This window comes from Lytechinus pictus, chromosome 2, assembly GCF_037042905.1.
Source record: "Lytechinus pictus isolate F3 Inbred chromosome 2, Lp3.0, whole genome shotgun sequence".
NCBI lineage: Eukaryota > Metazoa > Echinodermata > Echinoidea > Temnopleuroida > Toxopneustidae > Lytechinus > Lytechinus pictus.
Window position 1 is genome coordinate 38,827,705 of NC_087246.1, and position 72,089 is coordinate 38,899,793.

A 72,089-nucleotide genomic window follows, 5' to 3' on the forward strand; every position below is an offset into this window, starting at 1 on the left:
ATAACCCAATGTGATGGCACAGCCTATATTGTGTAGCTCTACAACACCCTTGTAATTCAATTGAGAAAAAATTTAATATCAACTTGCCACCCCCCCCCCCCATCAAAATCCCCTGACATGACCCCTGGACCCATTACTCTATTAGTTTTGTATGTGAACATATGTGACAGACGGACGGAAGTCCTGATCACTAACTAAGTCTTGCCTTCACCTCCATTGGGTATGACAACAATTTTATAAACAATACTCCAATTCATGATGGTTGCAGCTTATGAGGAAACCTATTCGAATCGTAATTTAGCTACAGTATATGTATGCATCTACAATAATATAGTTACAATAAATTAAAATTCATCAATCTTTCTTTAGTACTGGATTTGAATGGAATGGAACAATTTATCAGAATGGTGTAACAAAAGGTTTGTTTATCAATTATCACAAATATTTACAGTTTATTATTACCTGATGCATAATGGTAATTTCATTTAAAGGAGAATGAAACCCTTGAAACCAGCTGAATCCATATTAAAGAGAAAAATCAAAGAAACATATTGTTGAAAGTTTGAGGAAGATTGAATGAATAATAAGAAAGTTATGAGCATTTTAATATTGAGATCACTAATGCCATGTAGATCCTCCCATTGGCAATGCGACCAAGATCTGTGATGTCACACACGTACAACTCCCTCATTACTTTAGTACTTATTTCACTTATATTCTCACTTTTATAGAGTCTATCACAAGGTGAGGTGTTCTCTTTATGAGAGGACAAGTATAGAGGTTTCACAACATTATATCATTGATGAATCGTTTGTCATATGATTAGAATGAGCAAAATGGGATGTTTTGGGGTTATTTTCAGTATCCAAAAGGGGAGAGTTGTTCATCTGTGACATCATAGATCTTGGTCGCATTGCCAATGGGAGGATCTCCATTGCATTAGTGATCTCGACATTCAAATGCTCATAACTCTTCTATTGCTAGTCCTATTTTTCTCAAACTTTTGTTGATCTTATTCTTTGATTTTTCGGCTTTCGCAAAAGCTAACTTGCTCCAAGAGTTTCATTCTCCTTTAATGATCATGTACAATATCTCACAATGATCATGACATTAATATAACAATTAATCTAATAAAGCTATTTCTTCATGCAATATTTAAATGTAGGCTAATGCTTGCAATAGCAGAGCTGCTAAATTATGGAATTCATTTGAAACTCACTCACTCTAGAATCACAGAATCGGATGCTACAATTTTGATTTGCATGCATAATACCTCTGTGCCATTGGCCTTGGAGTACTAAAAAATAACACAATGCATCACACACTGGCTCCTTGCATTGGCCAGCAAACATAGACAAGCACTCTTTGAGAGTGCGTATTATCGTTTCATTCATAACACTCATGCTTCATTTATATTGCAAATAGTTTCATAAAGAGTCGTGGTTCATCGCTTTCCACACATCTTTCATAATGCTACTCGAGAAAATGAAAATCATGTTGATCTAAATCAAAATCTTCTACTGAAAATTGGCAACTGTGAAGTGAAAATGTAAAAACCTTCAACAATGAGGCACATCTGAAACAACTTCCCATCAGCGAATACTCCTTGCAGCATCATAACATTTGGCTTTCCATAATGCACTGGCCAGAGATGCCTTGGTAGCTTGGTAACCATTCTGCCGTTTCCACTCCAGTAAAACTTGGTAGACAATCTCACTGCTCCTCTCAAATCTGTGTTCATACTTTATATTATCAACATCCACATCTGTCAATCCTAGATAACGCCCAATAGATTTCACATGCTGGCCTGGGACAAGTTCAGCAGTTTCTTGAAGTAAAAGCTCAGTAACCTTTTCCTTGGATTCTGCAAATAAACCAGATACAACAACTTCTTAATCGAAATATCATAATGTACCGGTATGTTTTATTCGCACCTTGTTAAGAGAATAAAATTACATGCCCCAAAACGGTAATGTCACTTGGAGTTGATTAAAAAGTCTGAAAATCATCTAGAGGGACATTGTGACAACAATTTATAGTTTCCTAGCCGAATGCTTGAGCAATCAAATTTTTTTTTTGGTCAGTGATAAAGCTATAGTGGGTAGTCATGTGAAAAACTAACTGCATCATGCGATTCAATATAGCAGCAGTGCTGACTTTGAAAACTACTATAACTCGCACAAGATGTTCAGTGATACTTGGTTATTCTTATTTCCACGTTTTATGAACTAGACCAATACACTTAGAGAGATATGATGGTAATTCAACAAATACCCCCAATGTGGCTAAAGTCCATTGACCTTTGACCTTGATCATGTGACCTGAAGCTCGCACAGGATGTGCAGTGATACTTGATAACTCTCATGTCCAAGTTCACGAGTCAGATCCATAAACTTTCAAAGTTATGATGGTAATTCCACAGATACCCCCATTATTGCCAAAGTTCAATGACCTTTGACCTTGGTCATGTGACCTAAAATGTGCACAGGATGTTCAGTGATACTTGATTACTCTTATGTCCAAGTTGTATGAACTAGACAAACACATTTTCAAAGTTATGATGGTAATTCAACAAATACCCCAATTTGGCCAAAATTCATTGACCCTAAATGACCTTTGACCTTGATCATGTGACCTGAAACTTGCACAGGATGTTCAGTAATACTTGATTACTATTATGTCCAAGTTTCATGAATCAGATCAATAAACTTTCAAAGTTATGATGGTAATTCAAAAACTTAACCTTAGGTTAAGATTTTGATATTGATTCCCCCAACATGGTCTAAGTTCATTGACCCTAAATGACCTTTGACCTTGGTCATGTGATATGAAACTCAGGCAGGATGTTCAGTAATACTTGATTAACCTTATGGCCAAGTTTCATGAACTAGGTCTATATACTTTCTAAGTTATGCTGTCATTTCAAAAACTTAACCTCAGGTTAAGATTTGGAGTTGACGCCGCCGCCGCCGTCGGAAAAGCGGGGCCTTTAGTCTCACTCTGCTATGCAGGTGAGACAAAAATGATGAATGAAAATATTTATCTTATACTAAGAAGGGGACATGAAATGATGTATCTGATGATTCATCCACCTGTTATATCAAAATATTATATTTGTCAAACAATATTAAAGCAATATTGACTGGCCTCGGGCGATACGACATATATCGCCCAAACTTGATTTATATCGCCCGAGTCGTAGACGAGGGTGATATCAATTTAGTGAGGGCGATATATGTCCTTTCGCCCACAGGCCAGTCAATATTGCTATTATTAACCAAATCAGACATCTAGAGCAAAAATCGTTAAAATTTAGATATTTATTAGAGTTTAAGAATCTATTTTGCCATGTTGAGCAGACTCAACTTGATTAACATTGTGACGTAAGCACTGCGCGGTTCAATGACGCGTACAAAATCGTGTAGAATACCCGGATGTTAGTGCTGCCTTTTATTGCCCGCTGCATTTCCACGCATTTTCTCATTGACTTTTCTGAGCGGGCAATAAATTGGGCCCGTGGATAAACAATTGGAAATTTATTGACCGGCCATTTGATCCCAGTCTTAAGCAGGCAACAATGTATCAAAGTTGCCCTGCTCAGATGTCTGATACGGTTAATAATAAACTTTATTCCAATCTCACAATTACCACATAGCTTCTCTTCCTTTTTAGTTTTGGGTTGGCGACCTGAAGAGTAGCCTGCTGCTCCTCCCTGTCCTCTATCTGCCTGTTCAGATCCACCAAAGTAATTATTGGTTATGTGCTGATCTCCAATCACCATATTGTTGGGAGGGGAAGACATATTAATCCTATATTTTCCTGCAAAAAACACACAAACATTGATTTTGTGAAATTATACACAATTCTTTGAGAATACTGGGGAATAGATATGTGAAGAGTCTAGATCATAGACCACATACAGGTGGGAGACCTCAAGACAAGTGCCCTTCCTACCCCCTCCCTCCCCCCTCCAGCATTTGTCAAGCATTGATATCTGTCAAAAATTGATTGATATTCAGGCTTTCAAGCATTCAACCCCCCCTCTCTCTAAAAAAAATAAAAATAAAGCCCATACATCCATTTACACTTGAACAGGGACACTTGTGGAGGCATTAAAAACACAAAGAAACAACAACAGTTCTGCCATTCAAAATTTATGTCAATGGCAATATGAATGTCTTTACTCATTTTTTTTTACTCTGTGACCTACATATTGGATAGTAGCTTGATATTTACCTGTATCAATCTGTCCAGCTCCACTGTAACTTGACTGAGTGAAAGGAGGTCCTGGTTTGTTCCGAGCGAAGGTATCTTCTGGATTGGTTTTATTTGACTGTGTTGTACTTGATTCACTGTCACTTTGCTCTGAATTCTTCCTCTTCATATCTGGAGTGAATAACAATACTTCAAATGTACTTTGCAAAAAACCCGACTATGAAAAACTAGTTTGATAGCTCACAAATATCTAACAAAATGCTTTCAAACGAAGCATGGGGTAAGTTTGACAGAAGCAAAATAAACAGTCAATTCCCTAACTAAATCCATCGTTCAATTCTGGCCATATACACACAACACCGGTTAGGTAGAAATCTTTATGTTAAAGTGGAGGTTCACTCTTACAAAAAGTTTATTGTAAAAATAGCAGAAAAAATAATTAAAAATATTGGCGAAGGTTTGAGGAAAATCCATCAACGAATAAAAAAGTTATTACAATTTTACTTAATTGATTTGTGATGTCATATGGGAGCAGCTTTCCTTCATATCTTATGGTAGAAAATCAATAAAATGTCATTTTCTCAGAAAAATTGAAAATGGTTTTTATTGCACCTTCAGTATATCAATACAAATTATTTTACACCAGCCCCTAAAAGGAAAAGGAAAAATAAGTCATCATGCACAAACCATTAACATGAAATTAACATGAAATTTATGCATTTTATATTACATAACATATGGGGCAGCTGCTCGTTTATGACATCTCAAATAAAAAAAATTGAAATTCTCATAACTTTATCAATCTTTAATGGATTTTCCTCAAACCTTCACCAATATATTCTGTTATTTTTTCTGCTATTTTTACAACAAAGTTTTTGTTAGGGTGAACTTCCCCTTTAATGCTATTCACAATTGCTGGCAAACCTGCCTAAGTCAACCTTCCATAAGTCCAATAATGGCCCAAGTCGAAGCAAATTTTTAGACAAGATTATTGGAAACATATGTTAAATACCTCTTCTAAGTCAAATTTTGCCAAAGTCAAACAGATCTCTCTGGTCCCAAGAGATTTGACTTATGCAGAGTTACCTGTATTTTATTTTATATTTCTAGAGATATCTCTTCCCTATGTAATTAACTTGAATAGAAAGGATTCTGTATCAATTCATTCATCGATTCAGAAGATTTCCATTGAATTCACAAACATTAACAAGAATTGTTTAGAATATGTGTGATAAAAAATGCAGTGATGCAAGATACAACAGTGTACAATACTCCTTAAAAATCAAAACATAAATTTATCATCAAATCATTTGACAAGTAGAGATTGTAATTACAGGATCAAGATTGGCCTTTTAATGAACTGAATAGGGTACGTTTCTGGGGTAGGAACTATTATTGGACAACCTACCCTTTTCTCTCCTTTGAAAGAAATCCTTTGCTCTGTTGAACTGCTCCTCCAATGGTTCTACTTTCAGAGTTGGCTTGACAGGATGGCATGCTTCTTGGAGATTAGCATCCACAAAGAAACTATACAAGCTTTCATTTAATTTTTTTGATTTTCTATGAAGCATATCAAGATCATCATTGCTGCACACATGCAGGTAAAGTGTAAAATCATCTTCATCGGTTGTAGCAGGAAGATCGAGTCTATGGAGAATGATATCACCCATCAAGGAAAACAAAGAAGGTAGGGATGAATTGCTGTCCCAATAGTGTCGTTGCTTACTCCTTTCAAGACTCCTCATGACTTGATCCATTTTTGCTGCAAGTGAAGTCCGGAATGGCACAGTCAGATTCACCTTCAGCTGAATTTCTGTAAGAGACAGAGTGACATAATTATATGACCATGAGTTTGAACTTGACACATTTGTGATGTGTCGCACAAATCTAATGATAGTGCACCCATCAGCATCAGATAGATCGGTCATATCTTTAAAAAAAATATATCTACTATAAGCACACATTTATGAGAGGAAATTACTCGAGGATTTGAAAAAAACACATTATTTTAAAATGAGGGGAGAAGTCCTACCATCTTATGGGACTAAGTTTTTTTTTTTTATAGTATATCCAACAAAGAACTTCATTTTGTAGGTCCATAGTTTTTTTTTGTCTTTGCATATAACATAAATTTTATACCATATTTTAATCACTCACTCATGGGATTTTTTTTTCAAATGATATACATGTATAACTTTTAAAAGACTTTGTTGATTTGATATATGGTAATTTTCAAATGCAAATTTATGAAAATTTAAAACACATAAAACTGACAGTTTCTATATTAGATAATAATTAATGAATCTTCCAATATGTAATAATAAAGTTTATCTAACCGGGGTAGCAGCTTCAGATATATAGCTGATTTTCAGTTGGTTCTGCATAACATGATGTTATTTTCACCATTTCCTTTATTGTTAAGCATTTGGCAAGAAGGCATAAGGTACTATTTTTTAAGCCTTTGGTACGACTTGGCTAACCTACAACCTCCTGTTCTACCTATTAATTAATGTGGAGCGTTGTGGCCCAGTGGATTAGTCTTCTGACTTTGAAACAGAGGGTCCTGGGTTCGAATCCCAGCCATGGCGTAATTTCCTTCAGCAAGAAATTTATCCACATTGTGTTGCACCCAACCCAGGTGAGGTGAATGGGTACCCAGTAGGAAGAAATTCCTTGAATGCTTGAGCGCCTAGGCAGCCCAGCTAAAGTTGGGGTAATAATAATAGCAGGGCCCACTGGGAGAACAGTTTTCAGAACTGAAGTGGCTTCCCTGGGTGAATATACTTATATTATTATCATTATTATTAATTTCACAGCAATATATGTCTGTTTAGCTGAGATATCTAATGTTAAATAGAATGAAACTTTGAAACAGCGTAACAAAACTAATATTTTTGTGGGGCGAGTTCTCATCTGTATGAAATAACCATTCAGTCCATTTTTTAAATCTAATGTCAGAAAATATCTTCAAAGGTTTTGATTGCTTCTTGAACTCGGGTTATGACATATCTAGTATGACATACTTCATTTCAAAATGAGCCAGCCTTCATTTCTTGTAGAAGTTAAGAAAAGAAAGGGACTCTTTGCTTATCTTTACCTCCCATACCTTGTAAAGAGTGAAAGTTGTATTACATGAAGACCATTTTAATAAAAAAAGCTTTCCCTTACCAAATCTCTCATCACTTGGTAGTGACGAATGAAAGATAATCACCGGGTCTCTCTCTATAGATGCGGATTGGAATGGGGGCACTGCAGGACTTTCTGCAAAGATAAAAGTTTAAACAATTTTTTTTATATTTTTTTATTATTATTTTTTATTTATGAAACATATCTGTCACTTTTATTCTTAGAAAGTCAAAAAGGGGCCTAAGCTTTCGATCCTAGCAGAATCTTCGTCGGAGGCAAAATGACAAACATATAAAGTGGAACAACCATAATATAGACCACAAACAAGCTAAAGCAACACTAGAAACAAGGAGACAAAAGGGGCATTAGTGAGTAGAGAAGACCAATCAGGTTAGTGAACTTTTATTCTTAATCAGTACATTGTTTTCATTTTTGAATGCCTGTCAAATCCCTTTCATTGTTATCATTGCTATCAGAGTCAAGTTATTCAAGAACTGAAATGGAGAATTAATATTTACCTTGGTGTATAGGTCCTCCTCTAATGGGTCCTACTGCATATTCAGAGGCACCATGTGAGCTCTCAGCAGGAACTGGTTTCCCATTTCCATGCCTATGCTTGGCCCTGTTCAATGGACTTGGCTCTCTTTCATGTTCCATGTTGGACTGTAACGGTTGATTTGCACTTAGGCCACTTCCTGTATCAGGAGGAGCATCAACTAATCCTGTGAAATTCACTGATTGTCCGGATTCCACTGATAAACGTAAGTTACCCTCATTCTGCTGGCCCGAGTCCTGACTTTTCAATTGTCCAAAGCTCGCAGGCTTAGAAGTATCCTGGAGGGCTGTCTGATCCATAGCGCTAGATGCTTCTGGACCATTATTAGTGGGCACACTTTCTTGAATATCAGCGCGATGTTGCATTACCTTTTCAGTGATACATGTAGGTATAGAGGTGGGATGATCTTTCAAGGATAATCCTCCGATACCTTGCCTTAAAGATTCACTGTCTGTCACAGGTTGAGCTTTTGTACTGGTTTTACTCAGAGGTTTGGTTGGGGCTTTATCCTGTTCCGTTATGTTCTGTGGCTGTTTTATTTACAATGACAGAAACAAAACAAAGAAACACCTGAAACAATTAGACAAAATACCAGGATTGTAAAATGTGGAAAATAAAGATACAAATTTTCGTAAGCAATTGTATTTTTCAGAGAAAACGGATCATCAAACTCGGACAAGAAAGATGAAGGGGCACCTTTTGTCTGTCACGGAAAATGAAAAAAAAAATGCCCCTCATCTTCCACCACCCGAGCTTTACAATATTAAGAAGTCACAAAAGGGTAAAATATTTTGCTTAAAATCAGACAGTTTGTAACCAGTTAAGAGGTGTAACATAATGAAATACAATTAGTATTCACAATTTTGATTCATGTACAAGGGTTTTCAATAGACTTAAAGTTATGCTTGGCTATACAACTGATACTTTATGACACAGGGTTCTGACCAAATAAGGAATGATAATTGAACAATGTGCATATTTTATTCTTTCTCTTTTTATATTATGATTTATTGGTAGTATCATCCAATTGTAAAAAAAATTGCAGCAGATAACTTTTGTGACACTTACAAAAGATAATGAACTCTAATATCATGATAAAAACAAATTTTGAGACAAACCTCTCCTAAATAATGTCCTAGTGATTGATGGGTTGGTTTAATACCCAGACTTAAAGCCTCATCTGTAATTTCTGAAGAATGAAAAAGGAAAAATTAAATGCAATTGATGAGAATAAGATTAAATATATTTTCATAAAATTTAGAGCTGTTAAGGCATAATTTTATTGATGGGAGTAGTAGTAGTAGACACAGGCTAAGTTAGAAATGTTGGGCTGCAATAGGAGATTTATGTGATCATGCAGGGTCCTTTTTGCAGGCATAAACACCTCCATTGTCAAAACATACATTAGCTGTCTGAATAATAGACTAGAAGAGATCCATTAGGACTGTGTATTCTAGCTATTCAAGAGAGCAAGTAGGCAATTATATTAGTCTTCTTTTGAGATCTTTGAAGCTGATAATATATCAATGTGAATGCAGTAAAGGGCCCTGTTTAATAATAATCAATGTTCATAAAAATGAAATTTACTGACTTAACCCTTTAATAATCAAACGGTAATGGGGGGAGGGGATCAATTTGACACCTCCTAGACGGATCTTGTGAATATGCTGCTGTACAATTTCGTTACCACGCTACTTGCTCATTTTTTACTTTCAAGCCATGCCTATCATTACGAAAATACCCCGTTTGAGGCTTCACCGCAGTTGGGATCGCAAACTGCGGTATTAGACCCCATTTTTCATTTGAAACTCTCATTTCTCATTTGAACATTTCCAAGCCCCGATAAACCCATCTTGGCCAGGTAATCCCCGTTGTCTCAATTTCACCTCCACAGGCCAGTAAAGCCAAGGAAGAAATGATAAACAACAGCTGTGCTATTACGTAAGACTTCTCTGCCTGTAGAAGGAACTTTGGAATGAAATTATTGTCTTCGATATTTAATCACGTTTTCAAAGGCATATTGTATTCAGACATCCAATATTAGTCCTTTTTCAATTTCGAACGAAGAAAATCGACCTCGAAATAAGGAAAATAAGCGAATAAAAATTAGGGTATGCTTTGCATGCAGGGACTGCCCTCAGCGCTGCGATGCATCCCATAGTTTCTGTCCGTCCAGCAAGAAAATATGGGATGCATGCCGTTCACTCGCGCATTAATACAGTCCTAACGTTCGAAAAAAAAAACACAGCCAGACAGAAAGAAAGAAGGAAAGAAAGAAAGAAAGAAAGGAAGAAAGAAGAAAAAAGTTTCACTTCACCGCGTGTATACACGGAACTCCATAGCAGGCTCTTATAGACACGTTGCAATCCATCGTGTGTGGCCCCCTGCTGTGTGTGCTGGACTGTTGTGTTATCTTCGAACCGAGGTCAAGAAACAGGTGTTTTGATACTTAGGGCTTATAGTACTTGGAGAAGAGAATTGGTGAAAAAGAAACTGGGATATAGTGTTCTCAAACGGAGGTTTTTCGTCATGTTTTTTCAGACCAATTTGCGATACCCAGGTAAACGATTATGAAGTTCCGCGAATCATGTTTTCAACCAAAAATCATAAATGTGTGATTAATTTAAATTGTGCTAGTTTAATGGAGTTACTTGCATCCGAATATCCATCGTGAAAGGATAGAGTTTTAGCATGCTATTCTATTCTAGACTGCGGTTTGTACGTGGCAAACTTTTTACCTTTTAGCTCAAGGTAAGTTAAATAGTATATAAAATTGATCAACTTTGTGATGATACATATGTTGAATTACAATGTTTTTATGAAATTTTTTTTTTCATGCTGACGAGAGATTGGCTGAATGTCATACCATCAACGGCTGTTACATTTTGAGGCATGGCACTAAAGCCATGTACCTCATATTGATTATTGTATACAATAGAACTGTAAATTCTATTTTGTCTCTTGCAGCATAAAAGTTTGCTATAGAAGTTTTATATTTTTCTGACAAAACATTAAAGGCAAAACGATTACTTATTTGATGTCATGCCGTACTCAAATAGAGTACAGTGTAGTTTATTGAACTTGTTCTGGAATTTGTAGTCTCAAGCATCAGACTAAATTATTTGGATTGTTGGTTTTTACAATTTAGAAAATATAACTTGTATTCATAATTAATTAAATTTGTCTGTATTTCCTTTTAGCCACCACAAACTGATAAAAATATGGTCATAATTCCTGGTTTTTGCAACAAGCTGTGACCTTGCACTTCTCTAGTTGCACATCGATACTTGTCCCTTGACTAGGGTGAGTTTATTTAATTATATGATGTATATGATGTCAAAAGAATAGACCTAGGATCAGGGCATTATTGTGGTTCATATTCAACCCTATTAATTGCTTAAACATCCCTCATTTCTGAGGGGCCTTCATCAAGCACTACCCTGTCCGAAGTATAATCACAACATGTATTGCATTGCTGAATATATTACAATTTTGAAGTATATGTAGGACTAGCACATGCTACACCCTGCATGCAGGGTAAATCAGCGATAAACAAACCTTTAAAATTTGGTCGATCCTTTGGTTCATAGCTCCAAGACCATTTCATTATTTTTATCAGATCTTGAGGAGTGTTTTCAGGAACAGGATCCAGACAGGGAGGTTGTTTGGAATCCACTTTCAGTATCTTCATCATATCAAATCCTCTATCTAATACACAAAAATTAAAGTGTAAGGAATATTAGCTTCATTTTATGAATATCTGAAACTTTAAATTACATTAAAAATTCTGTGAGTGAATATTGGTGAATCCAAGTACAAAATGTTCAAATGCACTTATCAATTATATCGCTAGCCGGGGATGTACAGTAGACAGGGATGCGAGTGGCAAATTGCTCTTGGGCCTGAAAATTTGTTTGTGAACTAAATTGATGTGCGCGAAGCGCACATGACGAGCGCGAAGTCCTCAAGAATTCATGTATTGTAAACACTAAAAATCGGAATGGCAATCAATGACAATGTTCCGTCACACTTTCCAGACATACGTTGCGGTAACTATTGATCCGAGTCTAAATCCAATACAATACCACCGCTAACAAAATAAATCAGTGAATTTGTAAAGTTCCGAACTGTACTGACAAAACATGTAACTCTGTCATTTGCATGTTCCATCACTATTTCCAGACAATAATGTGGTATCGTATTCTCCAAAGAAATGAAATTGTACAAAAAATAAAGAAGTCCCAGTGCCGTAAAACTCTGTATTTTTGCTTTGTTCTCACTCAGTTGACTCGATCGACTCACCACACTCTCGATCTCTCAGCGCTTCAACGTAGACACACTGCCACACGCTGTTTGCATCGGTATACCTAACCCAGGGAGCCGGCTGGATTGAGCTCCCTGGGTTACGGTATACCCTGTGCATCGCGATTGCATGGCATGCGACATCACGCTAGTTTTGCGTGACAGTCGTTTTGTGATGTTCTCATGCCCAAATACACGGAACATACTTACGAAATTGTGAAAGTGAATGTTTAGTTTAGATGATCAGATCGGCATGAAACCCGGAAAATATCATCTCGAAGCCGGAAATTTGATACCAAAAAAATTAAAAAGCCAGAATTCCGGCAATTGCCGGAAAACTGGCATCCTTGAGTAGACTGTCCCCGGTCTGCGGGGTCAATAATCAATGATAGCAGGTGCTGGCGCCTGGATGTACAAAATGTTTTCCTGGCACTGCCGGGACATAGTGGGAACTTACCTGAAGATGTGACACCATACTCTCGGATACTGAATACACACCTATTGTTTTGTACATAAACATTTTTGAAAGAAACACTGCAAAAACATAAGTTTTACTCTTTCTAGGAACATACTAATAGCACATTTTTTAAAGATTCTATTAGCTACTTTGTGCATACTTTCTGTTAAGTGAAAAATGCACTCTGGGAAGATTAAATTCCTTGGCTGTGATGGCAGCAAGGTTAAAGCCACACCATTTTGATGGTTGATGCGACAAGACTTTCGGAAGCTGAGGTGTACATCTGTGTGCACTGCTGCAGTGCAAGTAGACTGTCATTCTGAGTAGTTGGAAACACAAGTCTTGGTGGCTGTTTGATCATCAAGAATCAGAATATTTTACCACAAAACGGTGGTTTAAGGTATGTTGACAGTATAACTGAGATGAACGGATATGAGAGGAATGCCTGTATTTCATTAATTGAACTACTTCTTGAATCAGATGAATTTTGCTTTAGGTCGATTCCTATATTGCACGTGTCATAAGTCCAGGCCCGTGGGGTCAGGCCTATGCGGGGATTGTCACACTGTAGCACGGCTAGCAGGAACCTGGGTCCAGATTGAAGACTTACAACTATTGTAACTTTGCCATTATAGCAACTACCATGGTAACAGGGCTCAGAAGCCAATCAGAATCAAGGTTTCCATGGTAGTTGCCATAATGGCAAAGTTACCATAGTTTTAACTCTTTATGAAACGGGCCCCAGGTGATAGTGGGGGATGTACAGAAAATGCATGGCTAGCAGTGCCGGGACTTTAGTGGGGATGTCATTCTGTGTAGCTGGAAACTACTCAGCAAATTGTACATCCCCCGGTAAGTCCCCGCTGGTCCTGGGGAAACCTAGGGCCAGAGATATAATTGATAAGTGCATTATATTCGTTAAAAGGACACAAGCTGGCACTGGTATCAAAATATAAGAGTGCCTTTTACTTCACATTGTAGGAGTAATCAGTATAGACACGTTCCAATCTGGAGGAATGCAGATTCTGTAAGAATGTGTTAGTCACTTTAATATACAGTACAACAAAATTATCATTAAGTATCATTCATAGTTTCAAATATATAATGATGTGTGAATTGTTTTTGATCGACAAAAGTGGGACCTCTGCTGCCAAATTGATACCCAGAGGATAAGATAGCCAAGGCAATTAAAAACCTGTTGAGAATGTGTATGACACTGCAGAGCCAAAATAGTGCCCCCCCCAAAAAAAAAAAAAAAAAAAAAAAAAAAAAGTTATGCAACTCCAATTTGAATAATATCTTTTTTGTTACTTAATTCCATGATACTCTAAAGAGGAATAATCATGCTTTCCAATGATGCCAAATTCACATAGGATGATGGCACACTAAGAAATTTATTACCCCTCAAACTTGTGTTGCATAATGTTTTTCCTCCTCAAACTTGAGCTGCAGAACTTATTTTGAGGGAATTATTTTTACAAAAGTTCTACAAAGTGACAAGACAATAATCTTGTTGATTATAGGGAAAATGGAGACAAAAACTACAAAATGCCCTTTCTGATATCTCATGTTCAAGACATTCTCATAAGAAGCATGGTAATAAATTTTATAGTTCCCTAAGTCAAACAGATGCTGCTTAATGAGCAAGGGTACCTTTACATTCTCTCACTGACCTTTTTATGAAAGGGAAAATATAACAGCATATTTTCACAATAATTGTATTGCATTTATTCATCATTTTATTTCCTTTAATAGAAATGTTGCACATCAAAGGAACAAATTGCATTAACAGTCAGCTGCAACTCATATGAAATTCAAAATTTGGGATTTCCTAAAATTTGGACCATTTGTGAATGATGTGTAACTTGATTAGCACTTGCACTAATCAGCACTATAACACTCAACTGAGAACCTACCAGGTAGTTAATTTTGATTTAATTTTTAAAATTTTGTCATTAAATGACTGTATCAATAGTGGTATTGAACAAGAGGTAAATCACTCACCAGGGTAAGGGTGTTTCCCTGTAAGAAGTTCATACAAAGTCATTCCAAAGCTGAGGGAAAATACAAAAACAAGAAAATTTATTTACCAATATTTTTTTTTTCATCAGGGGCTGATTTGGATGGGGGCACCCTACCCTTACCCCCTACCCAAAAATGCATTGTGCCCACTTTAATGTCCAGAGCTTCATAACCTTGAAGTTTCCTTTGTAACAAAATTCTCAAAGAAATATGTATTTTTGTATACTGCAACAATAATTTGTAAGAAATATATGCAGAAAGATGTTAATAACCTAACAATTTAGAGGAATATTTACATTAAGTCGCACTTTTCTTGTCTGGAAAGGTGATTTAGAAATGGGTATAAAATTCCACAGGATTGATGAAATTTAACAGGGGTTTTTTTTCGATGATGAGAAAACAATTGCACAAGATCAATACCATAATATTATATGCTATAAAAACCCAATTTTTTTTTCATTCTTGGCATAAAATTTGAATCAATATAATTTTATTTAATAAAGTACAACAGAATAAAGTGGGGATATGACATCATCAGCTTGCTCATCGCATGTATTCATGACGACACAGATAGAACTGTTTCACCAAAATAATGCAAACCTTTAAAAATATCATGAATTTGTTATTCCTTTTCTGATTATGATGAAATTTTCAGTGTTTTGTCTGTATGGGTTTATTTAACTTGTTAAAATCATATTATTTTCAGCCTGGAATATCCCTTTAACCCTTTAGCACCTACAGATTCCTACGCATAATGGCAATTACTCACTGGAGGAAACAATAAAACTGGTAATAAGTAGGCATTGTTCCAAACAAATTGAAATATTTTTTTATAAATTTACTTTTGTTCATTACAAGTTATATTTATTTTGTAGCATAGGACCTGTTGAATAGAATGGTACATGGCAAAGTTCAATCAGATGTACGAATATTGACCTTTGACAATCGTTTGCAGAGCGAGAAGAAAAAAAAACAAAAGTTCGGGTTTCAGCCGCCCCAGTCCCACGCCTTCAAAAAAATGTAAAGTATCACTGACAGAATACTAAAGTTTTCGCCAAATCTTGGATCAAATATGTCAAAAATTAATTCCAACTCACATCTAGATGTCACTCTGTGTGATATCCAACGTTTTGATGAACATATAGCAAGGCCCGAGCTTCTTCGGCGAAGTAAGTGGTTTTCCGAGACATGGACGCAGCCATCTTTGCTGAGATCGACTGCGCAACAGTCTGGAACTTGCTACACACCGATGCATGTCAATCGGTTTTTCTCTATTATACTCAATAGGAGCATACACTTTTCTATGCAGATCTATGTAGCAGCCAACCTATACGGTATGCACACGCAATATTACCACGGTAAATCATAGACAAGAGATACTATAGCGCAAAGAAAACGTACGGACGGTTAAGGGCGGTTCAGTGTGTAATAGGAAGGGCGGTCTCGGGCGGTTCAGGTGCTAAAGGGTTAACAAACCCCTTCAATAATTTTCAAATGATCAAACAATTTGCATCCATTGGGTATATAAATGTGTCACCAATGATTTTTAAATGCAATAAGATTTGACTACTTGAAGTCATGTTCCAGCTCTCACCTGTATACATCATACTCGGGAGTAACAATGTTGACTGAGTTGGGTATGTCTGTCCTGAATGCTTCAGGAGGCTTGTGACTGTCAGTACCCCAGCATTTATCACCTGTTGAACTTTGAAGGTCTGTTGCAAGACCAAGATCAGCAATCTGATCATGCCAGCATTTGAGTGAGAGACGAGAGAGAGAGAAAGAGAAAGGCAAAGATAGACAGGCAGGCACACAGAAGAGGGATACATAATCAGATTCATGGCATTCCACATTAATAATATGCCTAGGTTATAGGGACCAGTGAAGTTGATTTACTTGGACAAGAAAGCTAGTTGTCCTTGTTGTTTCCCAAGGAAACTTAACATACAGTCTATATTCGATAAATGATAATTATATTTGCTACGAGAAAAAATCACAGAGATCGAAACCAATAGCCAAGCCTTCAATGTGCACTGCACAATACAGAAAATGGATAGGCCTACATATTTCAATAGTACTCTGTACAAACCTGTTTTAAAGCTTTTTCAAAAACTTTATCTTCTCAGACGGAAATTGTGGAACAGCAGAGTTACTTGCCATATATCTTGAACTAAACATTTCAAAAAACAATATGAATATTAAAATCATTACCTTTACATTGAGATTTTTATCAACAAGAACATTTTCCAGCTTGAGGTCACGGTGAATGATGTTCTTGGAGTGAAGGAAATGCATTCCAGAGGAGATCTCAAAGACCATTCTATTGGTTAGAGGCCAAAGTTCAGGATGATCTTTCCATTTGTTAATTCTGAAGGTCCAAAGAGATCCAACTTCCATGTACTCTAAAACAAACCCCATGACGCCACATTGACAGGCATCATCCTCGCACTGCACGATGCCTTTGATTGTGACGACCATACTGCAAGTAAGGGCAGCGGCATGTTTTCCTGCCTCTTTCTGGTACATCTTCACATGATCTCTGAAGACAGTGGAGATAAATAACATTGAAAAATGAAGTTGAAATCTTACTTTGCCTTTGAAGAACTAAATACTTGAATAAGGACGATGAACAAAATAAAAATCATCAGGCAACAAAGGAAAAGGTAGTATTTTGGAGGAGGTCCAATAAAGTCATATATTCTATACAAGAGTTTGTGTTCAAGATGTCAATATGTTTTTTAGGAAAACCAGAGATCTAAACTTAAGAGTAAGACCAATAGGTCCAAAATAATGTTATAACCATTGGTTTTATTTAACTTGCAATTGAGAGAACTGGAGTATGGAGAACATACACAATGCACTATGAGATAGTTGGTAGGGGGATAATAATAATGTTTTAGATTACTAATCGCATAATAATTAATACTTAAATGGTCAAGTCCATCCAAGAAAAATGTTGATTTGAATGAGTAGAGAAAAATCAAACAAGCATAACGCTGAAATTTCATCAAAATCGGGTGTAAAATAAGTTATGACATCTTAAAGTTTTGCTTATTTTCACAGAACCATGATATGCACAACTCAGTGACATGAACATGAGACAGTCGATGATGTCCCTCACTCAATATTTCTTTTGTTTTTTATTGTTTGAATTATATAGATTTGACAATAAGGACCAACTTGATTGAATCATATAGTATTACACAATGCCTATTCCACATGCTCAGGGAAGAATTTTTGTTTTGTTTCACTTGTTAATGAGAAAACTAGAAAATTTCATATTTCATAAAATAAAATACAAAAGAAATAGTGAGTGGATGATGTCATCAGTTTCATTTGCATACCAACCAGGATGTGCATATAACTGTTTTTTGAAATTAAGTGAAACTTTAAAATGTCATGACTTTCTTATTTTACATCTGATTTTGATGAAATGTCAGTGTTATGCTTGTTGGATTTTTCTCTTTTTATTCAAATTAACTTTTTGTTGGGGTGGACTTGACCTTTAATTTCCCATGATATGTCTCCCTTACGATAAAATAAGTTGCAGCAATGAACATCTTATATATCAAATCAGTTGCCAATCCAATAGGACAGAATTTGAATAAACATAATGTAATGTAATAAAATACAAAACAAGTGGAACGCCTCTGGCAGTCTCGCCTGCATTACGCAATTTAATATAGCAGCAGTGCTAACTTTGAAAACTACTATAGAATAATCATTCACAAAAACATCATTCATATAATGACATAATACCACGTTCATTGACCATAAATGACATTTTAACAGAGACTTAAGACTGTCAACTACACCCATGTCCACATTTCATTCACTCTATCCATAAACTTTCAAAGTTATGATGGCACTTCAACAATTCTCGCTACCCCAAATAGCGATTTCGCCGAGATCCGGGAAAAATCCCTGTAACGCGCATTACATTATGGGATAGCTTTTCGGTATTACAACTTCCTGTTCGGAAGTCCAATGCACTGTTTTGCCATTGAGATCAACAGTGCCGTCATCCACAACACAACGTTGCTTTCGCTCGGAAAGTTCGTGATCACAACCCTCTCTTTCACGATACAGTTTAACGGCCTTTTCTGCTAAAGTCACTAATTCTGCCCGACGCTTTCCATTGCACGGTATTCCTCTGTCAGTTAAGATTTTTAAGTTCCGAAACTGATTTTTTATCCATTTTGTAAACGGAATGAATGCTGTAGTGTATATATTTAGCGTCTAGTCGAATACGATCGTGATGTCAGGCCGGTCGCTAAATGCAAAATTGTAAGATATTCATTTTTTGTTTTATTTTTCTATAACCAAATAAAAACATGAATAAAAATTATTTTCACGTGAAATGTATTTTTTATTTTTATTTATAATTTAAATGGAATCAAAACTGACCAAATTAAACAAAATGTGTTAAAATATGTACATATTACGCTGATTGGCATCGATTTCAGCGTGGTGGAAAACTCGTATCGCGAACCTCGCGCGAGCATGCATTACTCTGAACCGGAAGTGGTGATGACGACCCGACGGAGTGAAAATTATCTCGTCTCGCGCATTATGAGATTTTTGTTCCTATTTGGGGTAGCGAGAATTTCCCCAACATGGCCTAAGTTTATTGACCTTAACTGACATTTGACTTGGTTTTGTGACCTGAAACTCACAGGGGATGTTCAGTGATGCTTGATTACTCTTATATCCCAAGTTTTATGAACTAGATCCATAAACTTTCAGTTAGGATGGTAATTCAGCAAATACCCCCAACACGGCCAAAGTTCATTGACCTTTAATGACCTTTGACCATGTTCATGTGACCTGAAACTCGTACAGGATGTTCAGTGATACTTGATTACTCTTATGTCCAAGTTTTATGAACTAGATCCATAAACTTTCAGAGTTAGGATGGTAATTTAACAAATACCCCCAACACGGCCAAAGTTCATTGACCTTAAATGACCATTGACCATGGTCATGTGACCTGAAACTCGCACAGGATATTCAGTGGTACTTGATTAACCTAATGTCCAAGTTTCATGAACTAGGTTAACTAGATCCATAAATTTTCAAAGTTATGATGGTAATTCAACAAATACCCCCAACTTGGCCAAAGTTCATTGACCCTAAATGACCTTTGACCTTGGTCACGTGACCTGAAACTCGAGCAGGATGTTCACTAATACTTGATTAACCTTATGCCCAAGTTTCATGAACTAGGTCCATATACTTTCTAAGTTATGATGTCATTTCAAAAACTTAACCTTAGGTTAAGATTTGATGTTGACGCCGTCGCCGCCGCCGTAGGAAAAGCGGCGCCTATAGTCTCGCTCTGCTATGCAGGCGAGACAAAAACAACCAAGTGGGGTATGACATCATAAGTTTGCTATTTCATGAAGATATGCAAAACTGTTTCACCAAATATTTCCTTTTCAGATTTTTATGAAATTTTACTAATTTCAGTGTTTCATTTGTCTGGCTGTTCAAATTGTAATTTCAGCCTGGAGTACCCTTTAAAAACAATATAATATTATAGTCATGCAGTTTGAACTCACTATATTGTGTGTTAGGCCACCAACTGATAAATCTTAAAATCTTGCGCAGGTCTATCAGCAACAAAAAGTGTCACAATGTAAAACAAAAATTAAGTTTCTCCCTATAAAAGTATGCATTTTAATTTCTTCATGAAAGGATATTTTCTGATGATTAAAGAGATTGCATATAATATAATAGGATAAGAACTAGTAGCATTTTATACAGGAATTTAACAAAACATAATTTGAAGGCCCCAATGTTTTTATTTGGAGCTCCTACTTAACTTTCCCTTTCCTTTCACTCTCAATTTCTCACCAAAATTTCAATGCTCATGAAAATTCTTTTAAAGGAGAATGAAACTCTTGGAGCAAGTTAGCTTTTGTGAAAGCAGAAAAATCAAAGAATAAGATCAACAAAAGTTTGAGTAAAATAGGACTAGCAATAGAAGAGTTATGAGCATTTGAATGTCGAGATCACTAATGCTATGGAGATCCTCCCATAGGCAATGCGACCAAGATCTATGATGTCACAGATGAACAACTCTCCCCTTTTGGACACTGAAAATATACCCCAAAATATCTCTTTTTGCTCATTCTAATCATATGACAAACGATTCATCAATGATATAATGTTGTGAAACCTCTGTACTTGTCCTCTCATAAAGAGAACACCTCACCTTGTGATAGACTCTAGAAAAGTGAGAATATAAGTGAAATAAGTACTAAAGTATTGAAGGAGTTGTACGTGTGTGACATCACAGATCTTGGTCGCATTGCCAATGGGAGGATCTACATGGCATTAGTGATCTCAATATTCAAATGCTCATAACTTTCTTATTATTCATTCAATCTTCCTCAAACTTTCAACAATATGTTTCTTTGATTTTTGTCTTTGATATGGTATCAGCTGGTTTCAAGGGTTTCATTCTCCTTTAAAAAAATATTTAAGTCAAAGGAACTTATTCATTTAATGAAGAAACATACATGAATTTTTGTCTTGCCTGAACGAAGTTCAGCAGAGACCGAGTGATCACTATTCCTGATGAAAACAAAACACTAAAATTTCATAAAAATCTGATAAGGAATAACAAGCCATGAATGAGGATTTGCATTATTTCGGTGAAACAGTTCTAATGTATGCAATGTCTTCATGAATATTCAATTAGCAAACTGAAGTTATATCTACACTTGTTCTTTAATACATGTATTTTATTACATTACATTAGGCTTATTCAAACTTTGTCCTCCAAGTACTATTGGATTGGCAACTAATTTAATATATATATATTATTTGCTGCAACTTATTTTATCATAAGGGAGACATATTATACACATATGAAATAATTATGATGTAATAACACAAGAAAAAGGAAAGTGGGGATGTGACATCATCCGACCACCTATAGCGATGTGAATTTCACAGAATATTATTTTCTAAACATGAAAATTCAATAACTTCATTTATTTCTTATCAGATCTTGAAATTTTCAGCATTTTGCTCAATGAATTTTACTAAATTTATGCAATTATACAGTAATTATTTTCAGCCCAAAGCACCCTTTTAGAGCAAAGTGATGCCTTTTGTAGACATTCCAACTATTTCATAGTCATCTCAATGGCTAACTGAATGAAAGCTAAAATAATTTGAATATATATAAATATGCTAGGTGTTGTAATAGTTATGGCTTCCACTGTATGTTCATTTGGTGGGGCTCTTCTCAAAATATACATTAGAGCGGGGGCACATCCCTTGCACCCCTGCCTGGATCAGTCACTGGTGTGGAAATTGATTAAATAAAAGAATTTTTCAGTATTGAGCAAATAATAATAATATAATATGCATTATTGTCAAAGGTACAAAAACAGCCTAAAGCGGGAAAAGAGATTATATAAGATATTGATTTCAGTGGGAAACATTTATTAAATGTAGCAAACTCAGGGATGTAGAAACGATTGACAGTTTCAAGTGTGTTTTAAGCAGTCATGACTCCCTGTCAAAGATACATATCGAGGAAAAGATATATGCAGATTATACTGTACAGACCTCAAAGACAAACATATCCAAGTTAACACACTTAACTTCAAATTTTTAGGAATATACAAATCTATAATGAACATTGAAAATACTCAAATTGATTGAATTTTATAACTTACTCTTTACCAGGTTTAGCAAGTTTGACAGCCACTTCACCATGAACATTGTGTACAGCCTTGAAAACATTCCCAAAAGAGCCTCCACCTAGATGAAAATTGTCATGTTCCCTTGCTTTCTTGTCATGGAAATCACATTCTGTCCCATCAGGATGTTTCAGTTTCAGGTCCTCCATCTTGATACTATCCAGCTTTACTTCAGGTTGAGGCAGTAAAGATAAAGGTCCATCAATCTTGTCATCCCCAGCTGCAAGCGCTTCATTGGAATGTCTCTGAACATCGTCTGATGGCATTTCTCAATACCGGTAAATAAAGTGACATTTCGTAAATGAAATAAGGAATGAGAAAAAAAATCAGGAAAACTAGAAACTAGATTAATTCTAACTTGCACACATTTGAAAATTGTCATATTTTGAAATACATTTCACATCAATCAATGGACAGATCAAGGGCAATAATGCCTCCACTCTCTGTCAACCAACTATGGTACCGGCTCACAGTGGGCCGGGCCGAAACAAAAGTGCGCCAAAAGTCATTTTGGCAATTTCAGATTTTTTATTTTTGTCATGCCCAGCTGAAAGATAACATTTTGACGAATACTTCAGCAAAATATTTTATTCAGGAATATGCTTAAAGGTTGTTAATTTCCTACCTCAAATCGTAGAATGTGACATTTTGCGAAATGCCGCGTATATGACAACTTAGTTGAAAAACAAGCCATTTCACAGGAAGTTTTTCATGTAGGAATCTGAAATGGCACCCACATAATTCTGATATATTCTTTTTTCGTGTGAAAGAGTTCAAATTAGATTAAAGACACATTTCAGGGGGTTTATATGATAATTATTCCTCGAAATAGGCTGATAATCCATGTTTTTTGCATAAATTTACAATAGAAACGTTTGGATTTCCGTTTAAATTCTATCATCAACATCTTGCTAGATGTCTAAGCTTTAAGTCGATACCAAATTTAACTGCCCGTTTTCATGTTAGAGCCGATTTTACTTGACAAAACCCCCCCAAACCTGTTAAAAAACGGTAATTTTTATACCGCGCAGTCATCGCCGCGCACCGTGTGGGGTGTAAATAGCCGTTCATTTTGCACGGCGAGGACGATTCTCCTTCCATTCCGTGAAAATGACATGAATTCCAGGCATAATGCAAACAAAATAAAGGTTGATAACGCATATTAGGGCTACCCTCCCCTCTTCCAGAGATAAAAGTTACTTGTAGAATAATTTCAGCCAAAACCCCTCCTCATAGTAAAACATTTGTGGTGTTATACTCTGCGTTTTACCAAAGTCTATGTCGCTTGATAAAGCACGGTTAATATTTTTCAGATTTTCAAGTATTTTTTTAATCTAATGATCATTTTGATGCCATAAAATTATTTTCAGGATCTCATACACACTTTTTAGGCATGTGAGAAGCATAAACCAACGTTCACTCTGGTCAATCTTAAAGTAACACATAACACAAAGTTGATATACTGCACATTGTTTAGTGTAATTTGTCTTTTCACAGATAGGTTTTGAGTAGCCAATCAAAATTTCGTATCAAAGTGACGTCATATCGGCCTTCAATTATGTTCAGTCGATTCTACGCCCAAAAGTTAACGTAAAAATATGACACGGAATAGAATTTAGGCGCACTTTCAACTCATTCTGGCCCACTGTGCGGCTATGGTAGATATTACATGTACTGGAGACATAACAACATAATTATTCATTAAACCTGTGACTAACATTACTAGCACATCATAATCTATGAATACATAAATTTATCTACAAATAAAGCTTTGGTTTTTATATCCTATCTGTGAAAATGTAAGTGTACGATGTGGTTCCCAATTTTAACCTGTGCAAGTTAAAGATTTTCTTGTTTGAATTTACCACCCTCTAACATTATGTTCTGTTTGGTGTCTGCTCCTATATTTTGTTTGAAACTCTGCCCCTTGACATGAGATATGGCACTATTAGCACCATCTGAGGGCAAGCAGCTACTAAAAGTTGCATGTTATTGTCCAAAACGTCAGAGAAACATTGCAAGATTGCACGGCTTCTTATGTACATGTTCATGCTAAAGGGTTTGGCAATGGAGTGTGACTTTTTCTTACAACACTACTGAGTGACTAATAAAAAATATCCCATCATCTTGAAGTTGTCTTGCCTGAAGTATGAACATTTAATTATCAATTTATTGATATGTCCTGATAGAGTTATCCTCCTTGCATAATTTGGTACCATTTTCATGGAAAGATCTTTGCATGCATGACTGTCATCAATCTCTAATTTCAGTTGTGCCAAATTGCTGGGTGAAGAATAAAATAAAGTGTGGAAAAAGTAATTGTGTGCACACAGAAAGACACCTACCCTTAACACACACAAACATACAATGCACACCCACACACACTACATTTAGTACATTACCTCTCTCTCACACACACATCTATACCCATCCCTCCCCCTAACACTACATGTACACACACACAAACGCTTCCTCAACTTCATAGACAAAGCAGTGTTTACATATATCAAGCAGTGTTTGCATATATCGTCATTTCCCCTTATCTCATCTTTCCTTGATCAACAATGGCCAATTATCCCATTGTTTAACTCCAAATTAACATGCCTGATTTTGAAGCAGTTATTTATGTTCAGCCCTTCACAAGTGTGTGACGTGGGAGAGGTGATGTTTTTGGGGGTGTATGTGTGCGTGTTTGGAAGGATGAGTAGGTTTCTTTCTGCCTGCACACAATTTCTTTTCATTCTTCAACCAGCAACTTGGAAAACTGAGATTTTACGTCCATTTGGAGATTACATGTAGTCTGGTATCATGCATGCCAGGATCCGTATGAAAATGGTACAAAATACACGGGAAGAATAACTCTATCAGGACAAATCAGATCATATTTCAGACAAGAAAACTTTGATCAAATGGGATATATTTGCAGTGTTCGAATAGAATTTAGCTATATTCATGTATGTCACTGTACATGATGAATATGGAACGGAACTGAAGCGGCTTCCCTGGGTAAATATACCTGTATTATTATTATTATTATTATAATATAACTGAGCAATACTTGTGCAGTCATACTATAACTTCCCAGTTCTTTTGATAGACAGTATGCTATATCATATCCGTCTCTTTGGATATCCTGGCTACCAGGAAAAGACTCCTTTAAATTTCACTGACCTGGGGAGCACTTCGTGAAAGGAGTTGTCGGACGTTTTTCCCAACAAGTCCCATTTCATCTGACAGTGACCATTGTAACACTGCTTCTTAGCCAATCAACATCAAGGAAAGTTGTCAGATCTGACAAATTGTCAGACAAAAATGTTGATCAAACGCTCCCCAGGGGGCTGTTTCATGAAAGGACTTGTCGGACGATTTATCCGACAAGTCCTGTTTTATCCAACAGTTGCCATAGTAACAGTGCTCCTCAGCGAAATGAAATCAAGGAAAGATGTCAGATCATGACCATGCAAAAAATCACAGTCATATGGTATAATATGGTAATTTTTACATTTTTGTACACGTTTAGCTTCCGCGGCCCCTGTGACACGTATCTTTAATAGACATTATATCGCTTCTTGTGATTGATAGCGCCATCAACAATTGTTCCAATCGCTACATCTGAATGCTGGCTTATCGCAAACTACAATCAATTACAACTTCTGACCATATTTGTGAGCATGCATTTGAATGGACATAAAATTGCTAATTCACAGAGTGCTATTACTTGAATTGTGATGAATGACCAGGACCCCACTTCATAAAAAAAGTTGCTAAGATATAAAATCTTGCTGGATTATCACCTTTCATTGAAAAAAAAAAAAAACAGTATTTCCACTGTTGTCATGGTATTTGACATTCTAGCAAGACTTGGTTCATGGTCAACAAATACCCCCAACACAGCCAAAGTTCATTGACCTTAAATGACCTTTGATCTTGGTCATGTGACCTGAAACATGCACAGCATATTCAGGGATACATGGCTGCTCCCCTATCCAAGCTTCATGAACTACATGTAGATCCATAAACTTCTAAAGTAATGATGACAATTCCACACATACCCCCAACATTACCAAAGTTTGTTGACCATAAATGATTTTTGATCTTGGTCATGTGACCTGAAACTCGCACAGGATGTTCAGGGATACTTGATTGTTCTTATGTCAGTTTCATGAACAATGTCCATAAAATATGTAAATTATGATAACAATTCCACAAATACCCCCTATATGGCCAAAGTTCATTGACCCTAAGTGACCTTTGACCATGGTCATGTGACCTGAAACTCAGGCAGCATCTTCAGTGATACACCATTACGCTTATTTCTCAGTTTCATGAACTAGGTCCATTTACTTTCTATGTTATGACGACATTTCAAAAACTTAACCCTGGTTATGTTTTCTATATTGATTCCCCCAACATGGTCTAAGTTCATTGACCCTAAACTACCTTTGACATGTGACCTGAAACTCAGGCAGGAAGTTCAGTAATACTTTATTTTTCATGAACTAGGTCCATTTACTTTCTAAGTTATGATGAAATTTCAAAAACTTAACCTTTGTTAAGATTTCAATGTTGACGCCGCTGCCGCCGTTGGAAAAGCGGCGCCTATAATAGTCTCGTTCTGCTATGCAGGTGAGACAAAAATTAGCTCACGCTTAGCGCTTGCATTAAACTATTTACTGTAATATGCAACATGTCCTTATATTTTAAAACATGCGCCAGTGAGTTATTATTTTTTTTGTTTTTAATGATATTTTATTTCTTCCTCGTAATATGATTTTACAATTCCAAATATCGCGAAACAAGTTATTCACAAACTAAGTATCTCATATAAAAAAACAAACAAATGTTAAAGAGCATATAAATTCATATCAAAATTATCTCAAATCAATATAACTGTACAATTTCTTCAAAACATTAAGTTTTAACCCGAAAATATATATATATTTTTTTTTATGTGAAAACTCATAACTTTTTCCCCCAAAAAAGTACAAAATATAGAATAAAATTACCTCAATATTTATATCATGTTAATATCAAAATTATGTCAAATCAAATAAACTACTTTTTTCATGAAACTCTATGATCCTTAAGAGGAAGGTTATATATATATATATATATATATAATCTTTGACTCACCCACGCACCCCACACTCCTACCACACAAACATACCACCCCAAAAACACACACGCACACAAAAACCCTCACGCACACACATCATACAACAGGTAGCACATCCGTTCCGGTCTGTAACTTTGTATCATTGAAAAAAAAGAATAAAATAAAATAAAGAAGAATACGATAAATGAAAAGTCAAAGAAATGGACCAATTTGTTCCCATTTTCTTAAGTGTACTCCCAATTTCCCTGTTTTCTTGGCTATATTATAATATTCTTCGTTTCTGTAACCTTTAATCAAATCTGTTGTTTTTTGTACGGACGGTAGCTCGCCCTTTTCTCTAGAAATAAAAATAATATGTTTTAGCAGAAAGATTATACAATTTATTGCATGTATTCTCACACATTTACCAGATACACCGATGAAAATTGTTTTCCAACCATCAATCCTAACTTCCTTTAAATGAAGCTTTTTGATGACCTCCTTCCATAACTGTTTAACCTTTAAACAATCTATAAATAAATGTTGGTATGTTTCGACCTGTTGTTTACAAAAAAAAATTGTCTGACTCAAAACCAATTTGGAAGAGCTTCTCTTTTGTATACACTGTCCCATGTAATAGTTTGTACTGAAACTCCCTTTGTTTACTACATATAAAAGCATTTTTCAATCTTGTAAAGGTTTCTCTCAACTCCCCTATTCCAAGATCATATTCACAATGTCCATCATAAACCTTAAATGTGTACTCTTTTTGAAATTGCTCAATAAAGTAATTATATACATGTACATATCTAGCTTTTAAATCCATACATTTATGTAGGTAACCAAAGATGTTCAGTTCTTTTTGAATTTTTTTACTATCTATAACTATAAAATCACTTTGTATCCATTCTTTTTTGATCACAGAAAAAATTATTTGAATCATCAGCAGTGTAACCCCGGTTATGGAAGTATGAGACTGGTCTTAGTTGACCTCCTACAATAATATCTGATGCTTGAAATATCCCTTTCTAAAAGAGTTCAACATAAAAAAACGGTTTATTATGAAGACATATAAATCTGTTATTAAAAATCACAAGATTGATCTTGTTTTTCTCAAAGTTTCTACATTGATCCAAATCTTGCCATGCTTTCAAAATATCTTTATAAATTATTGGTATACCTTGTAAGTCCATTTTATTTGCATCATAATTACAAAGAAATATACTCCGGCCTCCCAATGATCTAAAAAAGTAGTCAAAGGTTACTTTCCAACCTAAATATTTCTCACCGTACAGCAGCCTTTTAATCCACATAATTCTCTGAGTTTTAATGAAAACTTCAAAATCAGTTACTTTGAGTCCCCCTGCACAATAATCTTGATATAGAATTTTCCGTTTTATTCTGTCATTTCCACCCCAAATGAAATTAAATGAAATCTTTTCAATTTCTTTAAAGATATTTTGAGGAACTGAAATAAGAGAAGAAACATAATTTAATTTTGACAATACATGCATTTTTAACAGTCTAATTTTACCAAACATTGTCAGATCTCGTTGCCTCCACCATCCAATTAATCTGTTGATTTTACTCAAAATTTCCTTATAATTTAAGTCATCTTTTATTTTGGAGTCTCGTGAAAAATATACCCCTAAAATTTGTATATATTGCATTCTATGTCCAAACAGAGGTAAAACCGGCCTGGCACATTCTTCCCCCAACCACATAAAATTTGTCTTATATATGTTTATTTTTAAACCACTCAATTTCTCAAACTCTCCGAAGACTTTCTTCACCCTATTAGCTGAGTATGTATCTTTTAGAAACAATGTACAATCATCTGCGTACAATACTTGTTTTATTTTTCTTTCACCAAACCCAATCCCTTCAAAACCCGGATCATTTCGAATAAAATTAGCAAGTAATTCAATAGCTATAAAGGAGAGAGGGGATCTCCTTGTCTTAACCCTCTTTTAACCTCAAAATATCCAGTTGAGTGTCCCCCATTCATCACACAGCTACTAACATCATATAAATAAAGAATTCTAACCCAAGAGCACAATAAATTACCAAATCCAAAAGATTCCAATGCTTTAAATAGAAGTCTATGTGATATACAATCAAATGCTTTTTCGAAATCTACAGCAATTACAAATCCTACTGGCTGATATAAGGATTGAAAGAATACATCGTCTATTAGCCTCACTGCCTCTCCAATATTCCTATCTTTAACATACCCTACTTGGTCATAATGAATAATGTCCCGAAGTACCTCTTTTACCCTTTTAGCTAAAACTTTTGACAATATTTTGTAGTCTACATTAAGAAGTGTTATTGGTCTGTAGTTTTTCATATACAAATGATCTTTTCCATCCTTTTCAATGAGGGTAATTACTCCCTGTCTCTGCGAGTTTGATAACATCTCTGTATCAAAGCTTTCATTAAATGCTTCAACAATAAATTTCCCTAAAATTGGCCAAAACGTAAAATAGAATTCAGCTGTAAAACCATCATTACCTGGTGACTTATTCCATTTCATTTCCTTTACCGCTTGATAGCATTCTTCAAATGATATTGGCCCTTCACAAAAATCCTTATTTTCTTCACTCAACTTGGGCAATTCATTATTATGTCTGATGTGTTTAATGAAATATCGCCCTCTGCGAGGGATGATGTCATATCTCCACTTATGATCAGATGGCCGTGTACTGTAAGTATGAGGTTTGCTCTAAAGTTGGCAAAATAACAGTGTTATTACTGTAACTGGTTTCCATCTCCTTTATTACTTAATGTCCATGCTTATAACTTCCCCTTTTTAATTAGGAATTTAAAAAAATTTCAGCTTTCAGTCTGCATGAGTTCGCATTATTTGATTGGTATGATACATACCATCTTCATGAGTCCCTGCAAAAGGTCTTAAATATAACCCTTCCTTCAGATCAAATTTGACAAAATTTTCATACATGCCCTACCCTAAATCAACATAACATTTTTTTAAAAGTAATTTTTGACAGGTGATGCATACATGCATGATTCCAATACCCATCTACTTACAAAAATAGAAATTATTAACCTTTTAGATGAGTATTCTCTCCAAGGAACTCTTCAGCTAATGCAACAAGTTGGGCAGCCAAGAGGCCCTTCCTCAATAAATCAGCTTGGTCTGACTGTGATACCTTTTGGCGCCAATCAAACAGCATCCGCCTTGTTCCTGCACAAGTTACCTGATTACTCTTCACGTTGGTGGCCATATAACGATCGAGTTCAGAATGTTTGAAACCGAGTTGACGTCCAAGTGTCTCAGCTTCTTCTTCTCCAATGTTATTTGCAAGCCTGGCAAGGAAGTCATCATCAAGTTGACAGGAGCTATCCATCATACCTGACCCTGAGGAATTATATACCATACAAATAATTCTGCATAAATACAATATTAATCAGACAAGGGGCCTGTTACAACTGTTGTAACTTTGCCATTTTGGTAATTACCATGGCAACTGAGATCAGCAGCCAATCAAAATCAAGTTTACCGTGGTAGTTGCCCTAATGGAAAAATTACATGAGAAAAATCAAACAAGCATAACATTGAAAATTTCATCAAAATTGGATGTAAAATAAGAAAATTATTTTTTTAATTTTTGCTTAATTTCACAAAAGTTATATGCACATCCTAGTTTGTAAAATTGTATGAAAATGAGGGGACTGATACTCACTATTCTTTTGTATTTCAGTATCTGAAATATTCTAATTGTTTCCTCATTGTCCTGTGAAACAAAGTTTTATTCCTCCCTAAAAATGTGGAGCTAACCATTGTTTATAAATTTTCTGGTTCAGTCAAGTTAATCCTTATAGTCGAAATTTTTGAAAACTGAAATATTGTATGATTCAAACAAACCAAAAAATCATCAAATTTTGCCCTAATGGGAATGCAAAAAGTCAAATACAAAAGAGGGTGGGGGTAACTTCTGACAGGTTCCTGTGAAAAAAGGCTTCAATAGCCAGAATTTTTAGCAATGTCTCCTTTATCATTTGCAGGAAGTTAATGAAAATAAAAGCTGCTTTTAAATTGTATTAAGCGCCCCTTATATACCGTAAGTCAGTATATCTTACTAAGTGACTCAAAATTTTTGCTGGTGCCCCCTCAATGCCGTGACCCACTGTACGCCACTATGCGAAGTTACTCTTCCTCCCAATGGGGGCTCAAAAATAGTGAATTTTCTTATCTAATAGGCAAAATGGGTGGGATTACTTTGGAAGCCCCCTTTCATACTTTACATCTGATTTTGATGAATTTTTCAGTGTTATGCTTGTTGGATTAATGGATTTTTCTTTTTTTATTCAAATCCAACTTTTGGTTGGGGTGGACTTCTCCATTTAAAGGCCATATGAACTAGCAGCCTTAATAGCCCCACCTCAAGTCCTCAAATATCCGTATCTGGCCAGGTTTATTATCACAATGCATCATACTGAGCAGTGTAGTCTTGTAATATAGGCCCACATGATTTGTAACACACTAATTCACATATTCAATACATTAAATCATAACCCAATAATCAAAAACACATTTTTTTTATTAGCATTTATTTAGACCAATAAGGTTTGAAAAAACCCATTCAAGTTTGTGTCCCAATAAAATATAAATTATAACAAGTGGAACGCCTCTGGCAGTCTCGCCTGCATTACGCGATTTAATATAGCAGCAGTGCTAACTTTGAAAACTACTATTAAATAATCATTCACAAAAACACCATTCATATAATGACATAATACCACGTTCATTGACCATAAATGACATTTGAACGGTGACTTAAGACTTGTCAACTACACCCATGTCCACATTTCATTCACTCTATCCATAAACTTTCAAAGTTATGATGGCAATTCAACAATTACCCCAACATGGCCTAAGTTTATTGACCTTAACTGACCTTTGACCTTGGTTTTGTGACCTGAAACTCACAGGGGATGTTCAGTGATACTTGATTACTCTTATATCCCAAGTTGTATGAACTAGATCCATAAACTGTCAGAGTTAGGGTGGTAATTCAACAAATACCCCTAACACGGCCAAAGTTCATTGACCTTTAATGACCTTTGACCATGGTCATGTGACCTGAAACTCGCACAGGATATTCAGTGGTACTTGATTAACCTAATGATTAAGTTTCATGAACTAGATCCATAAATTTTCAAAGTTATGATGGTAATTCAACAAATACCCCCAACTTGGCCAAAGTTCATTGACCCTAAATGACCTTTGACCTTGGTCACGTGACCTGAAACTCAGGCAGGATGTTCACTAATACTTGATTAACCTTATGCCCAAGTTTCATGAACTAGGTCCATATACTTTCTAAGTTATGATGTCATTTCAAAAACTTAACCTTCGGTTAAGATTTTGAAAATAATTCTCCCAACATGGTCTAAGTTCATTGACCCTAAATGACCTTTGACCTTGGTCATGTGACCTGAAACTCAGGCAGGATATTCAGTAATACTTGATTAAGCTTATGTCCAAGTTTCATGAACTAGGTCTATATACTTTCTAAGTTATGATGTAATTTCAAAAACTTAACCTTAGGTTAAGATTTGATGTTGACGCCGCCGCCGCCGTCGGAAAAGCGGCGCCTATAGTCTCGCTCTGCAATGCAGGCGAGACAATAAAACAGCATCAAGATAAAACATAAGTGTAAAAAAAAAATGTAAATTTTCCATTAAAAAAGTACATATATTATATTTATAGATTTATGTAACAACTAAAAAAGAAATAAGAACATGATGTAAGAGCAAAATGATAGAACACACATATTCACATAATATGACAAAATATAATGAATTAATGACAAAAATTGTACATAGTATGACAAAATTTTGTGTAAATTCACTGAACTTACATTATTACGTGAAATCATTTTATGTTAGAAAGTTTTTGAAAGTAGAGATAGATGTGCTATTTATGACATTATGAGGTAGCAAGTTCCACTCTTTGGAAGTTCTTACATAAAAAGAGTTCTGATAGTAATCTGTTTTTGTGAAAGGCTTGATTACCTTTCTTATCATGATCATTCCTACATGTACCTATCTTGTTGCCTGGTTTAATTATTATATTGACATTAACTGAATTTCTAGTGATCTTAGGGCTATACAAAGTCTAATGATACTTTCATCTAGCTTCCAGCAGTGTTGTGGGTCTCGAGGCCGAGGTCGGCCTCGAGATCTGCAAGATCGTCCTCAGTCTCGTCCTTGAGGGCGGAGGTTAATCCTCGGCCTCGTCCTCTTACACAATCCTCAGGTCAAGGCCGGTCAAGGCTGGGAGAATTTTAGGGTATATTTATTACATAACAAACGGGACAGCTCCTCGTTTATGATGTCACAAATCCAAAACTGAAATTTCCAATAACTTTCTTAATGTTTATTGGTTTTTCTTCAAACCTTCACCAATATTTTTTTATCATTGTTGAGATGTAGGGTTTTAGAGACACAGATATTTTTTGATGTCTTGTGAGGTTGTTTCAAAGAGACCAAATATTAAAACTGATTTTTAATGTGTATGCCTATGACAACCATCCAATATTAACCATATTGGATGAAATGAATGCTTGACTATTTTTGTCTTAATACTACAATACTACAAGTCACTCACATCAAACAAGGAATGCCAGTAACTATAGTAACTATCGTAACTATCATCTATCTACCTCAGGGAAGAACCCGGGGGGGGGGGGGCACTCACATATATTGGTGGTATGGGGATGTGCCGCTTTGATGACCCCCTTTTCAGTCCTCTAGATACTCCAAATGACGAAAGTTCCGTTCAGAAGTCCTCTCGCCCCGCTCGCAAGATCCCCGCTACGAAATATCTCAGTTCCCAAGCCCTGCAAAATTGCCCAGCGCGAGCACGGCATGTGAGAGCTGCATCACGGCTTCGCACTCCCTCAGCTAGCAGCCCCATGCCGTTCCGAGCTACATGTATATGTCATGCACCGCTAGCGCCCACATATACATGCACAGCGCTAGCGTGCACCGTATACTGTACCGCGATCCCGTTCAGTAGACCATTTTTCACACCGCCCAGTACCGTATATAGTTCCCAAGACCCCGTATTTTACCCTTATGGTCAGTTCCTTAGACCCCCATTTCAGGGTTTCGTGAGGCACACCCCCATCAAAATATAATTTGAGTGCCCCCCCCCCCCCCCCGGGAGAACAGCACTGCTTACTTAAAGTCAATTTTTTCAATGGCCCCAAAATGTGGAATTGCATAACTTTAGAAATCAGATCTAGCCCCTTTCTTAATGTATTCAAACGAAAATATAAATATTAATTACTCATAAACTATTTGTAGTCTCTGCTAGCTTTAGAGTGTGTGTGCGTGTGTGCATGAGTATACATTGGACTTAATTTTTTAATACAATATAATGTAGACCCTAAGTCTCCTTTTGTTATTGTTATTATTTTTAGGGTCAGCAACATATAAGTCCCCCCATTGGACCTCCTGATCCTCATTCTTGTATTAATTTATTGACTATATTGTATTGTGTACTTGATTGGTGTAAATATTTTGTTTTTTTATTGTACATGAATTTAATAAAATTTGAATTTTAATATTTTGCCCCGCCCACAAGATCTATGGTTAATAAATGTTTGTGCGCATGGAGCTATTATTACATCAAAATGAAATTGCATTGCATATTAGTTGCCAGGTGTGCAAGCCTTGAAATGAGCAGCTGCAGACCAGGGGCAATTTTTCAAAAAAAAATTGCCCCCAGCTCACAGGCTTTTTACAGGAACCGGGAGCAATTTTCTGGAACCAGGGGCATGCAATTAAAAAAAGAATATAACGGTGAACCAAACTGCAAATTAGTAAGCGCAGCTCCTGCAATTTTTTAATTAGTACATGAATAGCATGCTAATAGGCTTATTCAAAGTTCAAACATTTAAGAAATCATATTTAAATGTTTAAGTGTGTTTTGACACCCTTACTCTACATCCCCTTTACAACCACACACGTGGGCTTGTTTATTTTTCATCTTTAATGAACCACGAACAATGACCCCCCCAAAAAAACAAAAACAAAAAAAAATCTAAATAAATGAATAAAATAAAAATATAAAGAGAGAGAGAGATGGACTAAGAGAGAATTCAGATCAAATAATAATAAATTTAGAAAAAAGTAAATAATTTTTAAAGTTTTTTTTCATGGTCAGAATCACGGGTGTGGGTGTTTGTGTGTGATTGTGACTGTGAGGTGCACTTGGATTGCATATAAATTATGTTAAAGAAATGAAATCAATATCTAACTCGGTCTATTCAAATTCCAGCACATGTAGGCCTACATGTATTGTAGGTTCATGTACCTTAAGTTTTTCACAAGTTATTTGAAAACGCAGATCTCCACAGAAAATGCCTTTCATTCTGGGCGAGTCTAAATTCGGTGAAAATGTATTCATTAATAACTTAAATATTCATCACAATGAAAAAATCATAAAGTTTTTTGACAGTTTTCAAAAATTAACATGAAATCTAAACTCTATCTGAAACGGAAAATCACCATCACTAATAAAATAGTAGTAGTACGAACCTCGTATTAGTGTGAGTGGGCCTAACTTTACTAATTTTATAACGTTAAAGTTAGGCCCCCCTAAAACACGATTTGGCAATAAACGATAAATCTAAACAGAACTCGTACATTACCTTAGCCTTAGGCTTATGTATGCTTGACTTCGTGTCAAAATCTTGGTTCAAATTAAATGGTCTTTACTCTTGCTTTGACTTCAAACTTCTGAAGAGTTGGGCGCCGACAATCCACGATCCATCACCGTACCGAAGAATGAATGCATGGTAGCGCTAGTAGTATATAGTACGTAGTATGGCGGCAAGCTGGGGAATCCCCCGCAAATCCCAGCTTGCGTAAGTTACTACGTTTTACACTCTGCGCATGACGTCACGATAGATCAGCTGATACAAAGAAAAGAAAAAAAGTTTTACTATAAAGTGAAATTTATTTTGCTTTGAATTGGTCAAGAGAAATTTGACCCTCCCAAAAGGGGAGATTTTCACTAAAAAATGAAGGTTATTTTGGTTACAACTGCAATTTAGCATATCCACCAGACAGCACCCCTAGTCTGCTATTGCAGACTCTGAAAGGCTCGTGAGAGGGTGCTTCAGCATCCCTGCTTTCCAGAGCCATGGTAAATTCCACACACTAATCGAATGACTAACTTAAACATAACCCATAAAACCATATTGCAACCCTAACCAATTAGACAAAATAGCCTTTAACAATTGTCTGCATCTTCTGGAGTGCATGCTGATCAGACTATGAACCATGCAGGGGCTGCAGAACCAAACGGGCGGGGGGGGGGGGGGGGGCTGATCGATGACCCCCCCCTCCAATTTTCCAAAACCATGTATACAAAAACGTAAAAATGATTATCTGATTGTGATTTTTTGCATGGTCAACCCTCCAACTTTTGATTCGGCCTCAATGGAGATGAGGCCGCCTCATCTCCATACACTGCAGGGGCAGGGGTAGTAACTAGTAACTTACATTTTTTACTGAAAATTTTCAAAAAATTCACAAAAAGTGTGCGTGAAATCCTTCAATTTCACTTTAGCAAATGCAAAGGTGTCCCAAAGAGAGGCTTAAATTTAATTTGACGCTTCGCTCCTTCTCATAGAAAATTTTACACATCCTACCCCTCTAGGAATAAATGTTATGGCCATGCTTAGCCCCATAGTGTTAAATCCATGGTTGAAGTTGGTTATTCTTTTAATGTGAAGAATTTGCTGTGGAGCAACTGTCACCGGAGCAAATGTCATGGAACCAGCTTTAGAGCTTATAATCTGGGATCTAAAAATAAAAATGATAAAATTTTGAAAGGGCTATTTCCGGGGAGGGGGGGGGGGGTGGGCACTCGACCAAAAAAGTGGTAGGGGTGTGCCGCCCCAGGACCAAAATCCAGTTGAAACCAATTAGGGAGGCGCGATAGCTCAGTCGGTAGAGCGGGGGACTCGTATTCCGGTGACCCGGGTTCGATTCCCACTTGGTGCGCTAGTGCCCTTTGGTAAGGCATTAATCCTCAGTACCAGGTCCTTCGGAGAGGACCTTAAGCCGTCGGTCCTCTGGTTGCTTGCTTACAAGCATTCATGCTTTCTTAGCAATCAGGTAAAAAATCACCAATACAATACAATACAATACATAGAGCAAAACCAATTGAAACCAGTTGGCCAACTGGTTTCAATAGGGAAATTGGAACAACTGGAACCAATTGAAACCAGTTGCCAACTGGTTCCAGTTAAAACCAATTGGGCAACTGGAACCAGTTGGCAATTGGTTTCAATTGGTTCCAGTTGAAACCAATTAAGCAACCAGTTGGCAACTGGTTTCAATTGGTTCCAGTTGTTCCAATTTCCCTATTAAAACCAGTTGAATCCAATTGGAGGCAACTGGTTTCAACTGGAACCAGTTGAAACTAATTGGTTTCCAACTGGATCCAATTGGAACTTCCAGTTGGAATGACTTAATTAGTTACAAATTAATTAGAATTTGCTCTAACTATTGCTCATGCCAACAAAGAAACAGTGCCATATGTCTATTAATACCAATGTAAAGGGCAATGATAAAATAGACTTTCATAATGTATATTGCAGTTATTGTAGCAGATCAATGCGACCGGAACGGCGTAACGAAAAATATGTGAAGCTTTGGAGCGGATTGCTTTCTTCTTTTTTTTCTCGATAAGAAGAAAATGCTATGCTTTGGAGCGGCTTCCTTTGTTCTTTTTCTCATTAAGACAAAAATGCTATGCCTTGGAACAGAAATTTGAGTGTGAAAATGGGGGTCCCCTCCACGGCACATACCCACTATACATTATATACTGAGTGCCCCCCCCCCCCCCGGGGGCTATTTGCACAATTCAAATTTCACTCAGTCAAAATGAATATTTTTATGCAGGCTAGCTTCAATCATCTTTACTAAGCACATGTCAATAATCAAGAGATGGATTCATTCCCAGTTTATCACAAATTTCCTTCACAGAGATTGGCTTGATCACAAGAAGCTACAGGGAGTTAAATAAAAAATTTAAATGACTGGAAGTATCACACAGCCACAGACAGATCCCTGGGGATATCCCGGTAAGCAGGGTATAATCTGAATACGGTGTTATCTGTGTGTGTGGCTGAGATACACACAGACACACACTGAGTTCAGCTAATCCCCCACTTGCTGGGACATCCCCAGGGGGGTAAGTGTGTGGCTGTGTGATTGGTCCAGTCGTTTAAAATTTTGATGTTAATTCCTGTAGCTTCTTTGTAACTGCTCCGGGATGAAAATATTTATATCTAAATAAGTAGAGTAAAATTCACAGAGCAAAATGCTGAAAATTTCATCAAAATTTTTAACAAATAGCGAAGTAATTGAATATTAAATTTAGCAATATATGAAAACGGTTATATGCACGTCATCATGACAATTCATTAGATGGACTGATGATGTCACATCCCCACTTTCCTTTTTCTTAGGTTATTACATGAAATCATAATTTTTCATTTTTTCATAAATGTGTGAATGATATGTCTCCCTTGTAATGAAACAAGTTGCAGCAATTAATATTTAAGGCAATCATCTGTTGTTATTCCAATATTTTTGGTTCTTGAAGGAAAAAAATTGAATAAACCTAATTTCATGTTTATACAAAAGAACAAGTGAGGATATGACATCATCAATTTGCTCACTGAATATTCATGAAGACGTGCCTAGAACTGTTTCACCTGAATAATGTAGATCTTTAAAATGCCATAACTTTGTTTTTCCTTGTCCGCTTTTGATCAAATTTTCAGTGTTTTTGTCTGATTATTCTTAATCTGTTCAAATCATATTATTTTCAGTCTGGAGTAACCCTTTAAACATGCCCATGAAGGACATGTGTAAAAAACTGGGAAATTTGTTTAATCCCATCTCATTTTCATTGGTCTTTCTTTTGCCATTTAGTGACTCTGGATTCTGAAACAAATTAATTTGAGGGGCTATATCTTCTCTGTGATTGAGCCAATCTCTTAATTATTGACATGTTTTTTAGATTATTGAAGCTAGCCTGTGTAAAAATGTTGTTAATTTTGACCGAGTGGAATTCGCGCAGTGCCCTCGGAAAGTGTGATTTCTTTTGGAACCCAGTTTACTACAAGTAAATCATGAATACATCACATGAAAATTTCATACTGAATGTGAATACTTTATTATTTGCACTGTAAATATCCAGCTTCATATCACATTATAAGTGATAAAAAACATTCATTGTTATTTACATGTAAATTTGTAAAAAAAAAAAGATTAACATTTGCTCTCAACAAGTTTAATGTTTTCTTATTTTCAACCAACACAAAGATAATTATAAACATTATGCCTTTCCTATCAACTGAAAACATGAACTATTACTATACATGTATGTAGAAAAGAAACAAATTCAGATATTAATGAAGAATTATATTATCTTTTTGTTGGCTGTCTTCATGCAAGCTAACTTTTTCCAAGGGTTTCATTACCCTTTAAGCACCTTCACATCGAGGACAGTAATCAGATATACATACCCCATGATAATATGTCCTTATAACACTTTAATAAAAACTGGCTCATGCCCGCCCCCATCCCCCCCCCCCCTTTGAGAGGCACAATTCAAGTTTGTAATGTAAAAATGCTGATAAAACACAACTGTGCCCCCCTCCCCTTTTGAAAGTAAGGACCTTTTTTTTGGTCAAATTTTTCCTCGGAAAATGTGCCCCCCCCCCCCTTGGAAAATCCTGGATCTCCCCTGTGGAGGAGTAATCTCTACCCTTGTGATTTCAACTTTTCTCAACTACTTAACATAACTATTAAAAATTCTTATAATTTTTTAACTGAAAACATCTTTTAAAATTCTTAACTATCTCATACTTTGTCTGATTTTGTTAAAACCTAGTTCTGCTTCTTGTATTTTTCTTTTCTCAATTAAAAAAAAAAAAAAAAAATTGTGAAATTTCCCTTAACAATCATCACACAAAAATAGGTACATGTTTACAGTTATATAAAAATATATATTGCACGTATATTACATCAGTCAAAACCAAATGCAGGCATTTACTTGAGTCACAGGTCAATAATACTAGTATATAAATTGCTTGCTCATGTTCACACTCCTGTTAATTGGAAAGTTACTGACACAAATTTCTAGCATCCACATACATAAAATAAATACCTTCAAGGTTCAAACATTGGTATTTTTTATAATCATTTACACATTTTGGGGTACAGTATATCATGAACATAAAGCATAACATCCCAACCATAGGTACGGTAAAATATTTCCCCTGCCTGTACTTATTAAAGCCTGGGATACACCCGAACCAAATCAGCTGCAAATTCATCAAAATACACATATTCAAGAGTATTCTTTTCTCCCTCTCCGAATGCGAGAAAATTTGGGAGGGATTTGTCTCATTTTGAAATGTTCAAATCCAGTCAAATACCTTCCAAAATACTTCCGAATGTGGCCACAACAATTTTTGTTCGGTCCGCATTCGGGATGTATTCAGTTGGATTCTGAAAGGCATTCAGGGTATTCTGTTCTGATTTGGGACCTATTCCAGAACTATTCGTCTCTGATTCAGGGAGTTCTCCAAATCAGAATAGGTTCCGAATCCATCTGAATCAGGCCATATTCGGCCAAAATCAGTCCAAATTTATTCGGCATAATTCGGTTTTGGTGTAACCCTGGCTTAAAGGTCAAGTCCACCTCAGAAAAATGTTGATTTGAATCAATAGAGAAAAATCAGACAAGCACAATGTTGAAAATTTCATCAAAATCGGATGTAAAATAAGAAAGTTATGACATTTCAAAGTTTCGCTTATTTTTAACAAAATAGTTATATGAACGAGCCAGTTATATCCAAATGAGAGAGTCGATGATGTCACTCACTCACTATTTCTTTTGTTTTTTATTGTTTGAATTATACAATATCATCAATTTTTACGAATTTGACAATAATGGCCTCCTTGCCTGAAGCACAATATGTTAAAATAATGGAATTCCACGTGTTCAGGGAGGAATGAAACTTCATTTCATATGACAATGACGAGAAAATGAAAAAATTCATATTTCTTCATATAATAAAATACAAAAGAAATAGTGAGTGAGTGATGTCATCGGTTCCTCATTTGCATACCGACCGATATGTGCATATAACTGTTTTGTGAAATGAAGCAAAACTTTAAAATGTCATAACTTTCTTATTTTACATCCGATTTTGAAGAAATTTTCAGTGTTATGCTTGTTGAATTTTTCTCTTTTAATTCAAATCAAGTTTTTGTTGGGGTGGACTTGTCCTTTAATAGACTACAATTTCAATAAATACAGAATTGATTAAGTACTGGTAATTGAAATACAGTCATCCTTGCATTGCAAGCAGACACTCAATAGATCAAAAAATCACATGTACAAAAGATTTATGAGATGAGTGCCCTATGTAACATAAAAGTTCAATTGAACAAAGCTGTAAACACTTAATTGTAACTGTCTATGGATAATCATATATCAACGATTGTAAATATCAATTTCACACCTTTAGGGTAAAGATTACACAAAACAGTTGCGTTCTCCCACATTTAAATGATTTATGTCCAATTCAATCTCTACAGATGCATTAACACAATTGAATTAGTGTTCCTCCAACTTCTCAACTTTGCCACTTACCATTCTATTTCTATCATGCAAAATCAACATTCATAAAATTCATTCACCATTCTTTGTTTTTTTTTAGTTCTACTCACGAGATACACATAAAATTGAAACAAAGGCCAGTATTTCGAAGTCAAGTTTAACTACTAAGGCCATGGTCTAAAAAAAACAATAGGAAGCCAACAACATTTCGTTTAATTTTTCTCCATGCTATAAGAAATATACGGTAAGTTTTTTTTATTCCCAGACAGATTTAACCCTAACCAGCTGGGGGTGGGAGTTTGCTAATTTTTGCCCCCTTGACATTTTTTCACGATAAATCTGTAACAAGAAAAAATCGCGCCGTTACATTTCATGACTTTTTTTCCTTCAAGTCTCATGCAAACTTTAAGACCAAATTCGCGTTGCGGGGGTACGTGGTTCCAAAGTGACGTAACACTTTGTAAGTGCATGTCAGATCAAGGAACTCCTTGGTCAGATCCAATATTGCTCAAAAACTTTCATAAACAAGTCCAATGCAAATTCTGAATGTGGCCAATATTCATAAATGTATCATTATTTTTATTTTTACTGACTAAAAGCAATTTATATTTCATGCCCTTATAATGACTGAAAAAGTGTTGCCGACAATTTCCATAAAAAAAGTAAAAACAATGAAAAACATAAATAAATAAAAAAGAAATACAAATAACATACAAAATTTAAACAATTAAATGAAAAAGAAAAAAATCTGATATTGCCATCTATATCATACAATTGATAATAATCCCAAGAATAGTGTCCAGACCAAAACCTAGCAGTTTTGTGGCTATATTTTGTGGCATTACCAGTACCCTAAAGAAATTACATTGGCTTTCTGTTGAAAAGCGCATCACATTTAAGATTCTTTGTTTAGGTTTTAAAGCTCAGCATGGCTTATCTCCATCATACTTGTCCAATTTACTAAATGATTACAACCCACCCCGCAACCTTCGATCAAGCAAAAAAGTACTTCTTCAAATTCCCAAAACCCACACAAGCTTTTATGGTAGCAGATCATTTGCTGTAGCTGGACCAACCCTTTGGAACAAATTACCCCTACATATCAGACAGACATCCACTTATTAAACTTTTAATTCCTTACTCAAAACCCATCTTTTCCGAAACTAACTAGGTGCAGTATAGGTAATTATTTTATAGGTAATAATTGTAAGTTTAAATATTAAGTAATTCTGTAATTCACAAGTCTATTTTCTTTGTTTGTAGTATGTTTACTTTGTATCCTTTATTGTAAAGCGCGTAGAGAAACTTTCAGTTTATTATGCGCTATATAAGAGAAGTATTATATATATATATTTAAAGATTTACAGCTAAATAATGATTTCGCATTAATTGATTAAAAATTGATTTGAATAATTTTGGTACAAATGACAGAGCCGGTTACAGAGCTTTAAAATCACAAGGTACCCAAGATAATGAATAGAAAAAAAATAAGGTTGCATCAATGACTCTTGACATCATATCCAACTTCTTCTGTGTAATTGCTTTCACAATATTATAATTATCCAGGATGACAGAGAAAAACTATTAGGTTTTGACCACATCATATTCATCATGATTTCTACAGATGAATCCAGAGCAATTTCCATCAAAGGCACATCATAATGTCCAAACTTGAAGAAGTCTACATGCACAGACCCTGACTGAAACTTTAAACAACAAGTGGGTCTTCATACAAGACTAGCATATATAATACTTGCTGTTTTAATTTCCTTCTTTACACACAAAGGATTGTAGGCTGCAAATTCAGACCACTTAAATCAAGTGAAGGGTTTGCACAGCAGATAAGTGGCTTGACACGATGCACATTCACTTGGTAGTCCTCGTATTCATGTTAAATTCTCCAATATCTCTGAATGTACAATGTGGTATTCAAATTTCATAATGCAGGAGAAAGAGTAATCATGGCATACTGTATATGTTCCAGATCCAACTTCTGAAGCCATCTGTCTTTTACAATTCCCTTGTATTTGTCCAGTGAGCAATACATGATCAGAGTTACATCATAATGTACCCAATATTCTTGAGAACGAGACAAGGGCTACAACAAATGTTTGACCAGTTCCACAGACTAGAGCCCATAGAGGATACATTGATATCTTGGCTGTGTAGAATAGTCCTGCTATAATTGCACCTATAGAAGAGAAAGACATTGATTGAGAGTTAATTCTTTTATAATCTTATTTTTATATTCCTTTTTTTTAATGTTTTTTACCGAAAAAAGACGATGATGGTTTATGTTATTATGCAACTGTAACAATGATAATTTACAGTCATGTCACAGTCAAATACATTTGTATGTTTCTACTTAGTCCAAATCTTACTGTCTGCTGATACAATACATGTATTTTAAGATGAAATCCAAAATCACAAAAATGACAGCTCTTACTTTATCACTTTTTTTTAGACCGTCCCTCCTCAACTCTGAGGTTCAGATATGATGCAAAAAAAAAGTCCCCCTCCCCCTACAGACTCAAAAGGGGGAGGGTAGGGGGGTTTCAGCCCCACTTTTTTCAATACAAACACATAGAAATAATTTTTTTTTGCATGCTAACTTGCTAAGCCGCCCCTACCCCCACTTTCAAAACTAGACGGTTCCTGACTCCCACATTTTACGCTTCAAGTCTAAAATGGGCCAAACTTGGGCAGATTAACTCATGCATCATAATGATTCCACTATAATGTAATGAATCCTGCTATAGGATACAATGTCATAATGATTGAGACATCAATGAGTCATTTTGAATGATGTTGTGAGTTTGTCCGTACAGCTCGGGATAGACTTATGCACTAACTTTTCAAATTAATTTGACTGGTCTGCATGATACATATTGCACAAAAAAATCCCTCTGCCTGTGCACACTATTCTTTCTGTGTGTGAAGTCCCATTGATTTGTACACAAAAATGTTGCTTAGATATAAGAAAACAATGCAACATATATCTGAACAGACTAATCAGATTACCTCTGTAATCCAAAAAGAATTTTCAGATTGTTTTTTAATGTGTGCTTTTCCGGTATTATTGACAAAAATAACATACCAGTAAACATTTATGTTAACAAGTGGAACGCCTCTGGCAATCTCGCCTCCATTAGCGGTTCCATATAGCATGCAGTAGTGCCGACTTCGAAATCAACTAAGATGATTAATAATTCACAAAAACACCATTTATATGATAATAAAATACTTGGGTCACTGACCTGAAATGACCTTTGACCTTGATCATGTGATCTAAGACACATGTGCAAGACAATCAGTGATACTTGATTACCCTTTGTGTCCAAGTTTCATGAACTGGATCCACAAACTTTCAAAGTTATGATAGCATTTCAACAAATACCCCAACAAGGTCGAAGTTCATTGAGCCTTATTAACCTTTGACCTGAATCATGTGACCTAAAACTCGGGCAAGATTATCAGTGATATTTGATTACTCTTATGCACAAGTTTCATGAACTAGATCAACATACTTTTGAAGTTATGATGACAAAAAGACATGTTGAAAACTTAATTTCAATGTTGACGGCCCCTAGAGTCTTGTTCTGCTATGCAGGCGAGACAAAAATCTCGACAGGGAATGACTTGCTAAAATATGACCCCCACTTTTAAGACCCCATTGTCATCTACTTTCTTAAACTAGTTTATTTGAAACCACTTTCATGTAAACCAGTTTAACATGTAATGGGAGTGCTCGAGGCGGTTCTTGGATGCGATCTTAAGTGGTCTTCAAGTTCTAAACCAGATTGGAAAACCATCTCACAATGTGGTTTTCAAGACCACTTGCCTCACTAAAGCCATTTTCATACTGAAGGCAAAGTGGAGTTACTCTGGAGTAACTCCGGATTGAGTTGATACGTTTTTACTACGGACCGACATTACACCCCCTTTCAAACTGGCAAGCTCCGCTGCCTCCGCAGCAGTGTATCTGCAATCATTTCCATGGTTTCCAAGCGAGTTTGCGCCATGTGGTGCGAAAAATCTCCCCCATGTGGAAATGAATGAGATAGGCGATACCACACTTCTGGTGCGGACTAACTCCGTTTGTAACCCTCTTCGCAAAGTGGGTTGAGTACTCCGCTTTGAATCCGGATTGATATAACCCTAGAATTTTCAAACTGCCCTCCAAAGTGGAGTAACTCCTTCTGGACTCCGGAGTAACTCCACTTCAGCTGTCAGTATGAAAGTGGTATAACCGTTCTTCGTGGGAGTATGAGGGTGTGTTCAATGTTGGACACGCTATCCAGTACACACTGTATGTAGAATGAATATGCTCCAGTTTCAAAGTTTGCGCAAAATATGTGACCCCACTGAGAGCATTCCCATAGCAACAAGTTCACTTTATGAGAAGTGGTTCTGGAACCCAGTTCAGATTGTGATGAGAACACTAGCAAAGAAATCCTTTAAGCCGCTTTCTTAAACTAGTTTTAGGGAAACCAGTTTAAGAAAGTAGATGAGAACTAGTCAAGAGGGCTCCGAGATGATATTTTCATAAATATGTTGTCTTTTCATCACAAAGTCAAGACACACATGTTAGTAGGCCTGTGTAGAAAAACATAAATAAACATTGATTTCACTACAAAAAAAGGATTAACACCCTATTTTTCAAAATCATTTTTCTTAAATGTGGATTTCCTAGGGAAATCCATGTTTGTTTATGTGTTTCGACACGAGCCATCTTAAAAGTGTGCCTTGACTCCGTGATGACAAGACATCATCATACTAAAATTATCACCACGTAGTCCTTTCAGCTTGACGAACAGGGTCTAAAATACAGGCCTCTTCATTACTACATGACATTAAATAAAGAACTAGTTGACGCTAGATAGTGCAAAATCAAGAATGGAATACTCACTGCTTGCGATACCACCAGTGATTGGTCCAAGTAAACCCATTAGCATGATCCAGAGGGAATAGAGACGGCCAATCTTGTGTTTACGTAACGCACAGAATGCAGTGATAGCAGCCAAGGCATGTATGAGCGATGATGAGAAGAGGTACCACAAGAAAATCTGATACCACATTGCTGTTGAAAACAAGATATGAGTTCAATACAAAAACAATTCAACAGAATTGAATATTGATTCAATTAGTTTGAGCACTATCACTATTTTAAAGATGCATTTATACCCAACACACTACAGAAACCAGGAGGTTCATGAACTACAAGTCTTGCCTGATTTTGCAATCAATATAATATTTTGACCCCTAGATGACCTTTGACTCCATCAACCTCATAAACACACAAGAGGTATAAGGATCATTTATACCAACAGTCCAACACCATTGATGCAGAAAGAAATGAGACCAATTTGAATAAAAACTTGACCTTTTTACTTCTACATGACCTTTGAACCCATCACCCTCAACAACATACGTGGTATTACCCAAAGATCATATGTACCAACAAGTGTGAACATAATTGATGCAGAAATAAAGAAATCAGACCAAGTTGAACAAAAACTCAAGGTTTTACCCCTAGATGACCTTTGACCCCACTTTCCTCTACAACACAATACCCAGGGTTCATTTTCACCACGTGTGATCAAAATTGCCATACAGAAATAAAGAAATGAGAGCAAGTGGAACAAAAACTTAAAAAACAAAGATGAACATGACCTCAATCATTTGACCTTTTGACCCCTAGATGCCCTTTGACCCCATCATTCTCATAATGTCACATGTTGTCTTACCTAAGGACCACATGTACCAAATATGTAAATAATTGATGAAAAAATAAAGATATGAGAGCAAGTTGAACAAAAACTTTAAAAATTTTTAACAGACCAACAGGAAAAGTGAATACTAGGTCTCTGCTGAACTCGTTCAGGCGAGACAACCAAGCCTGGAGACAACAATAAAAACAGAAAAAAAATATTCAAAACACTGTACACAAAATATTTGAATTATTGAAAATATTTGACATCCTTGAAAAACAAATTCTACAGTATATCATCTGAATCTGATGATATAGTGTAGTTATGGATAGGCCTACTGATCTTATTTCATGAACGATTTTACTTGAATAGTTTCAGTGGGTGTGGGAGCAAATGACTCTGCTATTATAGTGTGACATGACTCAAGTATACATGAGCTGATTATAGAACCATGAATTATGCACACTTGTAAATAGTCAAATCAATGTGATTTAAAAACGATGGTCTCATGATCCTGGTGACTTACTTATTATTGATTAACCAGTCAATCAATCCATCAATGAATCAATCAACGAATCAATGACTGAATGATTGATGATTTTCAATCAATCAATCAAAATTCATACTTTCAAATAGAGAGAACAATGTAATTTTAGTTAAGGCTGAGGTATCATGATTCTGTTGACTTTATAAATGTTTATACTAACCTATCCAGTCATCAAGTGGATTTGACTTCAAGCTGATAACACTTTGGAATGATGGAAACCCGTCACTCATTTTGATGGTATCTGAAACAAATTAAGCACAGTTCTGCCTTTATATACATGCTCACTATGACTTGACAACTCAATCACAATCAAATCAAATTAAATGGCGGAAGGGGCAAGTCCTCTAAAGTCTAAGCCACACTAGCCTTAGGACCCCTTCCAATTTTGGCGATATCAATGTGTAAAATAATCGTAAGCTACATTCACAAAACATCAGTATCGGCCGCACAGAAACGCTGTTAGCGTAACATTGCGCTTACACTGCGGTAACAAAGGGCCCTGTTACAACTGGTAATCTCGCCGCGATGGCTAATGTCAAAGTAATGTAGTGTTGTCGCTGGATCTAATACTCTTTTACTTTCAACCAGACTTAAATGAGACAAGCACTGCAGGATGTACAGTTTATATACATTTATTAATTAAAGATGATTACTTGATGATAATGACAAAAACATGAGTAAGTCTAATAATAATAATGGATATTTAGAGGCGCTAAAAACAAAAAGTACCATAGCGCGTACAATGTATGAATAATAATTTAACATGAATAATAATGTGACTATACTCTGAAGATGAAGATAATATAAATGCTGCAAACTGATGTAGTATACTTTTCTGTAGCTCTAAACTCCAATCTCTAATCTATCTGTATGCTGGAACAATCTCTAAAGTAATCTGATTTGGGTTCAGAAGTGAACCCCTTAGGCCTATATATTGGTCTGCTCAAGACTCTTTACAGCCAAACAGGTGTTGGTCAACCTTGGACGCTTGACCTAACTTAACTCTGAATTGGGGGAGTTGACCTTTTAGGGAGAACATGAAATGTAGTGAATAAGAAACCCATAAAATGTATGTGCGTCAGAAGTTTAGCTGGAAGAGGAATGAGTAATATTTTCTTAAGAAAGTTGGAATTGGTAAACATATAGTTTCCTGTTATACTTCCTGTAGAAGTATTGATTGTGTATTGATATATTATTGAATATGTGAGATATGTCTTATCATCACATAACATCCCCTTTTGTTAGAAAATGTGGCTTTCCCACATTTGTTTAGAAAAATATTGAAATAATGGTCCAATAGATTTAAACAATTAAAATTCATATAAAACAAAATAATAATATTTGTGAAACTTTTTAATTTACCTTCTACTGAACTATAGATTCCTACAGTACTAGCAAAGATTAACCTATAGATACTAACAAAATATATGAACTAAACCTAAAATAACATCATATAAAAAATACAAGATGTAAAATATTACACACAAAAATAACTTTAGTCATATCACTTTTTACGTTAATAAACCTAAATGAATTTGAATTAAAATATTCATATATTCAAATTATAATCAATGATAATGTTTGATTACTAATTGATAACAAGTCGTGTGGTCCAGTGGTTAGAGCATTGGACTCATAATCGCAAGGTTGTGAGTTCGAATCCCAACTCTGCCATTGTCTCCACTTTGATAAAAAGGCCCAAGAGTGATATCTGTCGTCTATTACGTCAGCCACTATGACTGATTAACCTAGACGTAAAATGTTTCCAATGTAATTGGTTATATACCAGCTTGGCGTTTACCAGCAAAAAATGCTGTCCTGCCGAGTTCCTACGGGAGTTACCACAAACAGAAACAGAAGATGTTCTTATAAAACAATATTTGGTTTTTACAAACAATAACTATTTCGTCAATAAGATTTGGGCATTTGAGATGTCTCAGAACAGTTTCATGATACATTATGATATTGTAACAGCTATTAAAGTGTTACTCATGCAACAATAATATCATATAAATCAATCATTTTTCGAGCTGCGGGCATCCTCATAACTTAGGGAGATGTGCATGCAACTATTTCCACTTTCAATTCTGAAGTATATAAACAATAGTTTTACGCACTAACCAAATCATCCTACTCTGTATGAGTTTCACCACAAATTTGCTCGGATAATGTCTTCTATCGGGCATTTCAAGTACTTTCAAACTTGATTTATATTCATGCTATACACAAAGCGGTGAAATACTCTAACATTGGAGCGCACAATGGAATTATGGTATTCCTTACACATTAATAGTGTAGTCCAGTATCATTCTCACTGGAAAAATTACTTTGCTTTACATGTTAACCATTTGACATTATATAGATTCGACTGAAATACATAAGTTACTGATCAGTAATATCTCGTTTGAAAATACCATAATGTAATTTTGTCCTGAATTATAAACTCAAATTATACATAAATCATATAAGAAGATTAAAGCAAGCCTTTAATGCGTGTTAGCAGTATATTCATCAATCCATTAAAATCTCCCCTAAAATTGTTATCACTTGTCAACCCTTCAACACTTTGATTTATATTCTCTTTGAACATTTTTAATAACCTTGTCTTGACTAAAGTGTTATACTTCCTGTAGAAGTATTGATTGTGTATTGATATATTATTGAATATGTGAGATGTCTTATCATTAACAGTAGGATGGGGGGTTGGGTGTCCGGACACGTAACAGAAATGAAGCCTTGTTTTTATCTCAGGAATAAACCAAAAATATAGGTTGAATAGTTTTTTTTCACCATCAATATTTGTTCTTTATAATATTTTCTTATATTCTGTGCTAAAAAGAATTAAAGACATTGCTTGTAAACTTTTCAAAATTGAGAGTAAAAGTCATGTGTCCGGACACCCAACCCGTCCGGACACACAAGTCACAACCACTGGGTATACTAATGGCTAATGCATTATTTATTTACATCTGGGATCAACGCTGCTTGACATCACAATCTGTATATCATTATTCATTAAAGGAGAATGAAACTCTTGGAGCAAGTTAGCTTTTGTGAAAGCAGAAAAATCAAAGAATAAGATCAACAAAACTTTGAGTAAAATAGGACTAGCAATAAAAGAGTTATGAGCATTTGAATGTCGAGATCACTAATGCTATGGAGATCCTCCCATTGGCAATGCGACCAAGATCTGTGATGTCACACACGTACAACTCTCCCATTTGGACACTGAAAATATACCCCAAAACATATCTTTTTGCTCATTCTAATCATATGACAAACGATTCATCAATGATAAAATGTTGTGAAACCTCTGTACTTGTCATCTCATAAAGAGAACACCTCACCTTGTGATAGACTCTATAAAAGTGAGAATATACGTGAAATAAGTACTAAAGTAATGAGGGAGTTGTACGTGTGTGATATCACAGATCTTGGTCGCATTGCCGATGGGAGGATCTACATGGCACTAGTGATCTCAATATTCAAATGCTCATAACTTTCTTATTATTCATTCAATCTTCCTCAAACTTTCAACAATATGTTTCTTTGATTTTTCTCTTTGATATGGATTCAGCTGGTTTCAAGGGTTTCATTCTCCTTTAACACAGCGGGATTTTCGCATTAGTGAGTTTTGTGATATTTTCATCTCAGTTACTGATCTTTACTTTAGAATGTTTTCCACATTGGTGAAAGATAATTTGTACAAATATTAAAATTTGCAGTTTTTGTTTGTATGAAAAGTGCATAGCTTAATAAAAACGTTAGGTCCCCCATCATTGTCATTATCATCAGGCAAGTCCTGTTTTATCTGACTTAATCAAGGAAAGTTGTCAGAATTGACAACTTGTCAGACAAAAGTTTTAATGAAACACTCCCCAGATCTGATCTGTGGAAAAAATTGGGTTTAAACGTTGTTAAAATGAATAGAGTTAGTTAGAGAACCCCGGCGCGGCCCCTTCAGATAATTTCCCAACAACTCGTCCACGTATACTTCGCGCTGTACAGTTTCTCAATCTTCTGGGCCGCGCTAGCTGGTAACAGATCACGTATACGCTTCGACCGAGTCGACTTTCAAGGCAGTCGAAATCTGTGCGAGACGATTTAAGTACACGACTCGGTTCCCACACACGGTTTGCATTTAAACATAGACTAGTACATTGTCATTGCCAATTTATAAGCAAGTAAAAAAACTGAGGTAATTTGGATCTACATCAATTGCATGCAATTTTGCAGACTTAAATTAAGGACGCAAGCTTACCGTACTTTTGGAGAGCGGCCGAGGGCAATGGCTGGTGTGGACAGTGATTATAGCAGTAGCTCTACTGAAGATGATGATGACTACGTTCCTTCTGGTAAGTCATGCATGGGATCTCGAGGGAGCTAAGTGTAAGCTAACCAGGCCGGGGAGCTTCAGCCCGCGAAGCCGAAGCGGCCCCGTAGCTCATTGGGCCAGTCTAAGCTAGCGCTAGCCAGGGCTAGGCGCGAGCGCATAGCATGCATGCGATTAGACAGCTGGCAGCCGTCTGTTTTGAGGAGTTTTTTAACATTTTTTTTTTTAAGTTCTCCTCATACACAGACGGCTCGCTAGCGTGCAGCCACCATTAGGGGACTTGCAATGCAAAATCCCCCCGTCGGGGCTCTTCAATTTTTGTCTTTAATCAATAAAAATTTTGAAAATGAATGCGACCAAAATGCAAATTGATATTCCCTCTTGCCTTCTTGGCATTAATTGCCAAGAAACGGAGAAAAATCGAGTTAAAAGGAACAAAAACAGTGACTTACCTCGGCTGTCGCGCAAATTCACTTCCCCGTTTTATCCGATCTTAAGTACATAAACATATGGCCATTGAGTCCCCTGTACAGATCGCGCTAGAACTTCGGTCTCTGTATTTGGTGAGTGAAGCCAACGGAGTTCAGCTGAACAACCAACATAACAGAGACCGAAGCTTTTGGTCTAGCATGCGATTAGACAGCTGGGGCCCGTTTCTCAACACCTGGACAAGTTAGTCATATCTTGGCTTTATCCACCAACTACGGAGTTAGTTCCAATCTTACTAAACCTGTTTCACGAAATGCTTCCTAAACTAGTAAGGCCAAAAGGGTAAGGCCTTACTGCGGCAGCCCGAACCAGGGTTGTTTGATTTAAATCATGTCGATTTAAATCATAAATCACTTGATTTTTTTCAAAAAAATCACTGATTTAAATCAACTTATATGAAAAAAATTAGTTTTCTCTATTTTCTCTTCTTCTTAACAGATACTTTCAATGTAATCATTTTCATTTCTGTTCCACATGCTTTAGAGATACTTTAAAAGAATGATACACCCTCATGGAGTCTGATTTAACACCACTGTTTTATTTTCAAACTGTAAAACAAGCAAAACTGATGAAAACAACAAGTTTCTAACAAAGTAATGATAAATAACTCTCTGTATGTACACCAAACTGTTAAATCTTCAATAAAATAATATATAAAATCTACAAAGGTGCTCAAAGTCCACAACTTGGATACTTTTACAAAACAGCTGAACTACTTGTATGTACCTCCTTCTTGTTACTATTAATACCCATTCTTTCAATTACTTAAGTTGCAAAACCCTTTGTTTATTAGCTATTACCAGCTGTTAGTTGGGAAGTCCCCCATGTGATAGTTCTAGGAAATATTCCTAGCTAAAATCCCCCATGTGATAATTCTAGGAAATATTCCCAGCTAGAATTCCCAAGGGCAGTATAGGAACCCTAACAGGCCTTTAATAATGTCAATTTTGTTGGAAATTCTCAAGTTCTTTGAGTACTTCATGCATTGGAGTAACACTTCGTATGTTTTGGACTGACTGATATAAAAATTTCAAGAGTTTAAATGTATACATAATACATAACATTACTTGGGTTTCCATAAAATGTCCCTCTCTATAATGCAAATAAATATAAAAAAAATTAAAAAAAATTACCTGTATATAAGTGGATTATTGTGTCAAATAGTACAATACACAATGTTCAAAAGACTACTTGACCACTATTATTGGTGTAAAACAGTTTAAATATAGTTTAAAACTTGTTAAGTGTGACCATTATTTTTCGTTGGAAAAAAATCCAAAAAATCTGATTTAAATCATAAAAATCCGATTTAAATCCAAAAAATCTGATTTTTTTGATTTTTTTAAAAAAATCCAAAAAATCAACAACCCTGGCCCGAACACAGTGTACTGACTGTGGTCTGTGTTCGGGCTGCATGGACGGTGATTCACCCCGACTCACCAGATCAAACCAGATGAGCATCGGGAATCACAGGAAAACGAATAAAATTTGACAAAATTGTAATAAAGGAAATCAATACATACTTACAACTTAAGCCACAATATCGGCGGTCCTCAAAACGAAGAAATAATGCCCCAAAACTAGGCAAAAACGGAGGAAAAATTTGCCAGTGTACATTGAAAGTCGTTCGTACAGGAAGCAATGGAGGATCGATATAGCCTTTTGACGAGGCAACGAGATGAATTGATTTTTATCACCAAACGGGCAAAATAACAAAAACAAACGATAAACGAGAAAAAAATACTAATTGAATATGCGATTTTAGTAAGTTCGTATTATCATCAGATCCTGCCAATACCACTAAAGTCCATATAGAAAATACAACAGAAGGCCCGACAACAGGCTATCATTTGATGCGTCGGAGAGATTGTTATGAATATTCATGAGTCTAGTTCCGTAAATTCTTGCTTCTCCCTTTTGCCTGGCGACTATTTTAGCTACGGCTTTGGTGGTTTTTTTCTTTGAAAGAAATAACATATTTTCGTTTGAATTATTTGTTTTTCTTTCTTTCTCCTCCATTCTTTTCTTTTGTTCTGTTTTATTTTCTTTTCCCCCTTTTTTATTCTTGTTATTGTGTTCCTCTACCTTCTTTTCATTTTTTTTTGGGTCTGCATGTTTTCTTTTTCTTTCTTCCCTTTTTTATTCTTCTCTTTTGCCTTTTGCTCTTTTCCTTTTTTTCTTCTTCGTCATTTTTCTTCTTTTCTTTTTTTTTGTCTCTAATTTTTTTCTTGTCTTTATCCTCTCTTTTTCTTCTTTGTTTCTTCATTGTTTTCGAGAGATTATGTACATGGTATCGTACTACAAGTTTTTTTTAATTATTATTATTATTGGAAACTGTATAGATATATGTAAATAAACAAGTGAAGAAATAAATGAACACTCATAGGAATATGTTCGTTGATCAAAATTATTGAGTGATCAGCAAACCATCTCTTTAAGATATTGATGCCTATTTTCTGGAACCCAGCCTCTGACAGGCCTGTGCTGGCTTAGCCTAGAGGACTCTGTGATGTAAAATGATTTTAAAAATATCATCACGGAGTCCAATGCTGGCTCCCACGTATTTTTATTTTTTTCTCTCTCGTTATGTTTTCCATTTTGTTTATTTTGTATACTGTGCATGTATCCTTACTTTCAATTTGAAATGTATGTTGTATGCAGGGTGCGACATAAGCGCTTGCCCGATTGCCCGGGGCAAGTAAAGGTTAGAGTCGGGCAAGTGTTTTGAAGCAAAGTCAAAAACTGATTGCCCGAATCGGGCAAGCAAAATTCTCCTATGGAAATTATATTTTACTTAGAAAGATTCCCCATGTTTCACCATCAAAATATAGAAAAGAAAAAGAGACACAAAAAAAGCAATATCATTAATTTTCTTCTTTCAAAAAAGTTATAAGTCATGATTTGAATTGCAAAATTTGCGCCATTTTCTGCAATAAACACACAGCTCAGAGACGTACACACACACACAGAATCAATGACAGTCTAGCATACCTAGCTAGCTAGCGCCTAGTCCAGGCAGCCGATGCACATGCATGTAGTTTCTACGGAGTACGGTGCTGCATGAACGAAGTTTGCTCTGGAAGAAATCTCCCACAGAACTGTCAAAATTCACATTTCTTACCAATGAAAATTCTTGTAATGTCCATATTTCCTAAAAATTGGGGTAGCTCTGTCATTTGTAAGTAAAAGGAGAAATTTACCTCAGTTGCATGCAAGATCATGGAGCACATAGTTGTCAGTGAAATGATGGATCACTTCGACACACATGCAGTGTTGGCAGAGACCCAGCATGGCTTCCGTACACAGCATTCTTGTGACACACAGCTACTAGAGTTCACAGAGGATCTTACCTACCATCTTGAGAAAGGGAAACAATCTGACATCTTGATAATGGACTTTGCTAAGGCATTTGATAAAGTTAACCACAGCCTTTTAGTACATAAGCTACAATGCTATGGAGTCCGTGGCCATACACTTTCTTGGATAGCCAGTTTCCTTCATGAAAGGTACCAAGCCGTACTAGTTGATGGCAAAAGATCGTCCTGCATCCATGTGAAATCGGGCGTACCGCAAGGGTCTGTGCTCGGCCCTTGCCTGTTCCTGACATACATCAATGACCTACCCAAGTGTGTGTCCTCAAATGTTCGTCTGTTTGCTGACGACACGACAGTCTACAGGGTGGTGAATAGTGATGCTGACCAAGATGTCCTACAGCAAGACCTCCAACGTCTTAGTGACTGGGAGAACAGCTGGGACATGATGTTCCACCCTACAAAGTGCTCATCACTGTCTATCACCAGGAGCAGACAGCCGCTTGATCCATCTTACCACCTGCATGGTCACATGCTGGAAAAGGTGACTGCTGCAAAGTACCTTGGTGTCACTATCCAACAAAACATGGGCTGGGACAGTCATATCAGTGGGATCTGCAGTAAAGCCAGCAAAACCCTTGGTTTCCTTCGAAGAAATCTGAAAATAAGCTCTACAAAGATCAAGGAGAGAGCTTATAAAGCCTTTGTGAGACCTGTGCTCGAGTACGCCTCCTCAGTTTGGGATCCTTCTACAAAGAAACACATTGATAAGCTGGAGTCTATACAGAGACGTGCTGCACGCTTTGTCTTGAACAAGTACCACAAAACATCAAGTGTCAGTGAGATGATCAAGACCCTCGGCTGGCAGACTCTTCAGCAGAGAAGAAAGATCACACGCCTCTCCATGCTCTACAAAATAACCAACAACCTTGCACATTGCCCAATAATTAACTCAAAACTTGTCCCACTACCAACTCGCCTGCGTCGTTCTCACAACAGACAGTTCCAGCTGATCACCTGTAGAACTCGGTACAGAGGATCTTCATTCTTGCCTCGCACTGTGAAGGACTGGAACGGGCTACCAGCTGAGGTAGTGGATGCTGCAACCCTTGACACATTTGTGACAAGGGTCAGCATGTAAACGGCATCACCAGCAATGTCCTTTTTTTTATCTTAAAGAAAAAAAAAAAAAAAAAAAAAAAATCTATGTTTCAACAGTACAGTAGGATATCGCAGACAAGGTCAAGTCAACTTTTTTCAACTTTGCCATAATAATCAACACTTTGATTGTGGGCAACAACGGAAAGACAAATTTTCACTTCTGTTATGCTTCAAAAAGATCGGGTTTCAAATGATCGTCTGCATCGCACACACTGAAATACATTGTTTTGACAGTCCCACATATGCATTTGTGTGTATGTTGATAAACGTGGTTTCTTTCGTAACTATTTTTTAAGGAAATTGACAAATTTTCTTCTTTATTTATGACTGGATAGTTTGAGCTTTCTTCCTCTCTATTTTCTTTCTTTCTGCCTATCTTTCCTTCTTTTCTTTTCTTTTCAATCTTTCCTTTTGAATCTCTTTATTTCTTTAAATTTCTTTTGTTAATTTTTCTGTTACTATAGCTGTCCTTCTTTTTGTCATTCATTTCTTTCTATCTTTTTATCTTTCTTCCTTCCATCCAACCTTTGTTTACCTCTTTCTTTAATCCTTCCTTCTTTTCCCCCTTCCTTTCATTCTTTCTTACTGTCTTCCTTCCGTCCATCCATTCTTTACCTTTTCTTCCTGTCTTTTTTCTTCCTTTCTTTCTTTTTTTATTTGTTCCTTTCTTTCCTTCCTTTCTCTTCCCCTCATTTTTTTTTCTCTTTTTTTTTTCTTTCCTTCCTTTCTTTCTTTCTTTCCTTTTTTCTTTCTGATTTTCTTTTTTTTGTCTTTCATTCTTTTGATCTTTCTATTTTTTTCCATCCATCCTTTCTTTTCTTCCTTATTTTTTCGTTCTGCCTTCCTTCATCTCTTTCCTTCATTCCTTCCTTCATTTCTTTCTGTATTTCGTTCTATCTTTCTTTTTTTTTTTCCTTCCTTCCATCTATCCTTATACCTTTTCTTTCTTCCTTCTTTCCTTTCTCTCGTTTTCTTTCTTTTCCTTCCTTCCATCAGTCCTTTACCTTTTCTTTTTCTCTTTTCTTTCTTTTTACCTTTTTTCTTTCTTTTTCTTTTTTTATTCGTTCCCTTTCCTTCCTATCTCTTCCCCTCAGTTTTTTTTTATTTCTTTCTTTTTTCTTTCCATCCTTCTTTCTTCCTTTCTTTCTTTCCATCTTTCTCATCCCCGCAGCCATTCTCTCTCTCTCTTTCTTTATTTCTTTTTTTTCTTTCTTCCTTTATTTCTTCGTCCTTTTTGTCTTCTCATTTTTTTTTCTTTCATTCTCTCTCCCTCTCTTAATTTCTTTTTTTTTTCTCTGGTTATTTTCAGTGATTTCCCCTTTTTTTATTGTGTGTCCTAGTCCCCTCCAAAATATATGGAAAATATATGAGATTAGGGAATTAGTTAAAGAGCATATTGACCATATATTTTGTCATGATGTTCAAGATAAAAATCATTAAAAAAAAAGAAATACAACTACAAGGTACTGTACATCAGTAGTCATGTTGAAAATGTATTTTTAAAGCCTATAACTTGTTTTGAAGCAATAAAACTTTGTTTTGAAGGATTTTTTCGGGCGAGTGAAATCTATATTCGGGCAAGTATTTTCCAACTATTTGAAAATGTACTTGCCCTACTTGGCAAGTGCTTCAAAAAAGTTATGTAGCACCCTGGTTGCATGTTTTAATGAGAATTTAAAATAAATAAATGAAATGAAAATATATGCAAATCTCATTATCATCCAACAACCATTTTCATACAATTGATGCCTATTAATTTGTATTATGTTTGAACGGAGATCGTAAGATAGAGTATAGAATCATGAAATGTGATTATAATTTATATGTTTGTTTATAGATTAATATGTTATCTTTCATCTTGTTGGCATTTTTTAAGCTTCAATCATTGAGTATATGAATCTCTGCGGGATAAGTATAGGCCTACATGTATAATTACTAAGAATTGAGTTGCTCATTATAGGACGCATAATCCTGCTTGTCTGATTGTTTTCCTGGCGTCCAAGAGGTTTTTTTTTCTAAAGACATTCCATTCTTTATATTGTTTTTGCTTAAGAATTAATGAATAATCATAGTGACACTAAATCAGCTTATCTATACTTCTACTACTATACAATTGAAGAATTGACGCAGAAATCAAATTTTGTCAGAACATCCCAATACAAGTTAGGCCTTTATCATGCACCTTTTCCCTTTTTTCTATAACAAGTACGTAGCAAGGAGGCGGTGGGATGATCTTCCCCACTCTAACGCCCCCCCCCAAAAAAAAAGAGAGGAGAAACGGTGATAGCGAAGGGGGAAACAATTGCGAAAAAGATAGCTTTGCTGGATTTTCTTTCTCATTCTCTCTAAACATTTGCTTCCGCGCATGTTTGCGAGAAAATCATTGTTTTTATCCTTTGTTTACCTTTCTATACTACCCCGTTTTTTCATCTCGGCTATATTGCTAGTGTGTTTCGTGGCGGCATCAAGTTTTAAAGAATAATATTTGGGAACGGAATTAGTATTAAGAATATAGGTCAAAGTATATGAAGTCATATTTTCTTCAAATTGATCACACAACATTCCTGATCCTTATAGGTCAGGGTGGTAATTAATAATAATGCCGTCATTACCCACAAAGGCTACTTCTTCCGTTTTTCAGCTCTTTACTAGTCAGTCATAATTTATTTGGGGACCGTGGATGGCCTGTTCCTCATTTAAAAGGGGCAGTTATAAAAATTGTGCCATACCTTATATATAAAAAAAGAAAGTACAATATTACTATAGAATTATATGGAAGTTCATGTCATCAATCTCCTGTCGCCTATTTTGCGCCATTAATTTGATATTTAGCATGTCACTTAAGTTCCTAATCATCCAAATACACTGTTAAAATAAATTTAAAAACGCTGTTTACGATGTGAATCACACAGTAATTGTTTAAACAGTTTAAAATCTTAAAAAACACAGTTTAAATTCAAATATTTAATTATTAATAATTAAATTCAAATATTAAATTATCAATAATTAAAACATGATTGTTTAAGATTTTAAACACTTGTTTAAAATGTTTAAACAACTACTGTGCAATTCTCACAGTAAACAGCGTTGTTTAAATTATTTTTGACAGTGTAGAACTAGAAGCGCTTCATATAAATGAGTTCAATCAGGGGCGGATCCATGATTTTCCAAAAGGGGGGCACATTTTTCCAATGAAAAATTTGACAAGCAAAAAAGTTTTTCAACCAAAAATTAAGGATATTTCGTCCCCAAAAAAATCTAGAATAAAAAAAAAAAGGTCTTCACTGTCAAATGGAAGGGGGCACAGTTCGGTTTTAACACAATTTTTACATTACAAATTTTCATTTTGTTCTCAAAGGGGGGGGGGGGGAGCACGAGCCGGCTTTGCCCCCCCCCCCCCTGGATCCGGCAGTGAGTTCAATGTTTTGAATTTGACAAGCCAAAAAAAAAGGTCTTTAACACAAAATTAGAGGTCGTTTCGTACCAATTTTGTTTAGAGGGGGGGGGGGGAGGCAGGTGAGGGGTTGATTATGTTACTGCCATGAGGTGAATTAAAGGAGAATGAAACTCTTGGAGCAAGTTAGCTTTTGTGAAAGCAGAAAAATCAAAGAATAAGATCAACAAAACTTTGAGTAAAATAGGAGTAGCAATAAAAGAGTTATGAGCATTTGAATGTCGAGATCACTAATGCTATGGAGATCCTCCCATTGGCAATGCGACCAAGATATGTGATGTCACACACGTACAACTCTCCCATTTGGACACTGAAAATATACCCCAAAACATCTCTTTTTGCTCATTCTAATCATATGACAAACGATTCATCAATGATATAATGTTGTGAAACCTCTGTACTTGTCATCTCATAAAGAGAACACCTCACCTTGTGATAGACTCTATAAAAGTGAGAATATAAGTGAAATAAGTACTAAAGTAATGAGGGAGTTGTACGTGTGTGATATCACAGATCTTGGTCGCATTGCCGTTGGGAGGATCTACATGGCACTAGTGATCTCAATATTCGAATGCTCATAACTTTCTTATTATTCATTCAATCTTCCTCAAACTTTCAACAATATGTTTCTTTGATTTTTCTCTTTGATATGGATTCAGCTGGTTTCAAGGGTTTCATTCTCCTTTAAACAACAAATGGTGATTGGAGATTATCAAAGCGGCAGAAATTTTTTTAAATTACAATTATTTATTCTTAACATTATCTTGATATTTCTTTTTAAAGCAGGCAAAATTGTTTTTAAGTATTTCCTTTTGTTTTAAAATCATATTAATTCCTTCCTCATTGTTATAACATGTGAAAAAGATAAATAACATGAAATCATTTACATTACATCACATGACCAAGGTCAAAGGTCATTTAGGGTCAATGAACTTTGGCCGAATTGGGGGTATCTGTTGAATTACCATCATAACTTTGAAAGTTTATGGATCTGATTCATGAAACTTGGACATAATAGTAATCAAGTATTACTGAACATCATGTGCAAGTTTCAGGTCATATGATCAAGGTCAAAGGTCATTTAGGGTCAATGAACTTTGGCCAAATTGGGGTATTTGTTGAATTACAGCCATAAATTTGTAAGTGTGTTGGTCTAGTTCATAAAACTTGGACATAATAGTAATCAAGTATCACTGAACATCCTGTGCGAGTTTCAGGTCACATGATCAAGGTCAAAGGTCATGTAAGGTCAAAGAACTTTGGCCACGTTGGGGGTATTTGTTGAATTGCCATCATATCTCTATAAGTGTATTGGTCTAGTTCATAAAACGTGGAAATAAGAGTAACCAAGTATCACTGAACATCTTGTGCGAGTTATAGTAGTTTTCAAAATCAGCACTGCTGCTATATTGAATCGCGTGATGCAGGTGAGACGGCCAGAGGCATTCCACTTGTTATTATCATTAAATCAAAATAATTTTAGGAAGTTATATAAAAAACACACACCAAGCGAACACAGTAACGCTTTACCCCCCCCCCTTCCCATAAACAAAGCATAAAAAAGAATGAAAAGAAGGAGAAAGAAAGAATATAACAAATGACAAAAAAAAAACTTATCATAAAAAACACAAAATGTAACAAAATAAAAATATATATGAAATAAATATTTTTTTCATAAAGATAGATCTATTTTTTTTTCATTTTAATAATTATTCTTTCATGAATATAGATCTATTTTTTTCCAAATTAAAATGAAAAAATGGTATTGAATTATATGCCTAAATCACGATTTAATTGAATCGAGACGACTTGCCGAAAGTTTTCACTCTTCTGACATGCATATTCATTATACTGTGCTGTAAAGGCATGCAGTGACGACATCTTATAAATATTCATATGTGCATGCGCAGAATCTTCTTTCACGTTACCTCAAACATGGCGATCTTGCGATTGGGACAAAAGTCCGAAAATTGATGCTCTTTTGAAGAATTTAATAGAATTATATATATATATTTCAAAGATATCCTGGCTTAGGAACAGTTTGTTTAGGTAAGATTGATCCTAATCGTTAGATTTTTAATTGATTATGATCATCAGTTTTCTAATGCCAAACATCGCGAAGTTTTGTACTCTGGTGATAATGAGTGGTTGCATTCAGGACCTCGACACTGTCTAAAGACGTGTCGAGGTCCCCGGGGCAACCTAAGGCCTAACGTAGAATCCCTGGCTTGATATCGATATTATAAAATAGGTGTATTATTTCAAGCATCGCGATTGGCCAATACGCATCACATGACATCCAACTTTTTTGGTGCATTGCACGGCAGTGTAAAAAGGTGTGCAACGAAAATTGACATTGCACGCTCAAGCAGAACAGTGCAGTAGAAGTCCTGGGAGAAGTCCAACAAAAGTGTACTGTAACTTTTTAAGAATTTGTTTCTGTGTTGCTATTTTATAAAACAAATAATGCACTTGCTCTGTCGTGTGTAAAAGTAAATGCAGAGAAAGCTCGGTTTCTTCAGATGGTGCACACTGGGCACTCGCCGCCAGCGGCTCGTGCACAGTGCGGCACCTATCTAAAGAAACCTCGCGTATTCTGCATTTCCACTAACGCACTCGGCTGCATGCATTATTTGTATACTATAGTATCGGTAGAAAGAGCAGACGAGACTTTGCCTCACTCTTTAGACTTAGTCACAAAATACCATAATTTTTAAAAAGCAAATATATGATAAAACTGCAATTAATGTGATGAATTTGGAGATACATCTAATTAAAATAATAGCAGAGGCAAAATATGTACCATGCATACTTAAACCATGAAGACTGGAACATTCAATTGCTGAGAAAATGAAATCATGAACAATTCATTTCATGACTAAAAAAATCACACGTTGAGATGGGTACCCCCGGGATCACTCGCACGTATTGCGAGGTTAGTTAGTATACTAACCTCGCACCATGAACCGCGTTTGGCAGTGGATTTCTAACTAGTGGGTCACGCGTGCTGGGATCTCACTTCTGGTTTCCACAACACACGACTTCTATGGCTTGATTTTTCTGTGCGCGGCGGCATGTAATGAACCTTTGGGTGCCCCCGGGATAGTAAATTTTGATAGTTTACGGAAGTAAACCACAATTGTTTTCTTTGTAAAATAATGATAATTATACCTGTTATATATATGGTTCCAATTTCCAAACATCAAAATATAGTGGAACATAAATTTTTAAAATCTTTAGATACCGAAACACACGATTTTACAAATATTTTTGCATAAATTAGAGATAGAATTATCAAAATGTTGATAAGGGTCTGAAAACAACGAACACGAGTACAGTTATGGATGACCTGACGTGGTAGAATCTTTATCGATTCAATTATTTTACTATTTCAAAATGAATGGTTTTGTCGCGTTTTACCAATTGATGTTTCTGTGCATTACAATTATTATTGAATGATCTATCACACCTGTTTTGCAATGTAATTTCAACTTATATGATTGATTACGTAAGATTATAATTTTCAAATGTCTAGGCACTTTTGCATGTCATAGTCTACCCACGTGATGCCCATACGACATTAAGAAAGTTATGACAGGTACGGAGGTGTCATAAATAAGCCTGAGTCATATATCGATTATTTTGAAAACCGGTGTTCGACAGCTTTAATTCGATCGAACATCGATGAATCGAATTTTGAAGGCGCGGCGGGGAAAATCGAGTCAATATTTTTTTGCTCCGGCCGTTGCATCGATGCGCTATGCACGCATTGCATGCACTGACGGTATGCGCTGGCTGGGTGAGCGTTGCACAAGCAGATGACAGAGCAAAGTTCGTTTGTATTTTCCATGATCACAAAACACAAAAAAGCCGGGGACCAATGCAGAATTATTCCCAAAATATCATCAACAATGATATTTGCAGATGACAATATATAAGTTTAAAATGAAACAATATCAAAGACATGAATCACGCAGAGTCGATCCGAACGATTTTCGGTCAACTAGCATTCGCGGTCCAGACTCGCACACACCAGCCTCGCCCGCAGCGGGAGCACTGTAACTTGCCTGAGATTGTGTAGTTAGATCCAAAATGAGCTCCAAATTGACGGGAATAAATACGTAATTTTCTCTGGATGGTCATTTGAATTGGTATTCAATGCTGATATAACGATTGTGAGGAAAGATTGTGGAATATGAGTAATGACGATGTTCGAGAATTAATCCTGATATGATGATCCATATTTTTTTTTTCAGACACAAGACAAGAGCATGCGATCGAAATAAATATGTCTCAGATCGAGCACTAAATTCATATAAATTATTATTGGATGTTAAATAATTACGAATTAATAAGAGATAAAAGATATTGACAATGTCAGCAAAGCATGTCATGTTCATATGGATGTATTTATAGTATTATACTGGCATTATTATTTTTTTTAATTCCATCTCTGGCCTGGATGTCTCCGGAGCGAGCTAGCTCTGAGAAAAAGAAGCACAATGCGCATGCGCGTTTGTTGACGTAGGACATATTTTCCATTCATGAAAATCAGAGCCCGAAGTTGGGCACAAATTAGCTTCAAATTGATGGGAAAAAAATATCACGCAATTTACTCTGTTTTGTCATGTAAAATGTTATTATATGGAGATATTACGATCTTGAAAAAGTTTCTGCATGTTGACAATGTTCGAGGATCAATCCTGACGTGATAGTTTTTGTCTCACCTGCATAGCAGAGTGAGACTATAGGCGCCGCTTTTCCGACGGCGACGGCGACGGCGGCGGCGGCGGCGGCGTCAACACCAAATCTTAACCTGAGGTTAAGTTTTTGAAATGACAGCATAACTTAGAAAATATATGGACCTAGTTCATGAAACTTGGCCATAAGGTTAATCAAGTATTACTGAACATCCTGCCTGAGTTTCATGTCACATGACCAAGGTCAAAGGTCATTTAGGGTCAATGAACTTAGACCATGTTGGGGGAATCAACATCAAAATCTTAACCTAAGGTTAAGTTTTTGAAATGTCATCATAACTTAGAAAATATATGGACCTAGTTCATGAAACTCATACATAAGGTTAATCAAGTATCACTGAACATCCTGCATGAGTTTCACGTCACATGACCAAGGTCAAAGGTCATGTAGGGTCAATGAACTTTGGCCGAATTGGGGGTATCTGTTGACTTACCATCATAACTTTGAAAGTTTATGGATCTGATTCATGAAACTTGGACATAATAGTAATCAAGTATTACTGAACATCCTGTGCAAGTTTCAGGTCACATGATCAAGGTCAAAGGTCATTTAGGGTCAATGAACTTTGGCCAAATTGGGGTATTTGTTGAATTACAGCCATAAATTTGAAAGTGTGTTGGTCTAGTTCATAAAACTTGGACATAATAGTAATCAAGTATCACTGAACATCCTGTGCGAGTTTCAGGTCACATGATCAAGGTCAAAGGTCATGTAAGGTCAAAGAACTTTGACCACGTTGGGGGTATTTGTTGAATTGCCATCATATCTCTATAAGTGTATTGGTCTAGTTCATAAAACGTGGAAATAAGAGTAACCAAGTATCACTGAACATCTTGTGCGAGTTATAGTAGTTTTCAAAATCAGCACTGCTGCTATATTGAATCGCGTGATGCAGGTGAGACGGCCAGAGGCATTCCACTTGTTTATTTAAACAAGTGCACTCGCTCAAGTCGATCGTCATGTGATGTCCGTCATTGAAAATTGAAACGAAATACAAACGTTTCACATCAATTCATATTAATGATTATCATATGCAAATTATTGTCAAATATTACGATTCAATGTTCTATGGTCATGATATTAATATTGTTAATGATAGCAAGGTTCATTTTACGTCGATTGCGTCAATTTTCCGGCCATTTTCTGTTTTGATTAAAGCACAGTACAGCGCATGCGCTGCACGATCGATGATTTCCATTCATGAATTCATCGTGCATAAATTATCTCGGCACAAGCAGATGAGTAAGACTCGAACTATGATCGAAATAAACTTCAAATTAATGGTGAATAGGCATCATAATTACACAATCGGTTTCATTTTGGGGGGGATACAAATCAAGTAAGTAGTACTAGTAAGTCAAGTTGGACATTTCTGTTTATTTTGATGATTGATTGTGTGAACCAAACGAATCGGCCGGCCGACGTATTTTTTTACTTTTTTTCGATGCACCGATTTTGCAAAATCTGCACCGGCGCTCAATGACATCGATCGAACACCGATTTTAAAATCGATTCGACTCAGGCTTAGTCATAAATATTTAGTCAGGTTGTTGTCCCCGATTTTGGCAAAGAGGGCTTCGTGAAACGGTTAGCGGACAAGTAGTTTACTATCTCCGATTTAGTCAAGAAGTTAGACTTATGACGGTGTTGAGAAATGGGCCCCTGGCACCCGGGGGGGGGGGGGCACTTCCATTGACGAGTGGATAAGTGAATAAGTTTACTCCAGATGCCATGGCATATGGAGAAACTGGGCGCTCCACTTTATTAAGTCATTATCAGTTGTAGAATGATTGGATTTTGGCTCAGAATTGTGACAGGTGAGGAGGACAAGTATACATTCTTGATTTATAGCTTGGTTTTTAATATGCACCAAGATCCAACTATGCAATTCACGTCAAATTGGATGAGTTGCATTGAAGATATAGGCTACTACAGAAAGCAGGTTTTGGTAACATATTTTTATCACAAGGGAAGGGAATTGGGACTGATTGGTTTCTGAAAGCCTTGAAGTTGCGTTGAAAGGATATACTGTGCGAACAAGATTGGCATGCAGCAACATGGTCTAATCGTATTTGTTCGAATTATAAGATGATGAAAAAAGAATTGGGGTTTGAGACATATTTCCTATTTTTAAGTGACACTGATGCAACTACATGTACATTGTGTAAATTCAGATGCAGGTCTCATAGGTCACCCGTCAATAACAATCGATTCTCTCGAGAATCAGTGAATGATGATTTATGTCTATTATGCTCGCTGAAGGAAGTTGGAGATGAGTTCCATTATTTATTTGTGTGTCCTATCTTTAGTAAAGAAAGACAGTTGTACATACCCAAAAAATATTTTATAAGACCATGTGCTGACCAAATAGGAAGATTGTTTAATGTAAATTAAAGGTGCCATTTGAAAAACTTGTAAAATTCATTAGAATAGTAATGTTGTACTTCTCTAAATCATTTATGAATGAAAGGCTTTTTGATAATAATACAAATTTTACCAGAGTGAATGTAACTACTAGAAGTGGCTGGGTGATTAAACAACCAGTGCGTTATACAATATAATTGTGTTTATGTTTCAAAAATGAATAAAATTTCAAAGTGAAACTGTAAAACAATATCAAGCTCAAAGCGACCTTACATGTACATTTACAAATCATGGGAAATCAAGGCTGATTTCAGAACAGAGAAGGGAGTCTTTTTTACTCGGCTGCATGCCTGGGGTGTTATGTAATAGACGCAGCCATATCTGGGAGGTCTTATACAGTGCGTCCCAGAAAAAACAAAATCAAGATTATTGGTGATTTATCATAACTTAATCACAAATACAATAATTTAGACAAATGACCTACCATTGTAAAGCTTAGAATCTCCTCTTTCATCTAAAATCACTTAGATTATTTCTCATTAACGCATGAGTGAGCAAAAACAATTTGAAGAGGGGATACCAAAAAGTCATTTGGCGGGCTGTATCTTGGTTTCAAAAAGAAAACCACATTTTAAAAAAGTTCAATATCTGCTCTTTAATTTGATACCTCAATTACAGAAAATGGTCAAGAAATAAAGTTCTTTTTATTTGAAATGAGGCTTGAATATCAATAATTTCAGAAAATTAAGAGGTTCTACAGGATAGCGTTCAAACTCACTTGACACTCCGTTTTGTTGACGATCAGCCATGCATTAAGTCTTTTGTTAACCATGCGATAGCTTCTGTGGGAAACCGGTGAAAACAGTTTATTTAATGAAATTATGGAAATACAAGCATTGTTTCAAGGGAACATAACTTTTTTACTTCTTGACCATTTTTTGTGATTAAGGTATCAAATAAAAGAGCAGATATTGAACTTTTAGGCAAGGCTCGACATTAGCGGTGGCCCGGTGGCCCGGGGCCACCAGAAATTCACCTCGGGCAACCATTATTGAAAAAATATTAAGTTTTGGTGGCCCGAATCGGGCAACCAATAATTCTCAGAATAGCGCAATTTTTCTCCCCATTTTGCACGCATTTATCAACTTTCTACAGTTCAAATTGCAAGCCAGTTCGTCATGCGCCCTTTTTGTTGATCTACACACAAACACACACACAAAGTTGGCCTACCGCTATAGCATTAAGTAGCTTTTATCCAGCCGGCCGCGCCGGCCGGCTGGCTTGAGCTTTGCATATGCTTGAAGTAGCTGTGCGCGCGTGTTAGCAGCCTATTCAGACTCAGGGAGCTGCAATACGAAATGTTGCTGCTAAGAAATCTTCCACAGAACTGTGAAAATCCAAGTCAAAGTCACATTTTACACCAATGAAATGCCCTTCTACAGACCTTTTTGCTAAAATCTGGTGTATCCTGATTATTTGCAAGCATTAAAAAGAGGAATCATGACCTCTCTTTTGACTCAAAAAGACCGATTTCCAAATGAAAATAATACACATAAAAACACATAGGTGAGTACATCACAGTCCCACATGTGCATTTGTATGTATGTTGTTACTTGGTTTCTTTCGAAGCTGTGTCTTTTCCGGTCTTTTCTAGCCAAAAATAAACAGACAGTTACTTTCATTCTTTCTTGTTTATAAATGACTTCTTAAACAACTCTTGAGAAAGTAAATACTTTGGGAAGGCATTTCATTAATATGAAATGTGAATTTTTCCAACATTTTGGCAAATTTAGGGAAGGAATTTTCTTACACTTTTTTTTGCCCTTTTATTATTTTCTTTCATTTTTTTGACAGTGGTTAAACCATTTATACCCATTTATTCATTTTTAATGTTTTTCTTTATATTTTTCGGGCCACCAAACTTTAATATCGGGCCACCAAAAAAAATTATTTGAAGGTTTTGGTGGCCCGAACGGGCCACCACCAAAAAAAGTTAATGTGGAGCCTTGTTTTAGGCATGTTATTTTCTTTTTGAAATTCAGATACCCCCCGCCAAATGAATTTTTGGTATCCTTTCTTCAAATTGTTTTTGCTCACTCGTGCGTGAATGGGGAATAATCTAAGTAATATCAGGTGAAAGAGGAGATTCTAATCTTTACATTGGTAGGTCATTTGTCTATTGTATTTGTGATTAAGTTATGATAAATCATCGCTTAATCTCGGTTTCGTTTTTTTTTGGGACGCACTGTATAGGAGAGCAATAGTTAGTAGACTAACCAACCAGAAGTAAACTGCATGTTTCACTTTGAAACATGTAACTTCACAGAGGTTATTCATTTTGGTTTAGCAATCAAGAGACCTGCTAAGAGTCTAGGAATTGGGATTGTTGGAAACTATAACTGCGACGACCCGAAGTAAATAACCATTAGAGTTCGGTCAGATTCGTGCTGTCCGAACTTTTATCGCATTAGTTCGACGGGCGCTCATGACGGACGGATTATATTATGCAAGTCAATTGGCCTTTTGCAAATTTCGTGTTGATTAAATTTCCCCATGATTTGTCGATTGCAGGGCATTTTAAATGAATCATCTGTTATCACACACACGCATCTTTCTTCCCAACATTACAACTTACAAGTTGTACTTGTACTTGCCAATGATGCAATTGTGAGTAAATTTACTGATCGATGATACCAAGCTAATCCATCAAATACAAACAGATGTCGATAAAGAAAATATGCAAAGATCCATAGATCACCTTTAAAGATGGGCAAATACATGGCAGATGAGATACAATGCAGATATATGTGGAGTTATGCACTTTGGAAATAGCAACCCTCACCATACATATATATAGAATGGGCAACACCATGCTCAAAGAAAGCACAGAAGAAAAGGATATAGGCGTGCTTGTTCACAAATCCTTGAAAGTAGCCTCCCAGTGTTGCTGCAGCAGACAAGAAAGGAAATAGGACCCTAGGCATGATCAAACGCAACTTCACATTCATGAGCTAGGAAATTGTCTTACACTATACAAATCTCTAGTGAGACCACACCTGGACTGTGCAATGCATGGTGCCCATACATGGTAAAGGACAAAATGATGCTGAAGGAAGTTCAAGCACAAGCAACAAAGCTTATTCCAAATATATCCAACATCTGCCTTATGAAGAGAGACTAGCTAAACTAAAACTGACTACACTGGAAAAGAGAAGAGAGAGGAGAGACTTACTTCAAACCTACAGGATAATAAAACAAATCAACAAAACCAAACCTGAGAACTACTTCCAATTTGCCAACTATGACAAAACAAGAGGCCATTCTATGAAATTTTCCAAAACCAGAAGCCACCTTGACCTTTGGAAACACTTCTATAGTCAAAGAGTAATAAATAAATAGAATAGGCTTCCCCAGTCTGCCATTGATGCTCCCACTTCCACTGAAATTAAATCAAGGCTAGGACTGGTATTATTTTTCATTTTTTAGTACAATTTCAATGATTTCATGACATGTAATTGGTTTGAAGAATATAAGACGAGTTAGATTCTTCAAGTATGTACATGTAGTAAAGTCTATATTGTGAGCAGAAGTTATGACTTGTTCATTTATTAAGTTATAACTTTCTACCAATATTTGAGAAAAAAAGTTGTTGAGGGCATTTGCCATTTGCATACTTCTTTTATTATTTGTCCTTTACTTTGAGACTTGATATATTTGCTCTTTCATTTATTAATTTCCACATATTAGTCATATTATTTTTTACATCATTATATTTGTT

At 35.9% G+C, this 72,089-nt stretch overlaps 2 protein-coding genes across 3 annotated transcripts; both read right to left on the minus strand.

Moving 5' to 3' along the window:
- Nucleotides 1–1,008: 1,008 nt before the first annotated feature.
- Nucleotides 1,009–36,355, minus strand: LOC129279880 (uncharacterized). Of its 2 annotated transcripts, none has more exons than XM_064115727.1 (14): nucleotides 36,179–36,355; nucleotides 30,562–30,873; nucleotides 22,373–22,652; nucleotides 16,890–17,217; nucleotides 16,273–16,418; nucleotides 14,661–14,710; nucleotides 11,456–11,605; nucleotides 9,016–9,086; nucleotides 7,860–8,427; nucleotides 7,384–7,476; nucleotides 5,624–6,028; nucleotides 4,237–4,386; nucleotides 3,649–3,819; nucleotides 1,009–1,864 (listed from the first exon to the last, which is right to left on the minus strand). In XM_064115727.1, the coding sequence occupies exons 2-14, from the start codon at nucleotides 30,863–30,865 to the stop codon at nucleotides 1,593–1,595; spliced, it is 2,988 nt and encodes a 995-aa protein (XP_063971797.1). In that variant the 5' UTR covers nucleotides 30,866–30,873; nucleotides 36,179–36,355; the 3' UTR covers nucleotides 1,009–1,592. The 2 variants fall into 2 exon arrangements, with proteins under 2 accessions (XP_063971797.1, XP_063971796.1); XM_064115726.1 differs by having other exon boundaries at nucleotides 22,373–22,664.
- A 4,891-nt stretch (nucleotides 36,356–41,246) lies between these two features.
- LOC129254250 (transmembrane protein 170A-like) lies at nucleotides 41,247–52,866 on the minus strand. Its single transcript, XM_054892706.2, has 4 exons — nucleotides 52,700–52,866; nucleotides 48,599–48,679; nucleotides 47,090–47,260; nucleotides 41,247–44,371 (listed from the first exon to the last, which is right to left on the minus strand). Exons 2-4 carry the CDS (start codon nucleotides 48,666–48,668, stop codon nucleotides 44,241–44,243), a joined length of 372 nt encoding a protein of 123 aa, XP_054748681.1. The 5' UTR covers nucleotides 48,669–48,679; nucleotides 52,700–52,866; the 3' UTR covers nucleotides 41,247–44,240.
- Between the last annotated feature and the right edge of the window lie 19,223 nt (nucleotides 52,867–72,089).

What these genes read in the sequence shown, in the direction of transcription:
- LOC129279880 (XM_064115726.1), bottom strand. Translation starts at nt 30,865, where the DNA reads ATGATGGATAGCTCCTGTCAACTTGATGATGACTTCCTTGCCAGGCTT. An exon ending in TAGGACATTATTTAGGAGAG is followed by an intron (nt 8,428 to 9,015) that starts GTTTGTCTCAAA and finishes TAAATAAAACAG; the next exon opens with CCACAGAACATAACGGAACA. An exon ending in AGGAGGACCTATACACCAAG is followed by an intron (nt 7,477 to 7,859) that starts GTAAATATTAAT and finishes TTATCTTTGCAG; the next exon opens with AAAGTCCTGCAGTGCCCCCA.
- LOC129254250 (XM_054892706.2), bottom strand. Translation starts at nt 48,668, where the DNA reads ATGAGTGACGGGTTTCCATCATTCCAAAGTGTTATCAGCTTGAAGTCA. An exon ending in TCCACTTGATGACTGGATAG is followed by an intron (nt 47,261 to 48,598) that starts GTTAGTATAAAC and finishes TGTTTTCAACAG; the next exon opens with CAATGTGGTATCAGATTTTC. An exon ending in CACTGGTGGTATCGCAAGCA is followed by an intron (nt 44,372 to 47,089) that starts GTGAGTATTCCA and finishes TCTCTTCTATAG; the next exon opens with GTGCAATTATAGCAGGACTA.